Source organism: Stegostoma tigrinum, chromosome 42 (genome assembly GCF_030684315.1).
Source record: "Stegostoma tigrinum isolate sSteTig4 chromosome 42, sSteTig4.hap1, whole genome shotgun sequence".
Taxonomy (NCBI): domain Eukaryota; kingdom Metazoa; phylum Chordata; class Chondrichthyes; order Orectolobiformes; family Stegostomatidae; genus Stegostoma; species Stegostoma tigrinum.
Window position 1 is genome coordinate 15,886,135 of NC_081395.1, and position 71,787 is coordinate 15,957,921.

Here is a 71,787-nt window from a genome sequence, read left to right on the forward strand (position 1 = left end):
AGTGTGTGTGAGTGAGGGGGGAGAGAGAGTGTGTGTATGAGAGGGGAGAGGGAGTGTGTGAATGAGGGGGCACAGACAGTGTGTGTAATTGAGTGGGGTGGGGAGAGAGAGAGATTGTGTGTGTGTGTGTGAGGAGAGAGAGAGAGTGTGTGTGAGAGTGAGGGGAGAGAGAGAGTGTGTCTGTGTGTGAGTGAGGGGAGAGAGAGTGTGTGTGAGTGTGGGGAGAGAGAGTGTGTGTGTGAGTGAGGGGAGAGAGAGAATGTGTGTGAGGGGAGAGAGAGAGTGTGTGTTTGAGAGGGGAGAGCGAGTGTGTGAATGAGGGGGCGCAGACAGTGTGTGTAATTGAGTGGGGTGGGGAGAGACAGTGTGTGTGTGTGAGAGTGAGGGGAAAGAGAGTGTGTGTGTGAGAGTGAGTGTGTGTGTGTGTGAGGGGAGAGAGAGTGTGTGTGAGTGAGGGGAGAGAGAGTATGTGTGTGAGAGTGAGGGGTGAGAGTGTGTGTGTGTGAGCGGAGAGAGTGTGTGTGTGTGAGAGTGAGGGGAGTGTGTGTGAGTGAGTGAGCGGAGAGAAAGTGTGTGTGTGAGAGTGAGAGGAGAGAGTGTTTGTGTGTGTGTGAGTGAGGGGAGTGAGAGAGTGTGTGTGAGAGTGAGGGGATAGAGAGATAGAGTGTGTGTGTGTGAGGGAGAGAGAGTGTGTGAATGAGGGGGCGCAGAAATTGTGTCTAATTGAGCGGGGTGGGGAGAGAGAGAGTGTGTGTGAGTGAGAGTGAGGGGAGACAGAGAGTGTGTGTGAGTGAGAGTGAGGGGAGAGAGAGAGAGTATCTGTGAGTGAGGGGAGAGAGAGTGTGTGTGAGAGAGTGAGGGGAGAGAGAGTGTGTGAGAGAGTGAGGGGAGAGAGAGTGTGTGAATGAGGGGAGGGAGAGAGAGAGAGAGAGAGTGAGAGAGAGAGTGTGTGTGTATGTGTGTGTGTGTGTGTGAGGGGAGAGAGTGTGTGAGTGAGAGTGATGGGAGAGAGAGTGTGTGAGAGTGAGGGGAGAGGGAGAGTGTGTGTGTGTGAGGGGAGAGAGAAAGTGTGTGTGAGTGAGGGGAGAAAGAGTGTATGTGAGTGAGGGCAGAGAGAGAGTGTGTGTGTGAGGTGAGAGAGGGAGTGTGTGTGTGAGGGGAGAGAGAGAGAGTGTGTGAGGGGAGAGAGAGAGAGTGTGTGTGAGTGAGGGGAGAGAGAGTGTGTGTATGAGAGGGGAGAGAGAGTGTGTGAATGAGACGGCGCAGACAGTGTGTGTATTGAGTGGGGTGGGGAGAGAGAGAGTGTGTGTGTGTGAGAGTGAGGGGAGAGCGAGAGTGTGTGTGAGAGTGAGGGGAGAGAGAGTGTGTGTGTGTGAGTGAGGGGAGAGAGAGAATGTGTGTGAGGGGAGAGAGAGAGTGTGTGTTTGAGAGGGGAGAGCGAGTGTGTGAATGAGGGGGCGCAGTCAGTTGTGTAATTGAGTGAGGTGGGGAGAGACAGTGTGTGTGTGTGAGTGTGAGGGGATAGAGAGTGCGTGTGTGAGAGTGAGTGTGTGCGTGTGTGAGGGGAGAGAGAGTGTGTGTGAGTGAGGGGAGAGAGAGTATGTGTGTGAGAGTGAGGGGTGAGAGTGTGTGTGTGTGAGCGGAGAGAGTGTGTGTGTGAGTGAGGGGAGAGAGAGTGCGTGTGTGTGAGGGGAGAGAGAGTGTGTGTGAGTGAGGGGAGAGAGAGAGTGGGTGTTTGAGGGGAGAGAGAGAGTGTGTGTGTGTGAGGGGAGAGAGTGTGTGTGTGTGAGTGAGGGGAGCGAGAGTATGTGTGTGAGAGTGAGGGGAGAGAGAGAGTGTGTGTGTGAGTGAGGGAAGAGAGTGTGTGTGTGAGTGAGGGGAGAGAGAGTGTGTGTATGAGAGGGGAGAGAGTGTGTGAATGAGGGGCGCAGACAGTGTGTGTAATTGAGTGGGGTGGGGAGAGAGAGAGAGTGTGTGTGTGAGAGTGAGGGGAGAGAGAGTGAGTGTGTGTGTGTGAGGGGAGAGTGTGTGTGTGTGAGAGGGGAGAGAGAGTATGTGTGTGTGGGGAGAGAGAGATTGTGTGTGTGTGTGAGGGGAGAGAGAGAGAGTGTGCCTGTGTGTGTGTGTGAGTGAGGGGAGAAAGTGTGTGTTTGAGAGTGAGGGTAGAGAGTGTGTGTTTGTGTGTGTGAGGGGAGAGAGAGTGTGTGTGTGAGTGATGAGAGAGAGAGTGTGTGTGTGAGAGTGAGGGGAGAGAGAGTGTGTGTGTGAGAGTGAGAGTGTGTGTGTGTATGTGAGGGGAGAGAGAGTGTGTGTGTGTGTGAGCGGAGAGAGTGTGTGTGAGAGAGTGAGGGGAGAGAGTGTGTGTGTGTGAGTTAGGGGAGAGAGTGTGTGTGAGTGAGTGAGGGGAGAGAGAGTGTGTGTGTGAGTGACGGGAGAGAGAGAATGTGTGTGAGGGGAGAGAGAGAGTGTGTGTGAGTGAGAGTGAGGGGAGAGAGAGAGTGTGTGTGTGAGAGTGAGGGGAGAGACAGTGTGTGTGTGTGTGTGAGTGAGGGGAGAGAGAGAATGTGTGTGAGGGGAGAGAGAGAGTGTGTGTTTGAGAGGGGAGAGCGAGTGTGTGAATGAGGGGGCGCAGACAGTTGTGTAATTGAGTGGGGTAGGGAGAGACAGTGTGTGTGTGTGAGTGTGAGGGGAAAGAGAGTGTGTGTGTGAGAGTGAGTGTGTGTGTGTGTGAGGGGAGAGAGAGTGTGTGTGAGTGAGGGGAGAGAGAGTATGTGTGTGAGAGTGAGGGGTGAGAGTGTGTGTGTGTGAGCGGAGAGAGTGTGTATGTGAGAGTGAGGGGAGTGTGTGTGAGGGAGTGAGCGGAGAGAAAGTGTGTGTGTGAGAGTGAGAGGAGAGAGTGTGTGTGTGTGTGTGAGTGAGGGGAGTGAGAGAGTGTGTGTGAGAGTGAGGGGATAGAGAGATAGAGTGTGTGTGTGTGAGGGAGAGAGAGTGTGTGAATGAGGCGGCGCAGAAAGTGTGTCTAATTGAGTGGGGTGGGGAGAGAGAGAGTGTGTGTGAGTGAGAGTGAGGGGAGAGAGAGAGTATCTGTGAGTGAGGGGAGAGAGAGTGTGTGTGTGAGAGTGAGGGGAGAGAGAGTGTGTGAGAGAGTGAGGGGAGAGAGAGTGTGTGAATGAGGGGGCGCAGAAAGTGTGTCTAATTGAGCAGGGTGGGGAGAGAGAGAGTGTGCCTGTGTGTGTGAGGGGAGAGAGTGTGTGTGAGTGAGGGGAGGGGGAGAGAGAGAGAGAGAGAGAGAGAGAGAGAGAGAGAGAGAGAGAGAGAGAGTGTGTGTGTATGTGTGTGTGTGTGTGTGTGTGTGTGTGAGGGGAGAGAGTGTGTGAGTGAGAGTGATGGGAGAGAGAGTGTGTGTGTGTGAGGGGAGAGCGAGAGTGTGTGTGAGTGAGGGGATAGAGAGTGTATGCGAGTGAGGGCAGAGAGTGAGTGTGTGTGTGAGGTGAGAGAGGGAGTGTGTGTGTGAGGTGAGAGAGGGAGTGTGTGTGAGGGGAGAGAGAGAGTGTGTGTGTGAGTGAGGGGAGAGAGAGTGTGTGTATGAGAGGGGAGAGAGAGTGTGTGAATGAGACGGCGCAGACAGTGTGTGTATTGAGTGGGGTGGGGAGAGAGAGAGTGTGTGTGTGTGAGAGTGAGGGGGAGAGAGTGAGTGTGTGTGTGTGAGGGGAGAGTGTGTGTGTGAGGGGAGAGAGAGAGAGTGTGTGTGTGAGTGAGAGGAGAGAGAGAGAGTGTGTCTGTGAGTGAGGGGAGAGAGTGTGTGTGTGAGAGTGAGGGGAGAGAGACGGTGTGTGAGAGTGAGGGGAGAGAGAGTGCGTGTGTGAGTGAGGGGAGAGAGAGTGCGTGAGTGAGTGAGGGGAGAGAGAGTGCGTGTGTGTGAGGGGAGAGAGAGTGTGTGTGAGGGGAGAGAGAGACTGTGTGTGTGTGAGGGGAGAGAGTGTGTGTGTGTGAGTGAGGGGAGCGAGAGTATGTGTGTGAGAGTGAGGGGAGAGAGACAGTGTGTGTGTGAGTGAGGGGAGAGAGAGTGTGTGTATGAGAGGGGAGAGAGAGTGTGTGAATGAGGGGCGCAGACAGTGTGTGTAATTGAGTGGGGTGGGGAGAGAGAGAGAGTGTGTGTGTGAGAGTGAGGGGAGAGAGAGTGAGTGTGTGTGTGTGAGGGGAGAGTGTGTGTGTGTGAGAGGGGAGAGAGAGTGTGTGTGTGAGGGGAGAGAGAGATTGTGTGTGTGTGAGTGAGGGGAGAGAGAGAGAGTGTGTCTGTGTGTGTGTGTGAGTGAGGGGAGAGAGTGTGTGTTTGAGAGTGAGGGTAGAGAGTGTGTGTTTGTGTGTGTGAGGGGAGAGAGAGAGTGTGTGTGTGTGAGTGAGGAGAGAGAGAGAGTGTGTGTGTGTGAGTGAGGAGAGAGAGAAAGTGTGTGTGTGAGAGTGAGAGTGTGTGTGTGTGTGAGGGGAGAGAGAGTGTGTGTGTGTGTGAGCGGAGAGAGTGTGTGTGAGAGAGTGAGGGGAGAGAGTGTGTGTGTGTGAGTTTGGGGAGAGAGTGTGTGTGAGTGAGGGGAGAGAGAGTGTGTGTGTGAGTGAGGGGAGAGAGAGATTGTATGTGAGTGAGGGGAGAGAGAGAGTGTGTGTGTGAGGGGAGAGAGAGAATGTGTGTGAGGGGAGAGAGAGAGTGTGTGTGAGTGAGAGTGAGGGGAGAGAGAGTGTGTGTGAGTGAGAGTGAGGGGAGAGAGAGAGTGTGTGTGAGACTGAGGGGAGAGAGAGAGTGTGTGTGTGTGTGAGAGTGAGGGGAGAGAGAGAGTGTGTGTGTGAGGGGAGAGAGAGTGTGTGAATGAGGGGGCGCAGAAACTGTGTCTAATTGAGCGGGGTGGGGAGAGAGAGAGTGTACCTGTGTGTGTGAGGGGAGAGAGTGTGTGTGAGTGAGAGTCGGGGGGGGAGAGTGTTTGTGAGTGAGAGTGCGGGGAGAGAGAGAGTGTGTGTGTGTGTGTGAGCGGAGAGAGTGTGTGTGAGAGAGTGAGGGGAGAGAGTGTGTGTGTGTGAGTTTGGGGAGAGAGTGTGTGTGAGTGAGGGGAGAGAGAGTGTGTGTGTGAGTGAGGGGAGAGAGAGATTGTATGTGAGTGAGGGGAGAGAGAGAGTGTGTGTGTGAGGGGAGAGAGAGAATGTGTGTGAGGGGAGAGAGAGAGTGTGTGTGAGTGAGAGTGAGGGGAGAGAGAGTGTGTGTGAGTGAGAGTGAGGGGAGAGAGAGAGTGTGTGTGAGACTGAGGGGAGAGAGAGAGTGTGTGTGTGTGTGAGAGTGAGGGGAGAGAGAGAGTGTGTGTGTGAGGGGAGAGAGAGTGTGTGAATGAGGGGGCGCAGAAACTGTGTCTAATTGAGCGGGGTGGGGAGAGAGAGAGTGTACCTGTGTGTGTGAGGGGAGAGAGTGTGTGTGAGTGAGAGTCGGGGGGGGAGAGTGTTTGTGAGTGAGAGTGCGGGGAGAGAGAGAGTGTGTGTGTGTGTGTGAGCGGAGAGAGTGTGTGTGAGAGAGTGAGGGGAGAGAGTGTGTGTGTGTGAGTTTGGGGAGAGAGTGTGTGTGAGTGAGGGGAGAGAGAGTGTGTGTGTGAGTGAGGGGAGAGAGAGATTGTATGTGAGTGAGGGGAGAGAGAGAGTGTGTGTGTGAGGGGAGAGAGAGAATGTGTGTGAGGGGAGAGAGAGAGTGTGTGTGAGTGAGAGTGAGGGGAGAGAGAGAGTGTGTGTGAGACTGAGGGGAGAGAGAGTGTGTGTGTGTGTGTGAGAGTGAGGGGAGAGAGAGAGTGTGTGTGTGAGGGGAGAGAGAGTGTGTGAATGAGGGGGCGCAGAAACTGTGTCTAATTGAGCGGGGTGGGGAGAGAGAGAGTGTACCTGTGTGTGTGAGGGGAGAGAGTGTGTGTGAGTGAGAGTCGGGGGGGGAGAGTGTTTGTGAGTGAGAGTGCGGGGAGAGAGAGAGTGTGTGTGTGTGTGTGTGAGGGGAGAGAGAGTGTGTGTGTGTGAGTGAGGGGAGAGAGAGAGAGTGTGTGTGTGTGTGAGGGGAGAGAGTGCGTGTGTGAGGGGAGAGAGAGAGTGTGTGTGAGGGGAGATAGAGAGTGTGTGTGTGTGTGTGTGAGGGGAGAGAGAGTGTGTGTGTGTGTGAGTGAGGGGAGAGACAGTGTGTGCGTGTGAGGGGAGAGAGAGAATGTGTGTGAGGGGAGAGAGAGAATGTGTGTGAGGGGAGAGAGAGAGTGTGTGAGTGAGGGGGCGCAGAAACTGTGTCTAATTGAGCGGGGTGGGGAGAGAGAGAGTGTACCTGTGTGTGTGAGGGGAGAGAGTGTGTGTGAGTGAGAGTCGGGGGGGGAGAGTGTTTGTGAGTGAGAGTGCGGGGAGAGAGAGAGTGTGTGTGTGTGTGTGTGAGGGGAGAGAGAGTGTGTGTGTGTGAGTGAGGGGAGAGAGAGAGAGAGTGTGTGTGTGTGAGGGGAGAGAGTGCGTGTGTGAGGGGAGAGAGAGAGTGTGTGTGAGGGGAGATAGAGAGTGTGTGTGTGTGTGTGTGAGGGGAGAGAGAGTGTGTGTGTGTGTGAGTGAGGGGAGAGACAGTGTGTGCGTGTGAGGGGAGAGAGAGAATGTGTGTGAGGGGAGAGAGAGAATGTGTGTGAGGGGAGAGAGAGAGTGTGTGAGTGAGAGTGAGGGGAGAGAGAGTGTGTGTGAGTGAGAGTGAGGGGAGAGAGATTGTGTGTGTGAGTGAGAGTGAGGGGAGAGAGAGAGTGTGTGTGAGAGTGAGGGGAGAGAGAGAGTGTGTGTGTGTGAGTGAGGGGGAGAGAGAGAGTGTGTGTGTGTGAGTGTGTGTGAGGCGAGAGAGAGAGTGTGTGTGTGAGTGAGGGGAGAGAGAGAGAGTGTGTGAGAGTGTGTGTTTGTGAGAGAGTGAGGGGCGAGAGAGAATGTGTGTGAGAGTGAGGGGAGAGAGAGAGAGTGTGTGAGTGAGGGGGGAGAGAGAGTGTGTGTATGAGAGGGGAGAGGGAGTGTGTGAATGAGGGGGCGCAGACAGTGTGTGTAATTGAGTGGGGTGGGGAGAGAGAGAGATTGTGTGTGTGTGTGTGTGAGGAGAGTGTGTGTGTGTGTGAGGGGAGAGAGAGAGTGTGTGTGAGAGTGAGGGGAGAGAGAGAGTGTGTCTGTGTGTGAGTGAGGGGAGAGAGAGTGTGTGAGTGTGGGGACAGAGAGTGTGTGTGTGAGTGAGGGGAGAGAGAGAATGTGTGTGAGGGGAGAGAGAGAGTGTGTGTTTGAGAGGGGAGAGCGAGTGTGTGAATGAGGGGGCGCAGACAGTGTGTGTGAGTGAGAGTCGGGGGGGGGAGAGTGTTTGTGAGTGAGAGTGAGTGGAGAGAGAGAGTGTGTGTGTGAGAGTGAGGGGAAAGAGAGTGTGTGTGTGAGAGTGAGGGGAGAGTGTGTGTGTGTGTGAGTGAGTGAGCGGAGAGAAAGTGTGTGTGTGAGAGTGAGAGGAGAGAGTTTGTGTGTGTGTGTGAGTGAGGGGTGAGAGTGTGTGTGTGTGAGCGGAGAGAGTGTGTGTGCGTGTGAGTGACGGGAGAGAGTGTGTGTGAGTGAGTGAGGGGAGAGAGAGTGTGTATGAGTGTGTGAGGGGAGAGAGACAGTGTATGTGAGTGAGGGGAGAGAGAGAGTGTGTGTGAGGGGAGAGAGAGAATGTGTGTGAGGGGAGAGAGAGAGTGTGAGGGGAGAGAGAGACTGTATGTGAGTGAGGGGAGAGAGAGAGTGTGTGTGAGGGGAGAGAGAGAGTGTGTGTGCGAGGGGAGAGAGAGAGAGTGTGTGTGAGGGGAGAGAGAGAGAGTGTGTGCGTGAGTGAGGGGAGAGAGAGAGAGTGTGTCTGTGTGTGAGGGGCGAGAGTGTGTGTGAGAGTGAAGGGAGAGAGTTTGTGTGAAGGGAGAGAGACAGAATGTGGAAGGGGTGGGAGTGTGTGTGTGTGTGAGGGGAGAGAGACAGTGTGTGTGTGTGTGTGTGTGTATGAGGGGAGAGAGAGTGTGTGTGAGTGAAGGGAGAGAGAGTGTGTGTGTGTGTGTGAGAGTGAGGGGAGAGAGAGTGCGTGTGTGAGGGGAGAGAGAGAGTGTGTGAATGAGGGGGCACAGAAAGTGTGTCTAATTGAGCGGGGTGGGGAGAGAGAGTGTGTGTGAGTGAGAGTGAGGTGAGAGAGAGTGTGTGTGAGAGAGAGTGAGGGGAGAGAGAGAGTGTGTGAGTGAGAGTGACGGGAGAGAGAGAATGTGTGTGAGGGGAGAGAGAGTGTGTGTGTGCGAGTGAGGGGAGAGAGAGTGTGTGAATGAGGGGGCACAGAAAGTGTGTCTAATTGAGCGGGGTGGGGAGAGAGAGTGTGTGTGAGTGAGAGTGAGGTGAGAGAGAGTGTGTGTGAGAGAGAGTGAGGGGAGAGAGAGAGTGTGTGAGTGAGAGTGACGGGAGAGAGAGAATGTGTGTGAGGGGAGAGAGAGTGTGTGTGTGCGAGTGAGGGGAGAGAGAGTGTGTGAATGAGGGGGCGCAGAAAGTGTGTCTAATTGAGCGGGGTGGGGAGAGAGAGAGTGTGTGTGAGTGAGAGTGAGGCGAGAGAGAGTGTGTGTGTGAGTGAGGGGAGAGAGAGAGTGTGTGTGTGTGACGAGAGAGAGAGTGTGTGTGAGAGTGAGAGTGTGTGTGAGTGAGGGGAGAGAGTATGTGTGTGAGAGTGAGGGGTGAGAGTGTGTGTGTGAGCGGAGAGAAAGTGTGTGTGAGAGTGAGAGGAGAGAGAGTGTGTCTGTGTGTGTGTGAGGGGAGAGAGAGTGTGTGTGTGAGTGAGGGGAGAGAGAGTGTGTGTGTGTGAGGGGAGAGAGAGTGTATGTGAGTGAGGGGAGAGAGAGTGTGTGTGAGGGGAGAGAGTGTGTGTGTGAGGGGAGAGAGAAAGTGTCTGTGAGGGGAGAGAGAGTGAGTGTGAGGGGAGAGAAAGAGTGTGTGTGAGGGGAGAGAGAGTGTGTGTGAGGTGAGAGAGAGTGTGTGTGAGGTGAGAGAGTGTGTGTGAGGTGAGAGAGAGTGTGTGTCTGAGGGGAGAGAGAGTGTGTGCGTGAGTGACGGGAGAGTGTGTGAGTGAGTGAGTGGAGACCGAGAGTGTGAATGAGGGGGCGCAGAAAGTGTGTAATTGAGCCGGGTGGGGAGAGAAAGTGTGTGCATGTGTGCTTGACAGAGTGAGTGTGATGGAGTATATGTGCGCGTCGATCCTTCAATCGAAAGCCCTTTCTTTTCGCGGTGATAATAAAATGTGAGGCTGGATGAACACAGCAGGCCAAGCAGCATCTCAGGAGCACAAAAGCTGATGTTTCGGGCCTAGACCCTTCATCAGAGAGGGGGATGGGGAGAGGGAGCTGGAATAAATAGGGAGAGAGGGGGAGGCGGACCGAAGATGGAGAGTAAAGAAGATAGGTGGAGAGAGTGTAGGTGGGTAGGTAGGGAGGGGATAGGTCAGTTCAGGGAAGACGGACAGGTCAAGGAGGTGGGATGAGGTTAGTAGGTAGCTGGGGGTGCGGCTTGGTGTGGGAGGAAGGGATGGGTGAGAGGAAGAACCGGTTAGGGAGGCAGAGACAGGTTGGACTGGTTTTGGGATGTAGTGGGTGGGGGGGAAGAGCTGGGCTGGTTGTGTGGTGCAGTGGGGGGAGGGGACGAACTAGGCTGGTTTAGGGATGCAGTAGGGGAAGGGGAGATTTTGAAACTGGTGAAGTCCACATTGATACCATATGGCTGCAGGGTTCCCAGGCGGAATATGAGTTGCTGTTCCTGCAACCTTCGGGTGGCATCATTGTGGCAGTGCAGGAGGCCCATGATGGACATGTCATCAAGAGAATGGGAGGGGGAGTGGAAATGGTTTGCGACTGGGAGGTGCAGTTGTTTGTTGCGAACTGAGCGGAGGTGTTCTGCAAAGCGGTCTCCAAGCCTCCGCTTGGTTTCCCCAATGTAGAGGAAGCCGCACCGGGTACAATGGATGCAGTATACCACATTGGCAGATGTGCAGGTGAACCTCTGCTTCATGTGGAATGTCATCTTGGGGCCTGGGATAGGGGTGAGGGAGGAGGTGTGGGGGCAAGTGTAGCATTTCCTGCGGTTGCAGGGGAAGGTGCCGGGTGTGGTGGGGTTGGAGGGCAGTGTGGAGCGAGCAAGGGAGTCACGGAGAGAGTGGTCTCTCCGGAAAGCAGACAGGGGAGGGGATGGAAAAATGTCTTGGGTGGTGGGGTCGGATTGTAAATGGCGGAAGTGTCGGAGGATGATGCGTTGTATCCGGAGGTTGGTAGGGTGGTGTGTGTGAACGAGGGGGATCCTCTTTTGGTGGTTGTGGCGGGGGCGGGGTGTGAGGGATGTGTTGCGGGAAATACGGGAGACGCGGTCAAGGGCGTTCTCGATCACTGTGGGGGGAAAGTTGCGGTCCTTAAAGAACTTGGACATCTGGGATGTGCGGGAGTGGAATGTCTTATCGTGGGAGCAGATGCGGCGGAGGCGGAGGAATTGGGAATAGGGGATGGAATTTTTGCAGGAGGGTGGGTGGGAGGAGGTGTATTCTAGGTAGCTGTGGGAGTCGGTGGGCTTGAAATGGACATCAGTTACAAGCTGGTTGCCTGAGATGGAGACTGAGAGGTCCAGGAAGGTGGGGGATGTGCTGGAGATGGCCCAGGTGAACTGAAGGTTGGGGTGGAAGGTGTTGGTGAAGTGGATGAACTGTTCGAGCTCCTCTGGGGAGCAAGAGGCGGCGCCGATACAGTCATCAATGTACCGGAGGCAGAGGTGGGGTTTGGGGCCTGTGTAGGTGCGGAAGAGGGACTGTTCCACGTAACCTACAAAGAGGCAGGCATAGCTGGGGCCCATGCGGGTGCCCATGGCCACCCCCTTAGTCTGTAGGAAGTGGGAGGAGTCAAAAGAGAAGTTGTTGAGTGTGAGGACGAGTTCAGCTAGGTGGATGAGAGTGTCGGTGGAGGGGGACTCGTCGTGCCTGCGGGACAGGAAGAAGCGGAGGGCCTTGAGGCCATCTCCATGCGGAATGCAGGTGTACAGGGACTGGACGTCCAGTCCGCTCCCTCCGCTTCTTCCTGTCCCGCAGGCCCGACCAGTCCCCCTCCACCGACACTCTCATCCGCCTAGCTGAACTCGTCCTCACACTCAACAACTTCTCTTTTGACTCCTCCCACTTCCTACAGACTAAGGGGGTGGCCATGGGCACCCGCATGGGCCCCAGCTATGCCTGCCTCTTTGTAGGTTACGTGGAACAGTCCCTCTTCCGCACCTACACAGGCCCCAAACCCCACCTCTTCCTCCAGTACATTGATGACTGTATCGGCGCCGCCTCTTGCTCCCCAGAGGAGCTCGAACAGTTCATCCACTTCACCAACACCTCCCACCCCAACCTCCAGTTCACCTGGGCCATCTCCAGCACATCCCTCACCTTCCTGGACCTCTCAGTCTCCATCTCAGGCAACCAGCTTGTAACTGATGTCCATTTCAAGCCCACCGACTCCCACAGCTACCTAGAATACACCTCCTCCCACCCACCATCCTGCAAAAATTCCATCCCCTATTCCCAATTCCTCCGCCTCCGCCGCATCTGCTCCCACGATAAGACATTCCACTCCCGCACATCCCAGATGTCCAAGTTCTTTAAGGACCGCAACTTTCCCCCCACAGTGATCGAGAACGCCCTTGACCGCGTCTCCCGTATTTCCCGCAACACATCCCTCACACCCCGCCCCCGCCACAACCACCAAAAGAGGATCCCCCTCGTTCACACACACCACCCTACCAACCTCCGGATACAACGCATCATCCTCCGACACTTCCGCCATTTACAATCCGACCCCACCACCCAAGACATTTTTCCATCCCCTCCCCTGTCTGCTTTCCGGAGAGACCACTCTCTCCGTGACTCCCTTGTTCGCTCCACACTGCCCTCCAACCCCACCACACCCGGCACCTTCCCCTGCAACCGCAGGAAATGCTACACTTGTCCCCACACCTCCTCCCTCACCCCTATCGCAGGCCCCAAGATGACATTCCACATGAAGCAGAGGAGGCTTGGAGACCGCTTTGCAGAACACCTCCGCTCAGTTCGCAACAAACAACTGCACCTCCCAGTCGCAAACCATTTCCACTCCCCCTCCCATTCTCTAGATGACATGTCCATCATGGGCCTCCTGCACTGCCACAATGATGCCACCCAAAGGTTACAGGAACAGCAACTCATATTCCGCCTGGGAACCCTGCAGCCATATGGTATCAATGTGGACTTCACCAGTTTCAAAATCTCCCCTTCCCCTACTGCATCCCTAAACCAGCCTAGTTCGTCCCCTCCCCCCACTGCACCACACAACCAGCCCAGCTCTTCCCCCCCACCCACTGCATCCCAAAACCAGTCCAACCTGTCTCTGCCTCCCTAACCGGTTCTTCCTCTCACCCATCCCTTCCTCCCACACCAAGCCGCACCCCCAGCTACCTACTAACCTCATCCCACCTCCCTGACCAGTCCGTCTTCCCTGGACTGACCTATCCCCTCCCTACCTCCCCACCTATACTCTCTCCACCTATCTTCTTTACTCTCCATCTTCGGTCCGCCTCCCCCTCTCTCCCTATTTATTCCAGCTCCCTCTCCCCATCCCCCTCTCTGATAAAGGGTCTAGGCCCGAAACGTCAGCTTTTGTGCTCCTGAGATGCTGCTTGGCCTGCTGTGTTCATCCAGCCTCACATTTTATTATCTTGGAATTCTCCAGCATCTGCAGTTCCCATTATCTCTGATACTTCTTTTCGCAGTGGCACGCTTTCAACCAACCGGGAACTCAAGCATGCGCACTGCGGGTATGAAGCGCTGAGCCATACGGCGCTTGCGCGGCCACCATCTTGCCAGAATCTGCTGAATTGGGAAATGTTTAGTTTCCGAAGTAATTTGTTATCAGTTGTACTAATTTGTTAAAAGGATAAGAATTATTCCCACAGTTTATTTGTATTTCAACCCGGGGAGGAGGGAAAGATTTCCAGATTTGAGAGAACTGCAATTGTCTGTTCAGAATTCCTGGGTTGACAGGAATGGCTTTTTGGAAACTCTCTCCATCGAGCATTGGGGATGGATTTACATGTGTGAATAAACATAAACTGTACACAACTTCCATATGTGGATCAGGCTTTGACTAAACATCCAACCTGGAGAGGCATGAGGACACGAGCACCCTGGAGAAACCGTGGAAATGTGACGATTGTGGGAAAGGATTTAACATTTCATCCCGGCTGGAAATCCTTCGACGCACTCACTCTGGGGAGAGGCCGTTCACCTGCACCGTGTGTGGGAAGGCATTTGCTCGATCATCCAATCTTTGTTCACACCAGCGAGTTCACATTGAGGATAAGCCATTCAGCTGCACAACCTGTGGACAGAGCTTCAGATCTTCAGACATGCTCACTGATCACGAGCGAATTCACACAGGGCAGAAACCTTTCAGTTGTTTCGTGTGGCAAGAGATTCTCTCAGTTGCTCACCCTCCAGTCACACCACCATTTTCACACAAAGGAGAATCCATTTCGCTGCACTTCCTGCGGAAAGACATTCATGCATTCAATTGAGCTCAAACAACACCAACACACCCACACTGGTGAGAAGCCGTTCATCTGCTCTGTGTGTGGGAGGAAATTCTCTTGGTCATCCCAACTGCTAACACATCAGCAAGTTCACACTGTGGCGAGGCCATTCCCCTGCTGTGTGTGTGGGATGGAATTCACTCAGTCATCCCATCTGCAGAGACACCAGCGAATTCATAAGTGACCACATTGTTTGGATTCTGTTGTTACTGCTGCTGTTAACCACATCCATGATGAATAAACGTGATATATGTGTTTGATATCCTGGACATGATGCTGATTTTGAGGGGTGCCCTTTTTAAAGTGTTTTCTGAATATTTTCCCTTAATTCAAGAACGCTCATCAAAAAATTATTTACAATAAAATCACATGGTTTTACTTCAATTCTAAATTCCTTTTTGGTGCAGAACATTTAATTTGTGCCTGATGTTTCCTCTAATTAACACATCTGATGAGAAAGTGCTGATTAATATGTGTTAACAACTTTTAGGGACTTGCACATTCCATCTAGCAGCATCTCCAAGGTGAAACTAAATTGTCGAGGAACATCAAACAATATAGTGAATTATTTTACAGACACATCAATAAAAGCTTCATCAATTCACACATATTAATAAAGTTTGGAAGTCGTTAATTTCAATCATTTGTAACAGTAGCAGCAACAGTTTTTGAACCACAGCAAAGACTGGTCTGAGACCTGCTTCACAGGGATAACATCCGTCATTGAAACTAAAAGCAAAGCCTACCTGATGCACAACGTAAATCCAAAAGCTAGAACACTGCATTCCCTTGAAAGTAGCCAATTCATTTGTACAAAGGACAGACAGATACTGTGCAAATAAGCACTGGGTCAACCATATCACGAAATCCAAACTGTTGTGGAAATGGTGGAAATCTATGTGCAGTATACGATGGAATCAAGAGGGCACTTGGTCCTACCCTCATCAAAGTTTCCTCTGTGAAATCGGTTGATGGTGACGTTCTCAGTGACAGACCAATGACCCCCTGGGCTGAACACTTATGAGCTACACCCCCATGAGACAGACAACCTCTCAACTCCTTGCGACAATCTCCAGTTTCCTGTATTGGCTGAGTTGGACATTCATTTCTTGAGCTGAAATAGGCTATCAATTGCTGAGAAGGATGAAATCACAACCAAACTGTCCAAGCCCAAAATGTCTCATCTACCGCTGCACCTTCGTGACAACCACCTTCTCTGTTGGAAGCTGAGCAATGAAGAGGACGTAAGGAGGCTACAAAGGGATGTGGATAGGTTGAATGAGTGGGTTAAGGTCTGGCAAATAGAGTATAATGTTGGAAAATGTGAAGTCTCTTTTGGCAGGAAAAATAGAAAAGCATAATTATCTATGTGTGGAGAGATTGCTGAATGCTGAAGTGAAGTGAGAGTTGAGTGTCTCATTGCTTGAAGAATAATTTTATTTAAGTTAGAATATAGAACAAGACAGCGCAGAACAGGCCTTTCGGCCCTTGATGTTGCACCAACTTGTGAACTAATCTAAGCCCATTCCCCTACACTATCCCATCATCATCCATAAATTAAATCTGTTTGGATGTGTTGTAACACACCTCACTGCCCATCACAGCCAGCATCAGGACATGAATCTGGACCTTCTGTTACAGTGGTAGGAACACAACCAGAGCATTACAGGACCCTTTTAAATTAGCTGCGATTGAACTGTTGGACCTGTTATATGACACCGCTGGGGCAGGTTCTACTTGAACCAAACCTTCTGATTAGAATACAGGGCGATAAAGTAATTAGGAAAGTTAATATAAGATTATCACTTCTTCTGAGGACAGTTGATTACAAAAGTAGGGAGGTTATCTTTCAGTTGTAGTGATTTTGTTTTAATTTGATTTATTATTGTCACATAGAGTCAGACACCACAGAAACAGAACTGTTGGTCTAACTATCCCATGTCGAACATGATCCCAAACTAAACTAGTCCCACTTACCTGTTCCTGGCAAATATCCCTCCAAGCCTTTCCTATTCATGTATCTGTCCAAACGGTTTCTAAATGTAGTAATTGTACCTGCATCACCAAGAAGTTCATTCCATTAGATACAATGAAAATTTTGTTTTGCATGCGGTACAGGCAGATCATCATACAAAGTGCACAAGGGTAATAGAACAGAATGAGGAATACATTGCAGAGAAGGTACACAAAAGAGCAGAGTCAACATAAAACGTGAAATTTGAGAGGTCCATTGGATGTTGAATAAGAGCATGGAAGAATCTGTTCTTGAATCTGTCGGGACATGTGTTTAAGCTTTTATATCTTTTGCGCAATGGAAGAGGTTCGAAGAGATTAAAACCAGAGTGCGGGGGTTCTTTGTTTATGTTGACTGCCTTTCCAAGTGTAAATGGAGTCAATGAATAGAACTTGCATGATGGACTGGGCTGTGTTCACAACTCTCTGTCGTTTCTTACAGTCCTGGGCACAGCAATTGCCATACTAACCCGTGATGCATTTAGATTGAATACGTTCTATGGTGCATCTATAAAAATTGGTAAGAGGGCATTGGTGAGACCACTTCTGGAGGACTGTGTATAGTACTGATCTCCTTATTTTAGGAAGGATGTAAATGCATTTGAAGAAATTCATAAAAGGCTTCCCAGACTAATACCTAGGCTGGATGGTTGACTTATGAGGAACTACTGTGTGACTGGCTTTTATCTGCTGGAGTTTAGAAGAGTAAAAAATGACTTGATCAACACATATAAGATCCTGGGGTTCTTGACATGGTGAATGTATAAAGGAGAGTTCCTGCTAATGACAAGAACATAGAATAAGGGGTCACTGCTTCAAAGTAAGGGATCTCCACTTAAGACCGATTAGAAGATCTCAATTTGCAGAAGAACGTGAATCTTTACAGCTCCCTTCATTAAAAGGCAGTGGAAGTAGAGTCATTGACTACATTTAAGGCAGAGGTAGATAGATTCTTCGTATGCAAGGTGGGGTGGGGTGCAGGCAAATGTTCAAGGCAAGGTGGAAATGTAGAGGTAATGTAACAATCATATCAGCCAGCATTGTATCAACTGGCAGACCACGCTTGAGAAAACAGGTGGTCTGATCATGCTTCTGACTCATATGTTTATAGATGCTATCAGCTCCACAGGTCTGGTGTGCTTCGAAGACCAACACAACAGAGTAAAAGAATGGGAACAGAGGAGGTCGCAACAACATTAAAAGGTGTTGGTCTGCTGAGCATCACGGGAAAGACATTTGCTGGCATCATGCTTAAAACTTTTCATCAACTTCCGGACCAAGCATATCAGTAAGAACAGTGCACTTTATGTGCTGGTAGGTGGACAGTGGACAGGATGGACTCCATACGCTAGCACATGAGAAGCTGACAATCATTATTTAATCTAAAATGCTATCTGCTTCTGTGCTGAGGAAAATGAAACTTTATAACAACTGAATGAAAATAGAAATTTCCGTGTGACTCATAATTTACTTGTACAATTCTAATGTATGATTCCCTGGAGAATTTTTCAGATTCAAAGTTACATTTTCTGAGTTCGCAAGCTATGGGACATTTCAATATCTTTAATTCTTTTTGCTCCAGGAAAGATTCAGTTTATCAGTGAAAGTGACTTCATTTAATTGCAGCCATTTGGAAAGGTTCCGGACAAAAGAAACAAACCCATAACATTTGGGGAAGCTAAGAAAAGCAGCAAATGAATTGGAAACACAAAATTTAAATGGGGCTTGGTGTGTCTTTGATCTGAAGAAATAGTTCATGGAATTCTGCACATTTGAGACTGTTTGCTTGGCCCCTTTTCAAATAAGCAGTGGAGTTCAACCTTTCCCTGACAGCACAGTGATGAGTTGAACACGATAATCCACCTTTTAAGATTTACCTTCATCCCATTTGATATCTTTCAAGACAAACTGCTTGAGAATGGGAGAGCTCTGACTGCCAGTACATCTGTCTCTAAACTACAGACACTATATTCCTAGAATATTGAAGTTGACTAAACCTCCTCCAACACTCCTGAACAAGATAGAATGAGAATTACTGGAATCCTTCACTTAGAATAAATATAGAGGAATTTGGAATTTCTTGTGGTGCAGTGGTGGTGTCTGTATGTCTGATCTGTAAGGCTTAGGCTCAAATCACACCTACTTCAGAGGCATCTGTACCTTCAGGTGAAAGTCAAGAAGGTAGATGAATCTCATAAATTAATATCCTTCTCTTGGAGATGTTTACTTCTTTCAGAACATTGTAAGGAACTAAATTTGATTGCCTGGTCACTATCTGAAGCCTTGGAACCATGCTGGGGAAATCAAGCAAAGATTTTCAAACTGACACCTCCTTGGTCTTCTGTTGAGGTTACCATAAAGTCACAAATAGTTTGTATCAGATGGTACTTGTAGCATGATATTGGAATAGTGGTGTGTGTGCAGATATGATTAATACCACCCGAAAACTTGTGGAAATGCTTGGTGAAGCTGCACTGAATAATATGTCCCAGACACAGACAGCAACATGGCAACATGAAATGATCTCTGTAACCAGTAGAATGAGACAACGTTGGAGTGTGTATCACTGCCTTAATGATTTACATAGAGGAGCTGACTTTAAGACAATGGAGATAGGATTTATATCTATTAGTATCTATCAGATAGTGACATTGATATAGAGAGATTGAGAATCTACACTGAGGAATACAAGGTGGGTGCAGACAAATACAAAGAGCTGGAGAATCTCTAAATTACTGCAGGAACTTTTGTTTGAACCATCGGGATCGATGATGTATTTCTAATTTAGAATTGAGAGTGTGAATCTTCAAATGGAGAGGGTGACTCTTAAGTTGACAGTGTTTCACATGTTAATGAAAACATTTTGACATTTACTCTTGGAGGCAGATAAGGGATTTGTATTGCCAATTCTGATCCTTTTAGTAGCTTCAGTATTTTATCTACTGTATGTAATCATGAAATTAAGAAAATAAGATTGGAAAATAAGAAATCAGTTGTCAGTATGGATGTTTCTTTTCGAAAGTTCGTAAATCATTGTTGAATCATATTTGTTATAATTCTGTTACGTGTTATACTGAAGGTTGAATGTGAGAGTTTTGATTTCAGTTAAAGGTGAAATAGAGATGGATTACTTTCTGTTTGGTTTATTCTACATGTGTGTTTATAAATAATGCTTGCATCTTTAACCTATTTTAGAAGCATTTAGATGCATGAAAGCCCAGATATTACTATGGAAATGGTTGCTGATGGTGGTGCTGTGGTGTATACAAAAAAAGTAGTATGTTTTACTTCTTAAAAAAAAAGTGAGAAGTCACTTGTTCTGAAAGTTGTAGGCATCAGTCTGCCATGTTTAGCCAAATAAATTGGTTCTGTAGGTTTCAAGAGAGGAGTTCTTGAGGATTGGATAAGATGAAATACCTTTCTAGAGACAGAGAGAGATCCAGCTACAAAATTGACACCAACAGAGGTACCTACATGTCTGTGATAATGGGAACTGCAGATGCTGGAGAATCCAAGATAATAAAGTGTGAAGCTTGATGAACACAGCAGGCCCAGCAGCATCTCAGGAGCACAAAAGCTGACGTTTCGGGCCTAGTCCCTTCATCAGAGAGTATACGTGTCTGTTGGGTTATGGAGTGTAACTGTCAGTGAACCTTATTTTTGGACTAGGCAGCCATATTGGTGGGAATGTACAGTACCAAAGACCTGAACTGTGACTTTTGCAGCCAGACCCAGAGAAACAAAGAGGTACAACCTTTATGAGTATAAACACGTTTAAAAGCCTATCACATTAAATGATGAAGTGGGGTTACGCATGTCGGGTTAAATTTAAGATGAAAACTTGTATTATGTAGAACAGTGCTTCCCAAACATTTTCTCACTGTAACCCCATTATGAGACTTGAAGACTGCCGCAGCCGATTGTGAGAACTGAGGGGTTGAGAAGGAGACCTGGGAGAACTGGAGACCTTTGAGAGTGAGGGCAAAGGGAGTGAAGTTCCACAGTGACTATTGCTGCCTGGGAGCTTGCGACCCTGCTTGGAAATTCCCTATCCCACTTTGGGAAACCTGATCTGGAGTCATTATCTTACCTGTGCATTGTGCCAGTTTAATCATTGTGTTTGGTTGCTATGTTCAAGTTTACGTAGTAAATATGTCTTTGATGTTTCAGTTTAAACATGAAATCCTGCCACTTATTTTCTTACCTTTTATATTTGCAGGCATTATATTCTTTAAATGGTTCTGGGCTGGCGGGCGAGATCCTAACAAAATTCTACTTGTTGCTACACTCATAACATCTCGTAAAATCTTGGGACATTTATTGGATACATTACGACTCACTTGGGAAAATGCAATGATCCCTGAGCTAATCTGAAGTTAGTCACAAAAGTTAAGGATTAAACCAAAGTATGCAAACTCCCCAATATATGTGTCCTGTGGAATCAGGTTAACAGAAAACATTGAGATAGCAAAAACTGCAAATGCTGGCATCAGAGATAACAAAGTATGGAGCTGGAGGAACACAGCAGGCCAGGCAGCATCAGAGAAGCAGGAAAGCTGACATTTTGGATCAGGACCCCTCTTCAGAAAATGTGCTGTGTTCCTCCAGCTCCACACCTTGTGAAGAGAAAACATTGGTCAGGTTTCTGAAATTTTCAAGAACAACTGTTTATTATAAATAAGTACATTCTATCTATAAGTAAACAGCTGTGAACTGTCAATGTGTACACCTCTCTAATACAGTCACATTTTTCCTTTAATGTGCACCCACAACAGTACACAATACTCCAGCAGAAGTCTAGCAAGTGTTTTTCAGAAGTTCAACATTACTTTGCTGGAAATCTGAAATAAAGACAGAGAATGCTGAAGAAACTCAGCAGATCTGGCAGCGTCTGTAAATAGAGAAACAGAGTTAAAATTTCTGCATCACCTACTCGCAGTTGTATTCTATACTCCTCTTAATAATCCGAGAACAGTGTATACTTTATCAACTGCTGTCTCCACCTGTCCTTCAAATGAGCTGTGCACATATATACCCATGTCCCTGTGCTCTGCATCGCCTTTAGAATTATAGCCCTATTTTAAATTGTTTTAAATTGTTTCCACCAAAGTTCATCATCTCAAATTTCTGCATTGAATCTCATCTACCACCTATCTGCCCACTCCAACCTGTCGATATAGTTTTGGCATTCCACGTTGCCGCCCTCAGTTTACAGTTCTTCCAAGTTTTGTATCATCTGATAACTTTGAAATTGTCCCCTACACACCAATGTACAGATCATTAAAATGCATCAGGTAAAGAATGAGTCCCAATGACTCTTGAAGAATTCCACTGTAAACCTTCTTGCAGCCTGAAAAGTATCTATTGACCATTTTTGTTTCCTATCACTCAGTTGAATTTCTATCCACTTTACAACTGTCCCAACTTGCCTCACAAATCTGTTGTGTGGTACCATATCAAACACTTTCTGGAAATCCATGTATACCACATCGACATCTTTGAACTTTTCTGTTACCTCTTTAAAAACTTCTAGTAAGTTAATTAAACATGACTTCTACTCTAGAAATCCATGCTGACTCTTTGAATGAATCCACCTTTTCCTACATTACCGCTGATTCTACAATGAATTATTTCTAGAAGGATCCCATCAACAAACTGAATCTGACTGATCTGTTGGGATCATCCTTCTAACTTTTGCAATTCTCCACTCTTGTGGCACTTTCACCAAATATAGAACTTAGAACTGTTTAGCACAGGAACAGGCCCTTCAGCCCACGTGTTATGCCAAACACAACACCAAATTAAACTAATTCCTTCTGCCTGCCCACGGTCCATATCCCTCTATCCTTGCATATTCGTGTGCTTACCTAAAAGTCCCTTAAACGCCCCCATTGTATCTGCCTCCACCAGGACCCTGGCAGCACGTTCCAGACTCCTACCACTCTCTGTGTTAAAAACTTACCCTTCACATCTCAGTGTAGAAGCAGGCCATTCAGTGTATCGAGTCTACGCTGACCCTCCAAGGAGCATCCCAACCAGACCCACCTCCTATCCTAGCCACTATGGGCAATTTAACATAACCAATCCACCTAAACTGCACATCTTTGTACTGTGGGAGGAAATCGGACCACCCAGAGGAAATCCACGCATACAGAGGAGAATGTGCAAACCCCACACAGCATTCGTACAAGGCTGTAATTGAACCCATGTTCCTGGCTGTGTTGCTGCAATGTTAGCCACTGAAGGCCACCGTGCAGCCCCGATAAACCCTCCAATATGTCATCAGTGCAGATGTGACATTCACCTTGATTAATAATGCAATTGCTCCACCTCTTTTACCTTCATCGTTACTTTGTCTAAAACAATGAAACCCTGAAACAGTCAGCAGCCAGTCCTGTACCCCTCGCAACTAAGTATCTGTAATGACAGAGAAGGTTCAAAGATCATTGTCAGCACCCACACAATTTCTACTCTCCCTTCTGGAAGTATTTCATCTGGTCCCAGTGTCTTCGCAGGTTAAAAGCACATCCCTCACCTCTCTGTCTCCATCTCAGGCAACCACCTAGAAACCGATGTCCATTTCAAGCCCACCGACTCCCACAGCTACCTAGAAAACACCTCCTCCCACCCACCTTCCTGCAAAAATGCCATCCCCTATTCCCAATTCCTTTGCCTCCACCGCATCTGCTCCCAGGATGAGGCATTCCACTCCTGTACATCCCACATGTTCTCATTCTTCAAGGACTGCAACCCCCCCCCGCCCCCGCCCCCGCCAGTGGTCGAGAACACCCTCGACCGTGTCTCCCGCAATTCATCCCTCACACCCCGCCCCCGCAATAACCACCAAAAGAGAATCCCCCAGTCCTCACATACCACCCCACCAACTTTTGGATACAACGCATCATCCTCCGACACTTCCACCATCTACAATCTGACCCCACTACCCAAGACATTTTTCCATCCCCACCCTTGTCTGCCTTCCGGAAAGGCGACTCTCTCCGGGACTCCGTTGTCCGCTCCACACTCCCCTCCAACCCCACCACACCTGGCATTTTCTCCTGCAACCGCAGCAAGTGCTACACTTGCCCCCACACCTCCTCCCTCACCCCCATCCCAGGCCCCAAGATGACTTTCCACATCAAGCAGATGTTCACCTTCACATCTGACAATGTGGTATACTGCATCCGCTGTACCCATTGTGGCCTGCTCTACATTGGAGAAACCAAGCCAAGGCTTGGGGACCACTTTGCAGAACACCTATGCTTGGTTTGCAATAAACAACTGCACCTCGCAGTCGCAAACCATTTTTAACTCCCCCTCCCATTCTTTCGGCGACATGTCCATCATGGGCCTCCTGCAGTGCCACAACAATGCCACCCGAAGGTTGCAGGAACAGCAACTCATATTCCGCTTGGGAACCCTGCAGCCCAATGGTATCAATGTGGATTTCACCAGCTTCAAAACCTCCCCCTCCCCCACTGCATCCCAAAACCAGCCCAGTTCGTCCCCTCCCCCCACGGCATCACACAACCAGCCCAGCTCGTCCCCACCTCCCTAACCTGTTCTTCCTCTCACCTCAAGCCGCACCTCCATTTCCTACCTACTAACCTCATCCCACCTCCTTGACCTGTCCATCCTCCCGGACTGACCTATCCCCTCCCTATCTGCCCACCTATTCTCTCCTCTCCACCTATCTTCTCCTCTATCCATCTTCGGTCCGCCTCCCTCTCTCCATCCCCCTCTCTGATGAAGGCTCTAGGCCCGAAATATCAAGTTTTGCGCTCCTAAAATGCTGCTTCGCCTGCTGTACTCATCCAGCTCCACACTTTGTTATCTCTAAAGGTCTATCCAAGATTTCTTCCTTATTAATCTTGAACACTAATATTTCTTCAACGCACGGGCACCAGCAGCATCCTCTCTACTAAGGACAAATGCAATTTGTATATTTACCCCTGAACGGAATGAGTCTTGAAATACTATTTTGGACCAGAAGCTCCCGCTCAAACCCTGCTCTCTTTTCCTATAGGCCTAGAATGGCGATCATTACCTGGGGGACCAGGGGAGGAAGAGCATGCGTACAGCGCCACGGCAGCAGAACACCAGGGCGCAGAAGCAAAGGCAGTCGCCGTCAGGAGCAGGCGCAGTGTGAACGTCGGTCTCGAGAAGTGGATCCTTTCTTTGCGTCTGTCGAAGAAAGGCTGCGGAAAAATCCCTGTCCAGCGGTAGGTGGCTGAGTAATCTATCCTAGGTAGGGCTGAAAACTAAAACGACGAGATTCTGGTCGCGTGTTTGGTGGAAACCTCCAGTGTATTGGCGGTCTCTTCACCGACAGGCCCTGGTTTAACCACCACCTTCTCGTCTGGGGTAGCGCGCTTGCGTGGCCGCCATCTTAACGTGCACATGGCACATGTACAGTATCCTGGAACTCCGAACAGAAAATGAGTGAATTAGTTGTACTGTCCCATGTACTCATAAGAGTACAGTGAAAAGTTTACAAGTTGCCTGTTGGTGCCATCTTGGGTACTTAGATAAGTAGGTTCAGATACTTGAGTGCAAATTCTTCGGGGAAAAAAAAATAAAACGTACAGCAATAAGATCTTAAAGTACAAAATCATAGCAATAAATTGTTGAGAATTGTAGCAGCAGGTGGTACAGATACTGAAGATGAAGGAGAAGGAGGAAACTGTAGCTGAAGATGGAAAAAAACGGGATGGAAAATAGTGAGTTAAGCGAGGGGGAAAAAAATCTGCTAATGGAAACCATAGTGGGTGAAAATGGGTTGGATCTGCTGAAAGCAGCCCATGTCCTGACAAGGCCTGGTGTGTGGTTGAGGGAAGTGTCATGAAAGAAGGAGCTCGGTCTCTTAAAAACTGTATTATGTCCTGAAGGCTGCAAGGCCCCCAAAAGGAAAATGGAATGCAGGTCCCTTTCACAGATGCATCTTTTTTCCTGCTTGGGGAACCTGCAGCCTTCAGGATTTAATATTGAGTTTAATAATTTTAGTAACTGAGCATCAACTTCCATGTGACTTAGCCTTCCCCATTCCCCAAGCCCTGTCATGATTTTGCTGCTTTCAGCATAGCCTATGCATTTTTACCCACCACTGGACCCCATTTGCAGCTTTTCCGTTGCCCCAGCTCATCATGATCAATCACTTTGTCTGCCCAACTGTTGTTCTGTCTCTCTAGGCTCTATACACACTATTGTGTACCATAAGGTAAAAGAGCTGAAATAGGCCATTCAGCCTGTCAGGTCTGCTCTGCCATTTCATCACGGCTGAAATGTTTTTCAACCCTATTTTCTCCATAAGCCTTGACCCCCACACCAATCAACATCCTATCTGTCTTAAGTACACTCAGTGGCTTGGCTTGCACAGCCTTCTGTGGAAACGATTTCCACAGATTAGCTGTACTCTAGCTGAAGAAATTCTTCCTAACCTTCATTCTAAAGAACTGTCTTGTCACTCAGAGGCTGTGCTCTCAGGTTTTAACCTTTCCTCCAGTGGAAATACTTTGTCCACATCCAATCTATTCAGACCCCTCAGTATTCAGTAAGTTTTTCAATCAGATTCCACCCTAATCCATCTGATCTCCATTGAATACAGACCCAGAGTTCTCAATGACTCCTCATACGAGAAGTCCTCATCCTTCGGATCATTCTTGTAACCCTCCTCTCGACCCCTTCCAACATCAGCACATTCTTCATTAGATATGGGGACTAAACTGCTCACAATATAACAAATGCAGTGTTACACAGTCTCATGTTATGGACCAGACTAAATCCTCTTGAAATATATCGAGGAGATAGTCTAGACCATAACGTTTTCTGATCTAAGATGTGTGAAACCCAAGAGTTCAGAAAAGATTTACAATGCTGATGTTGCCAGGGTTGGATGGTTTGAGCTGTAGGGAGAAGATGAATAGGCTGGGGTTATTTTCTCTGGAGCATCGGATGCTGAGGGATTACCTCATAGAAGCTCATAAAGTCATGAGAGGCATGGGTAGGATGAATAGTCAAGGTCTTTTCCACAGTGTAAGGGAGTCCAAAACTAGAGGACATAAGTTTAAAGGGAATGGGTAAAGATATAAGAGACCTAAGGGGCAATGTTTTCATGCAGATGCTGATACATTATGGAATGAGCTGCCAGAGGAAGTGGTAGGGGTGGGTACAAATACAATATTGAAAAAGCGCCTGCATGGATGAATGAATAGGAAGAGTTTAAAGGGAAATGGGCCTAAATGCTGACAAGTGGGACTAGTTTAATTTATGATATTTGGTTGGCAGGGATAAGTTGGGAATATCTCCAGGTTCACTGACAAGACCACGTTGGAGTGGGAGAAGGGAGAGAGGGCAAATGAGAGAGCAAAGAATCAGTGATGGAGAAGGAGGTGTAGAATAGGAGAGAAGGCCAGTTTCCATTCTCTACATCTCTGTGACACTAAGTGTAGTGTGCCATGTTCCTGATGTAATTCGTTTGGTCATATACAAACTTCATTCTTACTCTTATAGTTTAAAAATACAAATTGGTCTAACTTTAACTGTATTGGGAAAACTTAACGGAATAATAGATTATTTAACTACTAAACAGCAACTGTTCCAATACAAGATCACAAAGTGTGAAGCTGGATGAACACAGCAGGCCAAGCAGCATCTCAGGAGCACAAAAGCTGACGTTTCGGGCCTAGACACTTCATCAGAGAGGGGGATGGAGAGAGGATTCTGGAATAAATAGGGAGAGAGGGGGAGGTGGACTGAAGATGGAGAGAAAAGAAAATAGGTGGAGAGGAGAGTATAGGTGGGGAGGTGGGAAGGGCATAGGTCTGTCCAGGGAATACGGACAGGTCAAGGAGGCGGGATGAGGTTAGGTGGGAAACGGAGGTGCGGCTTGAGGTGGGAGGAAGGGTTGGGTGAGAGGAAGAACAGGTTAGGCAGGAGGAGACAGGCTGGGCTGGTTTTGGGATGCAGTGGGGGGGGAGGGGACGAGCTGGGCTGGTTTTGGGATGCAGTGGGGGAGGGGGAGATTTTGAAGCTTGTGAAGTCCACATTGATACCATCGGGCTACAGGGTTCCCAAGCGGAATATGAGTTGCTGTTCCTGCAACCTTCGGGTGGCATCATTGTAGCACTGCAGGAGGCCCATGACGGACATGTCATCTGAGGAATGGGAGGGGGAGGTGCAGTTGTTTATTGTGAACCGAGCGGAGGTGTTCTGCAAAGCGGTCCCCAAGCCTCGGCTTGGTTTCCCCACTGTAGAGGAAGCCACACCGGGTACAATGGATACATGGTACCACATTGGCAGACGTGCAGGTGAACATCTCCTTACTATGGAAAGTCATCTTGGGGCCTTGGATGGGGGTGAGGGAGGAGGTGTGGGGGCAAGTGTAGCACTTCCTGCGGTTGCAGGGGAAGGTGCCGGGCGTGGTGGGGTTGGAGGGGAGTGTGGAGCGAACAAGGGAGTCACGGAGAGAGTGGTCTCTCCGGAAGGCAGACAAGGGTGGGGATGGAAAAATGTCTTAGGTGGTGGGGTCGGTTTGTAGATGGCGGAAGTGTTGGAGGATGATACATTGTATTGGGAGGTTGTTGGGGTGGTGTGTGAGAACGAGGGGGATCCCAGTGAGTTGGCACAAACCCTCTGAAGAGATTCCCACCCAAGCCCAGCCCCACCAAGCCCTCACATTCTATCCCCATAACCTTATGTTAATCATAGCTAATCCCCCTAGACACTAAGGCAGTTTAGCATGGCCAATCCACCAACTCTGCAAATCTTTGGACTGCGGGAGGAAACCCACACAGACCCGGGGAGAACATGCAAACTCTGCACAGACAGTTGCTCATGTTGTATTTAACTCGGCTTCCTAGCACTGAGGCAGCATGCTGCCCAAAAGCAGAGTATGTCTGTCCTCTTGTATTATAGCTTGATTGAAATGGAATGCTGACCTTTGCCTTCCTAACTACTAGCTGAACCTGAGTGTTAACCTTAAGAGAACCCTGAACTAAGACTCTCAATTCCTTTTGTACTTCAGATATCTGATGCCATTCCCCATTAATCTCCCCTCTCCCCACTGCATCCCAAAACCAGCCCAGCTCGTCCCCGCCTCCCTAACCTGTTCTCCCTCTCACCTATCCCCTCCTCCCACCTCAAGCTACATGTTCATTTCCTAACTACTAACCTCATCCCACCCCCTTGACCTGTCTGTCCTCCCCAGACTGACCTGCCCCTTCCCTACCTCCCCGTCTACACTGACCTCTACAGGCTCCATCCTTGCCTCTTTAACTTGTCTGTCTCCTCTCCACCTATCTTCTCTTCTATCCATCTTCAATCTGCCTCCCCCTCTCTCCCTATTTATTTCAGAACCCTCTCCCCCGCTTCTGATAAAAGGTCTAGGCCTGAAACATCAGCTTTGTGCTCCTAAGATGCTGCTTGGCCTGCTGTGTTCATCCAGCTCCACACTTTGTTATTTAGGATTCTCCAGCATCTGCAGTTCGCATTATCACTTATAATAAGCTCCTTTCTTTCTACCAAAGTGCATAACCTCACACTTTCCCATATTATTATATTCAATCTGCTGTTTCCACCCACTCTCCTAGCCTGTTCAAGTCTTTCTGCACCTCCCACCTCCTCAAAACTACCTGCCCTCCTCATATCTTTGTTGTTAAATTTGCATATGACACAATACCCTCAGTTCCTTCATCTAGCTTGTTAATTTATCATATGAATAGTTGTAGTCTGAATACTGACCCCTGCGGGACTCCAGTAATCACAGACTGCCATCCTGAAAAAGACTCCCTTAACCCCACTCTCTGCCTCTTGCCAGTTGGCCAATTTTCTATCCATGCCTGTACTCTGCACTGAAAATCATGGACTCTTACCTTTTTTAGCAGCCTCCTATGCAGCACGGTCAAAGGCATTCCTTCAGAATTCTAGAATGCAGTCCATCTGGTCTGGGTGAGTTATCCAACTTTAGACATTTCAGCTTCCCCATCACCTTCTCCTTGGTGATGGCCACTACACTTGACTCCTTTCCCGTACGCTGTTGAAGTTCTGTTATGTATGTTGCTCATGTCTTCCATTGTGAAGACTGATGCAAAGCACCTATTCAGTTCATCAGCCATTTCTTTGTTCCCCAATAATATTCCTCATGCCTCTTTTTCTTGTGGTTCAATGCCCACTCTTGCCTCTCATCTTTTAAATGTCTTCTTGAAAAAACTTGCAATCTTTTATTATTAACTAGCTTAGTCTCATATTTCAGCTTCATTCATCTGATTGCTTTGGGTTATCCTCTGCCGATTTTTAAAGGCCTCCCGATATGATGGCTTCTCATTAATCTTCTCTGCATTGTATGTTTTTACTTTTTTGCGCTTTCCTTCTCAGCTCTGGTAGCCTCATTTTCCCTTTGGTGTGTTACTTCTCCTTTTGGGATGAATTTCTGCCGTGCCTCCCAAACTATGCACCCCCCCCCCCAGAAACCACTGTCATTGCTGCTGCAGTGTCTCCCCTGCTAACCATCTCTTCCAGTAAACTCTGGCCTGTTCCTCCCCTTTTCCTTGTAGTTACCTTTATTCAGTTGTATTCCCATTGCATCTAATTTAATCATCTTCCTGTCAAATCGCAGAGTGAATTCAATCATATTATGGCCTCTGCCCTATAAGGGATACTTCTGATCTCACAAGGAATCAAGGGCTAAGGGGAGAGTGCAGGGAAGTGGAATTGAAATGCTCACCAGCCATTATTTAAATGGCGGAGTGGACTTGATGGGCCGAATGGCCTTACTTTCACTCCTATGTCTTATGGTCTTAAGTTTCCTAATCAAGTCTGCCTCATTACACATCACCTAATCCACTATTACCCGTTCCTTAGTGGGGTCAGGCACAAGCTTGTCAAAATAAATCTCTTAAGACATTCCATCAGTTCCTTATCTTTGGATTGCTACCAACCTCACTATTCCAGGCCACTTGCGTACCGAAGGCCCCCATGATTATTGTAATAGTGCTTTTCAGTCTCCTGATTTATTTTCTTCCCTACATTCTGACTACTGCTAGGAGGCCTATGGACAGCTCCCATCTGGGTCTTTTTTATTTTGCAGTTCCTGAATTCTCTGCCTTCCAACATTATATCACTTCTTGTTATCAATTTAATTTCATTTCTTACAAGACAACCTTTACCCCTCTGCCCATCTGCCTTTTGGTATGATATGTATCCTTGGATGTTAAATTCCCAGCTCTTGACCCCCTTTTGGCCACATCTCTGTGAAACCTACAACATTGTCCCTGCCAATTTCAATCTGCACTACCAGCTCACTTGCCTCGTTTCATATACTGCATGCGTTTAAGTGCAACATCTTCAGAACTGCATTGATTGTACCCTTCTCATGGCTTTCCCCTCATCTGCTGTGCCTGAAGTTAGATCTTGTCTAACCCTTCCCATTTTCTGCCTCCTATTACTTGAATAGCCTCTGCTGAGCCCCCCACCACCCTTTAACTTGTTCCAAACTTCCATGCAACTGAGCCCACAACCCCATTATTTAGTTTAAAACCTTATCCACATTCCTCGCTATGTGATTTGCTAAGACTCTGGTCCCACTCTGATTCAAGTGGATCCCATTTCATTGGAACAGCTTCCTCTTTTCCCCCATACTGGTGTCAGTGTGCTGAGGATTCAAACCTGTTGCCCCCCACACTAATCTTCAAGCCATGTATTTACTTTGATTAATCTTTTTGACCCTGTGCCAGTTTGCTCATGGCTCAGTTAATCCAGACATGATCATTATCTATTTTTGATTTACTTATTTTAGTTTACTTAATTTACTTAATTTAGTTACGAGCTGCTCATGTTCTCTCAGCAGGACCTCTGTCTTCTTTCTACCAATATCGTTGGTACCTGTGTGGCCTGTGACAACTAGATGTTTCCCCCTCACTCCATATTTATGTGCAGCCCAGATGAGATATTGTTAACCATGCATGGTGCCTTGTCAAAGGCCTTGCTAAAGTCCATATAGACAATGTCTACTGCAGTGCATTCATTCACCACTTCCAAAAACTCAATAAAATTCATTAGACACAATTTCCCATGCACAAAGCCATGCTGACAATCACAAATGAGTCCTTGCCTCTCCAAATGCTTGTAGATCCTGTTTCTGAGAATCCCCTCCAACAGCTTAGCCACAACAAACTTTAGGTTACTAGCCTGTAGCTCCCAGGCACTTCCCTGCTGCCTTTCTTGAATAATGGCACAACATTAGTTACCGTTCTATCTTTGGGCACTTCACCCATGGCAGTCAATGATACGAGTATCTCTGCTAGGGACCCTGCAATTTCCTGGCTAGCCTCCCACAAAGTCTCAGGATGCACTTCACCAGGTCCAGGGGATTTATCTACCTTACTGCATTTTAAGACTTCCATACACTCCAAGAAGTTACTGTTTATTTCCCCAAGTTCCCTCGCGTGCATACCATCATTTTCGAGCCACAGTTCATTCTGAAGATCACTGGATGTGAAATGTTGCCTATGCTTGTCAGACCTGCTGTGTTTTTCTGGCAATTTCTGTATTTTTTAAAATTTCTATATTGACTGAGTTAAATGGGTTTATGAAGTTGTTTTCAGGAGCTTAGGAGGAGTGCATTTGCATATTGCAAACTCAAACCCAGAGAAACACTTTCAAAAAGGAATGAACTGTGGATTCTAGAAATCTGAAGCAAAAACAGAAGGTGGTGGGAGTGGAGTCACTGGATCTGAAACATCTACTTTGTTTTCTCTCCACAGATGCTGCCAGAGCTACTGTTTCTCCAGCAGAGAAACATTTGGCACTTCTGAATTTAGGGGCAGCATGGTGGTTCAGTGGTTAACACTGCTGCCTCACAGCACAAGGGACTCAATTCCAGCCTTGGTCGACTGTCTGTGTGGAGTTTACACATTCTTCCGTGTCTACATTGGTTTTCTCCAAGTGTTCTGGTTTCTTTCCACAATCTAAAGATGTGCAGGTTAGGTGGATTGGCCGTGCTAAATTGCCTATTGTGTCCAGGGACGTGTGGATTCGCCATACCCCTACCCTATCCCTCTACTTTGTATGTGTCTAGATGGGATGCTCTTCAGAACGTCAAAGTGGACGTGTTGCATTGAATGGCCTGCTTCCACACTATAGAGATTCTATGAATTCATGCCTCCTGAATTCATGTCTTGATCATTAATGTATGCAACACAGAGAAAGGGACCAAGCTCTGTTACACAGGCTTCCAGTCACAAGACACCCTTTGACCATCACCCCCTGCTTCCTGCCACTTTTGTATCCAGTTTTCAAAATTGTCACGGGTTCTTCAATTCTTAATCAGTCTGCCATTGAGATTCTCAAAAGCATTACTGAAATCTGTATGACTATGTCAACTGGCACGACCCTCACCTGCACAATTTGTCACGTCCTTGAAAAACTCAATCAGATTTTTCAGTACGATATTCCCCCTTACATAGCAGGGCTGACTATCTTTGATTAATCCTTATCTGTCTAAATGGAGATTAATTCTGTCTCCCCAGGTTTTTTTGATAGATTTTAGACTTTCTGGCCTGTCATTTCCTTGTTTGTGGATATCACCCTTCTTGAAAAATGGTATCAAATTAGTTGCCTTCTCACCTTCTTGGAAATTAATCTCAGAGTTCTTGAAATCTTCTCCCATGCCTGTCACAGCAGCAGCTTTGGATATCTGTTTTGGGCCTGGGGATTTATCCTCTTCCAAGCCTGCCAAAACTGTTATTACCTCCCTTCAATGCTAACTTTTTCAAGCACATCAGAGTCCCTATCCCTGACCTTTATACTTCTATCTTCCTTCTCTACAATGAAATCAGATGCAGTATCATATAGAAGAATCATGCAGAATACAGTATCATAAAGAACCTCAGCTGTGCTTTTGGATTCTCCTTAATTTTATCTGCTAGTGTATTTTCATGACCCCTCTTTGCTCTCTTATCTTCCTTTTTAAGCAACCCCCTGCACTTTCTGCTGCCCTCCAGGCATCTGCTGTTTTGAGTCTTCATTATTCACCATAACATTCCTCTTTTTTTTTCTGTATTTGATCCTGTCATTCCTTGACACCTGGGGTTTCCTGCACTTTTTGGTTCCCATTCTTCACCTTTCCAGGAACACATTGGCCATGCACTCTCACTAATACCTTTGGAATGTCTCCCATTGCTCTGAGGATTTTCTTGCAAGTAGCTCCTCCCAATCCACTCTGCCTGGTCCCATCTCAGCTTGCTAAAATCGATCTTCCCCCAGTTCAGAACTTTTCTTTCTTGTCCGTCTTTGTCCTTGTCCATGATATTTGTAGTTTTCAGTAAGATTTAAGGATTTTGAGTGGAGAGCATTTATACACAGCAAATTCAAAGCGAGAGAAGTGTTTGTCTCTTCTTGTGCATATGTTCAAAATTTTGGTTTGGATGCAGATGGAACATTTCCGCTTCTTGTTATATCTAATACAGAGGCTATGAATCCGCAAAGAAAGGTTGATGTAGTTCACAGGGAAATAGGCGACGAGTCATTCCTTATTCAGTTGTTAGAATATAGAACTCATGATCTCAAGAAGCTATTCAGTTAAGTGAGAATATGAAGGAAAATCTAATAGAAACATGTATCGAAAGGGCAAGATGACTTAAACACAGTGGATTGAGATAGTGAGAACTGCCAATGCTGGAGAATCTGAGCTAACAAGGTGTAGAGCTGGATGAATACAGCAGGCCAAGCAGCATCAGGGGAGCAGGAAAGCTGACGATTCGGGTCTGGACCCTTCTTCAGTCCTATTTCGGCAGTTCCCACTATATCTGAATCAATTTTAACCCCACTGCAAAGACTCTTCTAAGGATGCTTACATGGAAGTTACCCTCCTCCCTCTAGAAATACCTCAGTGGATCTCTCCCACTGAAACCCTCATGTAATCTCTTCGGCCCTGAAACTGCTTGACCATGTCCTGGGCATTTAGTGCAGACCTGAAACGTCAGCCTTCCTGCTCCTCTGATGCTGCTTGGCCTACTGTGTTCATCCAGCTCTACACCTTGTTATCTTAAACACAATGGACACTTGACTGGAGTGGAAACTCCAACATGGACTGGATAGACCAAATGGTCTGTCTATGTATTGTGTATTTTGTGTAATTTCTTTTTGTCAAATCCTTTTACAGGATATTGGAAGAGAAAATCTGCATCAGGAAAATCAAAACAAACCCCATTCCTAGACATTAGGTCTCACGATCCATTGGGACCTGAGGATTTGCAAATCTGAAGGGACTTGATTGACCATCTCAGCTGGAAACTAGAAGAGGCCATTCCTGCTGTTGGAAGGGATTGACCCAGCTGGGAAACATGCTGACACGCCAGCGGGCTCGCAAAAGTGAAAGACTGTTCATCTGCTCCGTGTGTGGGAAGAGCTTTAGCTGTTCATCCAACCTGCGGGCACACCAAATCGATCACATTGAAAGCCATCTTCAACATTCTGACTCTGGGGACAGCTTTGACTCCTCTGAGGAAATAATCCAAAATCACACTGATGAGAGGCCATTCAGTTGCTCCCACTGTGGAAAGAGGTTTAGTCTGTCCTCCCGCCTCGGGGAGCACCAGCTCCTTCACATTCACGAGAGACCGTTCAGTTGCTCTAATTGTGGGGAAGTTTTCAGTGGGCCAGAGCATCTCGCTGAGCACCAGCAAGTTCACACCAAGGAGAGGCCATTCAGCTGTTCCCACTGTGGAAAGAGATTCGCTCAAGCCTCCCACTGCATTAACCACCAACTGGTTCATTCAGCTAAGAGACCTTTTAAATGTTCTAAATGTGAGAAAACCTTTAAAAGAAAGATTCATCTTTTGAACCATCAGACCACGCACATCAAGGAGAGATTGTTTTTCTGCTCTGTGTGTGAGAAGAGATTCACTCATCCATTCCATCTTCTGACACACAAACGGATTCACACAGGGGAGAGGCCATTCAGCTGCTCTGTGTGTGGGAAGGGATTCACTCGGGCATCTGACCTTTCAACACACAAACGTGTTCACACTGGGGAGAGGCCATTTTCTTGCTCCATATGTGGCAAGGGATTCACTCGTTCGACCTACCTTCTGATGCACAAACATGGTCACACCAAAGAGAGGCCGTTTCTGTGCTCTGTTTGTGGGAAGAAATTCAGTCAATATTCTATCCTGCTAACACACCAGCGGGTTCACACTGGAGAGAGGCCATTCACCTGCTCTGTGTGTGGGAAGAGTTTCCCACGGATGTGTCACCTTTTAATACACAAGCGTGTTCACACCAGGGCAAAGCCATATGTTTGTGGTGTGTGCGGGAAGGGATTTACTTACTTCCACCTCCTGCGGAAACACCGTCTTGTTCACACCAAAAAGAGGGTGTTCACCTGCTCCACATGTGGGAGGACGTTCACTCTATTGGCCAGATTGAAGATACACCAACGCATTCATGCTGGGGAGAAGCCATTCACCTGCCCTGTGTGTGAAAGGAAATTTACTCAGTTATATGATCTGTTGACACACCAGCAGGTTCACAACAGGAAGAAGCTGCTCACCTGCCCTGTATGTGGGAAGAAATTCGCTCAGTTATCTAAGCTCGAATCACATCGGCAAGTTCACACTGGGGAGAAGCCATTCCTCTGCTCTGTGTGTGGGAAGCGTTTCCCTCGTTTGCCTTATCTTAAAATACATGAGCGAGTCCATTCTGGGCAGAGACCATTCACCTGTCCCGTGTGTGGTCAGGGGTTTGTTTATTCGTCCCATCTTGTGAGACACCAGCGTAGCCACACTGGAGAACGGCCATTCAAATGCTCTGTGTGTGGGAAGGGATTTACTGACTCATCCCACCTGCACAGACACCAAAGAGTTCATGCCAGGGAGAGTCAGCTCACTTGCTCCTTGTGCAATCAGAGATTTACCCGGCCATCCAGCCTGCTGAAACACAAGCAAATTCATGTGTTTGAGGCAGAGCTGGATTCTGTTCTTGCTGCTGTGAAACAGATTAAGGACTGAACCCTTTTCCTTTTGAATGGTAGGTTATTTCAGTTCTCATCCATTCAGTTACTCTAGCTCCCAGAATGACTCTCCTAATGTTGGTATTGTGGCGTCTCATTGGAAATTGTCCTGCTATTTCTGGAGTCATCACAGAAGGTCTAAGTTCATCAACAAGTACAATGTTCCCAATTATTGTCTGAAAGACCCAGACTAGCAGAAAGCATAGACCGGCCTTCTGTACTTAACAAGATCACCCATTTATTTCAAAATAGATTCTAACCATAAGTAAACAGCTATAATCTGTGAATATATAATCTACAAGTCAAAACTCTAAAATGTCTTTCTAAAAAGCTCCTACACTTAAAGGCAAAGGAGAAAAAGCACACAGGCAGTTGACCCATTATCTGTGAAGTCTCTTTGTTACTTGCATCAACTGATAAGGGAAAATTATACTTACTTTATTCAAGCTTTTAAGTGTTTTACTGGAAAGAAAGACATACCACTTCTGCCATAGGTCCAAAGTCTTCGGCCAGTATCATTCCCACCCACAAAATGTTCAGCTTCCCAGGTTCGCAACTCCACAAAGCAAGAATCTCTTGTCTCCCTGGAGCCAGCTCATCTGCCAACAATCTTTCTCACTGTTTAAATCTGGTTCCAATTTAATTCCACTCAATGTATTGAACAGAGACGTGCAGGTTGTTGATACTGTTAAGCTGCTAGTTTACTCCCATATTGCTCTATGTTTTGTCTGTAGTAGGCAATGTCTGAACTTTTGTCTCATGGAACCTTCACTGTTCTGAAATGTGAGTGGATGTTAATGAGGCTCGCATCCTATGTCTAGAGTTGTAGAAATGCAAAGTAGTGAAATTATCCCAAATTGTTTCAAATCTTATATCTGACTTGGACTGCTTGAAGTTCTGGTGGTTATATTGTGGAAAAGGTACAGAGAACCACTCAAGTATATAGAGAAGATTGAGAAGGATGACCCTGGAAATGTATGCATACACAGATCAGGAAAGGATTGATTGAAGAGTTGGGTCACTTTTCTCTTAAGAAACGAAAGCTGAAGGGGTGATCTAGAATTAGAATAAAGGTTTTGTCAAAGAGGGTGCAGGGAGAATCCCTCCTGTTTTGAAGGAGAGTATAATGAGAGACCATCGATATAAAATGATCACCAAGAAGTTCCATGGAGAATTAAGAAGAAACATTTTGCTGCAGAGAGTGGAGAATGTGAAGCTGACTACCACAGAGTAGTTAAATAGTTTAGATGTGTTTGAGGAGAAGCTGGATAAGCACAAGAGGAGAAAAGAGAATAGAAGTTACAAATGGTAGATTTAGATGAGGAAAGAAGAGTGGATCTTATGCACTATCGTGAACAGGTTGGACCAGATATATCCTATGTAACTGAGCTCTAAATGCAAACAGTGTTACTTCTATTTGTGTCTGGAAGCTGCATGACAGTAAATGGAAAATGAACACCAAACTCAATCAGGACTCTGTCCTTCCCACCCTACTGTCTGGAGCAGAGTCCTGCTAAAGGGCCACATCAAATCTCTGGAACACTTCCACCAAAGACAGCTGAGGACCATCATGAGAATTTGATGGCAAAATTATAAACAATGAGGTTCTCCATTGTGCTGGATTCACTGCATAGCCAATTACAGCTTTCCCAAGCAGTCATTCAAAAGGTAACAGACTTGGAGTAAAATACATCAGGGAGGTCAGTACAAACAATATAACTGTGCAGAGGTTTCCCTAGTACCACTTTCAACAACATGAACTGTCATCTCTGTGGATGTTCGGGCTGATTTCACAGAGAGCTCTTCAATCGTGAGGGCACCTACAAAAGATGACAAAATCATTTGGATGAATTCCAACAGTAAGGAATCTACTCTCCTGTTCTCCATGTTGGGTAACTATCCTCTATCTATTATTGCAGTGCTGTTAATAAAATCATTAAAGTGACAAAATTTGTTTGGAGTTTGATTATGTGATGTCTGAAAGCACAGATTCAGAATTCAAAGTCAATAAGGTGAACAAGGAAACATATCATGGCCCAGTCATCCAGGTCAGTGTTCACTGGAGAGAGTTATCTAACATTAGGTTTCTCAGACAAACAGGTTCCTAATATCAGTTTCTATTACACAGAAGTTAATGAAAGACAAGAATGCAATTAACCTAGAACTAGAATCAACACAGGCTAGACCATAGCCAAAGCACTTAGTATAGTTCCAGGCACTGCATTACAAAAAGGATGTAATCATAATGGAGACAGTACAGAAGAGATCCACAAGGATGTTGCATTGACTGGAGAATTCTAGTGATAAAAGTTTTGGATGGGATGCAGCTATGTTTCTTACAACAAAGAGTGAGGGGAGATTTAATTGAGGTAAATAAAATTATGAGAGGCCAAATAGATTCTTCCTAACCACTCTATTTCATTAACAGAGAAGTCAATAACCAAAAAATTAGTTTTAATGCAATTGATGGAAAGAGTATGGGGTAATTGGTAACATTTTCACTAGACTGTGTTCAGGATGTGGGGTTTGCTGTCTGAATAGGTGTTAATGGCAGAAATCTTCATTGCACGTGAAAATGATTCAAATGTGCAGTGGAGTTGTTATAATAACGTTCATGAATTCCCTTCAGGGAAGATAATCGGCTATCTCTACCTAGTCTGGCTATGTGTGCCTCCAAATCCACAGATGTTAACTGTCCTCTAGACCATGAGATTGTCAATAAATATTGGCTGAGCCACTGATGTTTTGATTCCATGAACAATATAGAGCCTGACTGTCTCAGGGGCATGGATGAAGGTTTTATGGCTGGGCAAGAGCTGGGGTGAGTTGGAAATAAGTGGCATATTGAACTATCTAACATTAATGATGGTGTGTGTAGCAGTCAGTTATGACACCAAGATGTGAGCAGTGAGGTTCAATCTCAGACAGTTCCCAAGGACAAAACTGGAAATCAAGATTTTATAGATCCTATTCTACTCAACCCACAAAAGATGCGCTGCTTGGGAAAACAGTTTTCAGTCACATAATTAAACCCATGGCAATTAAATCAATTGTCCATTCTACATCATTTGTTCTTCTTACACTAAGAATAATCTTGGTCTACTAATGGTTTAAAAAAAAATTTGCATTTATTGAAAAAAAAAGTATTTTAGCTTTTTAAATTGACCCATACTGTATAATACCAGGAGTAGTGCTTTGCATTTTTAGGCAGTTTATTAAGGTTTCCTCCAGGCCCAATGTTCATTAGTTTGAAAATATTTGAAGCCTAGATATATATTAGAATGTACATTATGGTTGTATATTTTAGATTTATATTTTAGCTGAAGAAGCAGGTTTTAGGAGGTGCCTTAAGAAGCACAGTGACCCAATTAACTCAGTTGGCTAGATAGATAGTATGTTGTTCAGAGTATCAAGGGCTGTTATTATAACTGTTTTGAAAACAGTTCACATTACAGAAGAGAAAGTGCTGGAAGTCTCAGAGAGTATAAATGTGGATAAATCTCCAGAACCTCATCCAGTGTATCCCAGGATTTTGTGGGAAGTTAGGTGAAGAAATTGTGGGGCCCCTTTCGGAAATAGTTATGTCATGCATAATAGGGGTAGGTGACAAATGACTGGAGAGTGCAAAACAAAAAATGTAAGGAGATGCTAAGAGTAGTACCGGACCAAGTTAGAGGCCCAAACTAACCACATGGACACTTGCCACCTATGGCAAAACCTACACGACAAAATGAAACAGAACAAAATTTTGGACAAAGTCACATCACTCCTTGATGCGCTCAATGCTTTTTATGCTCGGTTTGATCAGAATGCCAGTAGTGCGATGTCACCTGCCCCAACAGCCCCGGATGCACCTATTCCCTCAGTCACCACTGCAAATATCAAATTGGCCTTCTTGAGAGTAAACCCAAGGAAAAAGAAGACGATCATCATCCCAGTACCACTGAATACACGTGCAACATGCCTCAACAACTACCACCCCGTAGACCTCCATAACCATGAAGTTCTTTGAAAGGTTGGTCGTGGCAACTCTGCAACTACAACTGTAGCCTCCCAGCCTGCCTCAATCCCTTGCAATTTGCCTACAGGTGAAACAGGTCCACAGTGGACACTATTTCCCTAGACCTATACTCATCCCTGGAACATCATGACAATAAGGATACCTGTGTCAGGTTCCTACTTCCAGCTCCACCTTCAACACCATAATCCCAACCGAACCAATCACAAAACTCCAAGACCTAGGCTCTGCACTCTGCAATTGGAACCTCAGCTTCCTGACACACAGACAGCAATCAGTTAACATCGACAACAATGCATCCTCCATGATAATCCTCAACACCAGCACCCTGCAAGGATGCGTCTCAACCCCCTACTGTACTCCCTGCGCACTAATGACTGTGCAGCCAAATTTTGTATGAACACCACCTGCAAGTTCACTGCCGACATCACCATTGTAGGCCAGATATCAAACAATGTTGAGTCAGAATACAGGAAGGAGATAGAGTATTTGGTGTTATAATGAACAAAGAACAAAGAAAATTACAGCACAGGAACAGGCCCTTCGGCCCTCCAAGCCTGCACCAATCGAGATCCTCTGACTAACCTGTCTTCTACTTTCTAATGGTCTGTGTCCATTTGCTCCCCACCCATCCATGTACCTGTCCAGATATATCTTAAAAGACGCTAACGTGTCTGCATCTACCATCTCCACTGGCAACGCATTCCAGGCACCCACCACCCTCTGCGTAAAGAACTTTCCATGCATATCTCCCTTAAACTTTCCTCCTCTCACTTTGAACTCATGACTCCTAGTAATTGAGTCCCCCACTCTGGGAAAAAGCTTCTTGCTATCCACCCTGTCTATACCCCTCATGATTTTGTAGACCTCAGATCAGGTCCGCCCCTCAATCTCCATCCTTCTAATGAAAATAATCCTAATCTACTCAACCTCTCTTCATTACCTAGCACCCTCCATACCAGGCAACATCCTGTGAACCTCCTCTGCACCCTCTCCAAAGCATCCACATCCTTTTGGTAATGTGGGGACCAGAACTGTATACAGTACTCTAAATGTGGCCGAACCAAAGTCTTATACAACTGTAACATGACCTGCCAACTCTTGCACTCAATACCCCGTCCAATGAAGGAAAGTATGCCACATGCCTTCTTGACCACCCTATTGACCTGCGTTGCCACCTTCAGGGAACAATGGACCTGAACACCCAGATCTGTCTGTTCATCAATTTTCCCTAGGACTTTTCCATTTACTGTATAGTTCGCCCTTGTATTTGATCTTCCAAAATGCATCACCTCGCATTTGCCCGGATTGAACTCCATCTGCCATTTATCTGCCCAACTCTCCAGTCTATCTATATTCTGCTGTAATCTCTTGACAGTCACCTTCACTATCAGCTACTCCATCAATCTTAGTGTCATCTGCAAACTTGCTGATCAGACCACCTACAACTTCCACCAAATCTTTTATGGAAATCACAAATAACAGTGGTCCCAGCACAGATCCCTGTGGAACACCAATAGTCACAGGTCTCCAATTTGAGAAACTCCTTTATACCACTACTCTCTGTCTCCTGTTGCCTAGCCAGTTTTTTATCCATCTAGCTAGCACACCCTGGACCCCATGTGACTTCACTTTCTCCACAGCCTGCCGTGGGGAACCTTATCAAATGCCTTACTGAAGTCCATGTATATGACATCTACAGCCTTTCCCTCATCAATCAACTTTGTCACGTCCTCAAAGAATTCTATTAAGTTGATAAGACATGGCCTTCCCTGCACAAAACCATGCTGCCTATCACTGATAAGCCCATTTTCTTCCAAATGGGAATAGATCCTATCCCTCAGTGTCTTCTTCAGTAGCTTCCCAACCACTGACATCAGGCTTGCCGGTCGATAATTACCTGGATTATCCTTGCTACCCTTTTTAAACAAGGGGACAACATGAACAAGTCTCCAGTCCTCCGGGACCTCACCCGTGTCTGAGGATGCTGCAAAGATATCTATTAGTGCCCCAGCTATTTCCTCTCTCGCTTCCCTCCGTAACCTGGGATAGATCCCATCTGGACCAGGGGACTTGTCCACCTTAATGTCTTTTAGGATACCCAACACTTCCTCCTTCCTTATGTCAACTTGACCTAGAGTAAGCAAACATCTATCCCTACTCTCAACATCTGGCATGTCCCTCTCCTTGGTGAATATCGATGCAAAGTACTCGTTAAGAATGTCACCCATTTTCTCTGACTCAGCGCATAACTTTCCTTCTTTGTCCTTAAGTGGGCCAATCCTTTCTCTAGTTACCCTCTTGCTCTTTATATATGAATAAAAGTCTTTGGGATTTTCCTTAACCCTGTTTGCCAGCAATATCTCATGTCTTCTCTTAGCCCTCTTAATCCCTCATTTCAGATTTGCTCTACATTCCCCATATTCTTCCAAATCTTCGTCTGTCTTCGGTTGCCTAGACCTCATGTATGCTTCCTTTTTCCTCTTGGCTAGTCTCACAATTTCACCTGTCATCCATGGTTCCCTAATCTTGCCTTTCCTATTCCTCATTTTCACAGGAACATGTCTCTCCTGCACACTAATCAATCTCTCTTTAAAAACCTCCCACAAATCAAATGTGGGTTTACCTTCAAACAGTTTCTCCCAATCTACATTTCCCAGATCCTGCCGAATCTTGGTACAGTTGGCCTTCCCCCAGTTTAGAACTCTTCCTTTAGGACCACTCCCATCCTTGTCCATGAGTATTGTAAAACTTATGGAATTGTGGTCGTTATTTCCAAAGTAGTCCCCTACTGTAATTTCAACCACCTGGCCGTGTTCATTCCCCAGCACCAGGTCCAGTAAGGCCCCTTCCCGAGTTGGACTACATACATACTGCTCTAGAAAACCCTCCTGGACACACCTTACAAATTCTGCTCCATCTTGACCCCTAACATGCAATGATAACAATCTCTCTCACAATATCAGTAAAACAAAAGAACTGATCATTGACTTCAGGAAGAAAGGAGGAGGGGACACACCCCTATCTACATCAATGGAGTTGAGATAGAGACGGTCAAGAGTGCCCAGTTCCTAGGAGTGATGATAACCAACAATCTGTCCTGGACCTACCACATAGTGGCGACAGCCAAGAAGGCACAACAATATCTGTTCTTCCTCAGAAGGCTTAGGAAATTTGGCATGTCAATAAGGACCGTCACCAACTTTTACAGATGCACCATAATAAAAATTCTATCCAGGTGCATAATGGTGTGGTCTGGCAACTACTCTGCCCTGGACAAGAAGAAAATATAGAATGTTGTGTACACAGCCCAGACCTTCAAGGAAGCCAACCTCCCATCCACAGACTCCATCTACATTTCTCATTGCCACAGAAAGGCTGCTAATATTATCAGAGACCCTTCCTGCCCTGATAGTACTCTCCAACCTCTTCTACAAGGCACAAGGTTCAGAAGCAGTCTCTTCCCTGCTGTTATTAAACTGCTGAATGGGCTTCTCTAATTTCAAATCTAATGTGCACCTCGTTTGCAGCTGTAACCTGTATGCCTCACACTGTCTAAACACCCTATGATCTGTATGTCCTTGTCTGTTATGGTCTTCCTGTACTGCTCGCAAAACTTTTCACCGTACTCAGGAACATGACAACAATAAATCAAATCAAATCAAGTTAAATCAAATCGAGACACCTTGGAATTATAGACTTGAGGCAGCATGGTGCCTCAATGGTTAGCACTGCTATCTCACAGTGCCTGAGATCTGGGTTCAATTCTAGTCTCGGACATAGAAGTTGGGTCTAGGTGGGATGCCCTTTGAGTTATGGTGTGGACTTGATGGGCCCCAATGGCCTGCTTCCACACTGTAGGGAATCTATGAATCTGACTTCAGTGGTGGGTAAGTTGTTAGAAGTGATTCTGAAAGATAGGATTTACATGCATTTGGAGAGTCAAGGATTACTTAGGGAATGTCAGTATGATTGTGCAAGGGAAATCATGTCTCACAAACTTGATCTGAGTTTTTGGAAAATTGATGAGAGCTGAGCGGTAGACATGGTTTACTTGGACTTTAATAAAGTCTTTGACAAAGTTTGACATGGTAGAATAATCAGTAAAATTAGTTTAGATGGGATTCAAGGAGACCTTGCCAATTGGATACAAAATTGGCTTAACAGCAGGAGACAGAGAGTAATGGTGAAGGGCTGTTTTCAGGTTGGAAGCCTCTGACCAGCAGTGTTCCAAAGGGATCAGTGCTGGGTCCACTTTTGTTTTTCATTTATGTAAATCATTTAAATTAGAATATAGAAAGCATAGATAGTAATTTTGGGAATGACACCAAGATTGGTGGTATTGTAGACAGTGAAGAAGGTTGTCTGAGATTACAAAGAGAACTAGATCAATTGGGTCATTGAGCTGAACTGTGGCTCTTAGAGTTTAATTTGGATAGATGTGAGATATTGCAAATTGATAAGACAAAGACAAGACATACAATTTAAGATAGGGCCGAGGGTAGTGTTGTAGAACAGAAAGACCGAGAGATTCAGGTACACAATTCTTTAAAGTTTGCATCATATATAGATAGGGTGGTTAGGCATTTATCATTCTTGCCTTCATTGCTCACTCCTTTGAGTATAAGAGCTGAGATGTTATGCTGATGTAGTACAGAACATTAGTGAGGCCTCTTCTGGAGTACGGTGTCCAGTTCTGGTCTCCCTGTTATAAAAATGATATTATTAAGCTGGGGGGGGTTTTACTGTGCCGAATGACCCTATGTCAGGAATTGCCCCAGTATTTAGGGAACACTGTTTGTGATGGTAACCAAAGATAATGAATTTGATCTTTCCAACTTTTAATTAGTAGGAATTTCTGCTTGAGCAGTGGATGCTGGATAAGCAAAATAATATCTAGCAACAGTGGAGAAACAGATGTCAGTTGTCAGTGTGTGTGAAAACTAACACAGTGCTTTTTGATCAGAGATAATGCAGATGCTGGAGAATCCAAGATAACAAAGTGTGAAGCTGAATGAACACAGCAGGCCAAGCAGCATCTCAGGAGCACCAAAGCTGATGTTTCGGGCCTAGACACTTCATCAGAGACAGGTATGGGGAGAGGCTTCTGAAATAAATAGGGAGAGAGGGGGAGGCGGACTGAAGATGGATAGAGGAGAAGATAGGTGGAGAGGAGAGAATAGGTGGGGAGGGGATAGGTCAGTCCAGGGAGGACGGACAGGTCAAGGAGGCAGGATGAGGTTAGTAGGTGAGAAATGGAGGTGAGGCTTGGGGTGGGAGGAGGGGATAAGTGAGAGGTTAGGGAGGTGGGGACAAGCTGGGCTGGTTTTGGGATGCAATGGGGAAGGGGAGATTATGAAGCTTGTGAAGTCCACATTGATACCATTGGGCTGCAGGGTTCCCAAGTGGAATATGAGTTGCTGTTCCTGCAATGTTTTTGATAATGTCCAGCAGCTATGTACAGATAAGAAATAGGAAGGGCCAACAATGGATCTTTGGTGGGGAAGGTTGGGTTATTACCAAGTTACAACACTTTGGAGAAGTAAGGGCGGTTTGACCGTTAGCAGTAATGATGGTGGGCTCAAGCGTCTTTTAAGGGCATATGATTTACATAGGAACACGCATTGAAGGTAATAGCAGGAGGCCATTCGGCCCTTCGCGATTGCTCCACCATTCTTCACCATCATGGCTGGTCATTCAACTCAATCGCCTAATCCTGCATACTTCCCATAACCTTTGATTGCATTTGTCCCAAGTGCTATATCTAGTCGCTTCTTGAATACATTGAATGTTTTGGCATCAATTACTTCCTGTGGCAATGAATTCCACAGGCTCACATTTCTTTGGGTAAAGAAACGTCTCCTCATCTCTTTCCTAATTGTCCACCCCAAATCCTCATACTGTGACCCCTGGTTCTGGACACACCCACCATTAAGAACATCCTCCCTGCATCAACCCTGTCCAGTTCTGTTAGAATTTTATAAGTCTCTATGAGATATCCTCTTATTCACCCGAACTCCAGCAAAAACAATCCCAAACTAGTCAATCTCTCTTCATATGTCAGACTTACCATCCCTGGGATCAGCGTAGTAAACCATCAAAAGCAAGAGCAGCCATTGTCAGAAAAGGAGTCCAAAATGCACACAATATTCTAGTGTGGTCTCTCAAAGGCCCTGTACAACTGCAACAACACATCCTGCTTCTGTGCACGAAACCTCTCACAGTGAAGGGCCAACATATCATTTGCTGTCCTTACCGCCTCTGCACCTGCATTTCTACCTTTGGTGACTGGTGCACAAGGATCCCAGGTCCCAGTGCACACTCCCCTCTCTCAATTTCCAGCCAATCAGGTAGTAATCTGCCTTCATTTTTGCTTCTGAAGTGAATAACCTCACATTTATCCAAATTGTACTGCATTTGCTATTGATTTGCCCACTCACCCAACCTGTCCAGATCATGCTGAAGGATCTCTGTATCCTCATCACAGTTCACCCTCCCACCCATTTCAGTGAGTTTAAATGGGACAGTGACAATATTCAAGATGACAGAATCATCATCAACTAATATAGTGTGGTTAAAAGGTCATCTGGGTATACGGTCAAGGGGCCAGGAGATGCATGTCATATGTAAAATATTTATCTAATATTCAGTAATGGATGAGCAGAATTGTCTTTCATTTAAATTCTGGGAGGACTAAAGCTATTACCTTCAATCCCGGCTATCAATTCCACTCCGTTGCCACTGACTGCATCTCTCTCCTTGGTAAATAAGTCTGAACCAATCTGTTCTCAAGTACAATGTTACATTTCACCCCAAGATGAGCTCCCATTTGGGCCAGGAGATGCATGTCATATGTAAAATATTTATCTAATATTCAGTAATGGATGAGCAGAATTGTCTTTCATTTAAATTCTGGGAGGACTAAAGCTATTACCTTCAATCCCGGCTATCAATTCCACTCCGTTGCCACTGACTGCATCTCTCTCCTTGGTAAATAAGTCTGAACCAATCTGTTCTCAAGTACAATGTTACATTTCACCCCAAGATGAGCTCCCATTTAGCAAATCCTTCATAATAAACTTAGATTCATTTGCTTTCCTCCAATTCTGGTCTCCAAAGCTATCCTGAGTTTAATTGTTCCACCTGCAGTGGTTCTGCCTTCAGCTGTCAAGACCACTAATTCAGCTGTTGAGACTAATTCTCTCTTGTCTCGCTTTTCTCCTTTAAGATACTATTTAACAGCTATCTCTTGACTAGAATTTTTGGCCACCTAACCAAATATCCCCTCATGGTATCAATATTACTTCATAAAACTTGTGGAACTCTTTATTTAAACAGCATCATGGGAGCACCTGCACATTTTGAGGACACTTCATTCGTAATATTTTTTGAGGATTGTTGAGAGTGAAAAAAAACATGAAAAGAGCTAAAATACCTGGACCATTTTTTTAAAATGGAGTCACTAATACAGAACATTTTTTCCTCAATATGTCTTAGAAGTCACAAGTCTCAAATTAATTGTTTGGATTTGTTTACTGGAAATCACATGTCTGGGTTTATGGCTTTTGGGAGTTAACTTTTGTTTGAATTGTGTGGAGATCTATTGGGATACAGCCTGCTCAGAGAGAAGCTCTCAGTTCATCCTCAGTCTTTCTAAGAAAACCCTTTTTGAGACTCTGGCTAAAAGAGGTATTCTCAATGCTTCCTGATTGAACTGCATTTACAAATGTCCCAGTGACAACAGTCTGTGCTCAGTAATACCTATCTAAAAAGGCCAGAACACTGATACAAAGCAATCTTGAATATTTCATTGTCCAAATTTAACCTAACTGCAGAGAAAGCTTCTTTGTTTCAATTTATCTGGTAGATACTGGGTTATTTAGAAAGGTAGTTGTTTATATTTTCATATTTGAAACGGTGTGTGAACATTGTAACATTGTTGAATAAATATTGTTTTACAATAAAGCAACTTAGAAAACAAATCTGCTTGGTGATATTGGGTACTGGATAAATGTGATCAGTGGAGTGGTGGTACCAAAGACAGTGGACTCTGTACCTTGGGGCATAACACAGCACACATATTGCAGTGATTCAAGAAGGTCAAACATCAGCTTCTCTGCAGGCCACTAGGATTCACTATGTATACAGGATTTGTTAATAAAAGGAAGGAAATTTGGAAGTGAAACAAGTTGATTCACTCTTGCAGGCAGCCAAAATGGGCACAATGGGCTAAACAGTCTCCTTCTGTATTGAGTCATAGTATCACCAAGTGATCATAATGAAAAAGGGATAACAAAGGAGGCCAAGACTTCTGTAAACAATGCCCAGAATGATAAAAGCATATTAGTGCAAAAATGCAGCTCCTGGATACCTGAAATAAAAAGAGAATCTGATATAAATACTGAGCAAGTTAGGCAGTTTTAGTGTAGACAGAAAGGAAGTTAGCATTTTGGATAATGGGAACTGCAGATGCTGGAGAATTCCAAGATAATAAAATGTGAGGCTGGATGAACACAGCAGGCCAAGCAGCATCTCAGGAGCACAAAAGCTGACGTTTCGGGCCTAGGGTCTAGGCCCGAAACGTCAGCTTTTGTGCTCCTGAGATGCTGCTTGGCCTGCTGTGTTCATCCAGCCTCACATTTTATTATCTTAGCATTTTGGTGTGAGCGGGGAATAACCATGTTGAAGAATTTGCTGATTCATTCAAGCTCAGACGTAGAAGAAAAATAGACGATACTGCAGGACAAACAATTCCTGAGAAAAACGTATGTTTTGAAGATGAAGCTGGTAACCTCGCAGCACATCTTTGGAAAAGGGGGGGGGGGCATTGGAAACCTCAAGTAACAGTAAAATAGTAAATAGAGCTAAAACAAGCTTATTATCAGCAATAGAGGGCATTAGACAATGACAGAGAGGTGATCGGAGAGAGCAGAGATGCAACAAAGCAATGGCTAGACGTGATTCAGATCCGCAGTAAAGGAGTTACATCAACCTCAGAGACATGGAACATCTCAGATAACACGGCATAGCACTGAAAGCTTTAAGTTGAAAGCGAATAGTGAAAAATAGACGGCTGAGATTCCTGTTTGAAAATCTTCTTCTAATAATCTGCAAAATAAGGTTGTAAAATCCATAACTGCTGGGACCGGATATAACTTCATTTCGGTCGGTTTGAGTTTGCGATGTGAAAGTCCACTTCTTTTAACGCCTTGTAATTCATCTTTGTCAGCCCAGGATAGAAATCGGCAACATTCTGTCCTCCTGTATCCTAATCCAGAATTGTCGTACATCGACTGTTACGCATTGCCTCTTTTCAACATCGCTGTCCCTCGATTCGAGGATGATATCTACTCAAGAGACGTGGGTCTTCATATGATTGAACGGAGGCTCGGATCATTGGGACAGGACGTCTTTAAGGGTAATATGTTCAGAAAATTTAAGTGCAAGATTCCCTTGTCTTCTAGTCTTCTCTGCCACCGCTCTAATAAGTCATTGGGACTGAAAGACTAACGCAGCTTCAGGGTCAAGTTGTGGTCATCCTGAAACTACTGTTTGGAATTTCAGTCATTGAAAACAATTACCCCCTACAAAGATGGCAGCTGCGAATGCGGCCCACCGCACGTTGCCCCTAATAAAGATGGTAACAACGTTAACTTGGGCCTAATGCTGGGAATTGCGTCTTGCTCTGTGCAATCCTCTACACCGGAAATTCAAATTCGGGATTTCGGGCCTGACGCAAAATGTTTCCGAAACCTCTCCCCTCTAACAGACCCCACGACTTCTACGACATCACCTTACTCTCACCTTTTGCGGAACACTCAAACAGTTCTCTTTCGCCCTCGCTCTGCACATGCACTGCTCAGCACGGCACCTGCGCACTATGCTCCTATTGTGGAGGTAGGGGACCTTCTCCACCCCTGGAAATGCTTGTTAACATCCAAAGTGGTACAGGATTATACAGCACGGAAACAGATATTTCGGTTTGACTCATCCATACCGACTAGACTTCCTAAACTGATGTAGTCTTATTTACTGGTATTTGATTTGATTTGTTTTTTTGTCATATATACGTCGGTACGGCGAAAGGTTTTTTTTTTGTTTACAGCACAGGTAGGTCATACCATACAAAGTGCATAAGGGTAATAGAACAGAGTGAGGAATACAGTGTTACAGCTGCAGGGAAGGTGTGCAGAGAGAGGTCACATTAAATTTGAAATTCACCAGGTGCATTTAGAGTCAAATAACAACCTACATCCCTCTAAACCCTTCCTATTCGTGTCCCCATCTAATTGTGCCCACCTCTCTACGTCCGGCACCTTATTCCATACGCTCACCACCCACCATGTGAAAAACTAGCTGTTCAGGTCTCTTTTAAATCTTTCCCCTGTCATCTTAAACCTATGCCCTCTTGTTTTGTACTCCCAAACCCTGACAAAATTACTTTGGCTGTGCTCCTCAAGATTTTATAAACTGCTATGATGTTCTCCCTCAGCCTCTGATGCTCCAGGGAAAATAGCCCCAGCCTATTCAACCTCTCGCTATAGCTCAACCCTCTGAACCCAGGGGTTCTTTTCCAGGAAGAAGTGGATAGCCTGGAGACCATCCTGATGGGGAATGGACATGTATAGGGATTGCACATCTATGGCCTAGAGGAGGCAGCTGGAGCCCACAGACTGGAAATTCTGAACTTGACATTGAGTTTGGGGAGAAGGTAGAAGTGAGCTGTGGGGTTGGGGAATTATGAGCTTGGCGGCAACTGTGGGGAGATCACCAGATGAAATGAGATTAGTGACTGTTGTGGAGCATATTGGCCTTATTATGAATAACTAGAGGGGATGAGCAATAAACACTGGACTAGCCAGCATCATCCACATCATGAATGGAATGGCAATGTCAGTCGGAGTTCTTGGAAATAATTTGTAGGTGGTTATGAGGCTAATTTATAAAAAGGCAGTGGAGAAAGTCTAGGAGAAACTGGAGTAATTGATAAGAGGTATTGGGATAGTTGATAGGAGCAAATTCCTATCAATTACCATTTGTTCCTCCCTTATATTATACTTGCTCTTTTTATGGTTCGTCCACCCCCAAGGAATCACTGTCACTGCAAGTACCTCTTGTAGATCTGTTTCAAAAAATCCTATAAGTCACTCTACATGCACCAAAAGACCTCCGAACATTTCAACCATATCATTATAACATTTTAACACAGAAAGAGGAAACTCAACCCATTATGTCATCGTGCCAGTCATCATGCATCTCTCTACGCTAGCCCCAGCACTTGACTTGTGACATTGTATGCTTGTACATTTGTTTAAATACTTAAGTGTTGTGATGGTACCTGAACCTACCACCCCATCAAACAGTGAGTTCCAGATACCAACCACACTCCAGGTGAAAATATCTTCCTGAAATCCACCTTAAATCCCCTGCCCTTTTCCTTAAATCCTGGTTACTGACCCCCCCTGCAAATGACAGAAGTTTATTTCTATCTAGTCCATCAGTTTTGTACACCTCAGTACTCCTCCTGTCTTCTCTGCTTTAAGGAAAGCAACTCCATCCAATCTAGTCTCTCTTTAGAGTCATAGTCATACAGCACAGAAACAGATGCTTCAGTCCAACTACTCCACTCCAACCATATTCCCAAACTAAACTAGTCCCACCTACCTGCACTTGGCCCAAATTCCTCCAAACCTTTCCTATTCATGAAATTATCGAAATGTCTTATAAATGCTGTAATTGTATCTGTATTCACCACTTTCCCTGGCAGTTATTTCCACACATGAACCACTTTGTGTAAAAAAACTATTCCTCATGTCCTTTTCAAATCTTTCTCCTCTTGCCTTAAAAATGTGCCCCCTAGTTTTGAACTCCCTAGGGAAAAGACTCTTGTCATTCACCTGATGCCACTCATGATTTTATAAACCTTAATAAGGTCACCTCAATAACCTACCCCCAGTTAAAAAAAGTCCCAGCCTTTCCAGTCTATTTTGTATCTCAATTTCTCCATTTCCAGAAATATCGTGGTAATATTTTTCTGAGCCTTCTTCAGTTTAGAACATAGAACATAGAACAGTACAGCACAGAACAGGCCCTTCAGCCCACAATGTTGTGCCGACCATTGATCCTCATGTATGCACCCTCAAATTTCTGTGACCATATACATGTCCAGCAGTCTCTTAAATGACCCCAATGACCTTGCTTCCACAACTGCTGTTGGCAACGCATTCCATGCTCTCACAACTCTCTGCGTAAAGAACCTGCCTCTGACATCCCCTCTATACTTTCCACCGACCAGCTTAAAACTATGACCCCTCGTGCTAGCCATTTCTGCCCTGGGAAATAGTCTCTGGCTATCGACTCTATCTATGCCTCTCATTATCTTGTATACCTCAATTAGGTCCCCTCTCCTCCTCCTTTTCTCCAATGAAAAGAGACCGAGCTCAGTCAACCTCTCTTCATAAGATAAGCCCTCCAGTCCAGGCAGCATCCTGGTAAACCTCCTCTGAACCCTCTCCAAAGCATCCACATCTTTCCTATAATAGGGCGCCCAGAATTGGACGCAGTATTCCAAGTGCGGTCTAACCAAAGTTTTATAGAGCTGCAACAAGATCTCACGACTCTTAAACTCAATCCCCCTGTTAATGAAAGCCAAAACACCATATGCTTTCTTAACAACCCTGTCCACTTGGGTGGCCATTTTAATATTCTTTCCATAACAGGGTGACCAGAACTGCACACAGTACTTCAAAAGAGGCCTCACCAATGTCCTCTGCAGACTCAACATGACATCCCAACTTCTATACACAAAGGTCTGAGAAGTGAAGGCAAGTGTGTTAAACACTTTCTTAAACATTCCATCTACCTATGATGCAAATTTCAAAGTATTATTTACCTGATCCTTGTTTGTAATACCCAAATGCATAATGGTGCAGCCCAGGCAAAATCCTGACAAACATCCTCTGCACCCTGTCTAGGGTAATCACAGCCAATCTATTGTATGGTGACAAAAACTACATATAGTACTCCAGCTGTGGCCTAATTCGTGTCCTGTAAAGTTCCGTCATATTCTCCCTGCTCTTGTATTCAGTGCCTTGACTAATAAAGCCAAGTATCGCATATGTTTTCTTAACCACTTCATCCATCTGACCTGTTGCTTACAAGGCTCTATGGAATATGCATTGTTACAACACAGGGACAACAAGCCAAACAAATCAACCTCACAATCACTGGATTCACAGCACAGTGAAATGGAAATATTTAATGACTTTCAAAGGTGTCCATTTGTTCCTAACCAAACTTTTCAAATAACAGATCACAGAATCATACAGTACAGAAGAGGCCCTTCTGTCCATTGAGTTTATACCACTCCACCCCCAGTGTACCAATACCTGCATTAGTCCCACTTTCCCACACTAGACCCGTAGCTTTGAATGTTATGATACTTCAAGCGATTGTCCAAACACTTTTTAAAGGTGTAAAGTTTTCCCCTCCCAGGATGTGCATTCCAGACCCTCACTGTAATGATTATAACAAAGTCAGCCAGGTGCCCCTTATAGAATATGTGTTCCCTGACTGGGGTTGTGAGTCCTGTCCAATCAGGTGCCCTGGCTGACGGAGAAGAAGACCAGTGTCAGTCATCCTGTTCACTCCAAGAGTTGTTTCTGAGGAAGCTGGGTCAGTGTCGAGGACCTTCCACATGTCAATAGAGTGATTTGGGGATGGGATACCTGCCTCTGTTAAATTATTACAGTGGCAATGACAGGAAAACAGGTTCCTGAAGAAATTTGCTTGCAACAGTCATCTTTGAGTTGGAGTAAGCATTTTTGGGAAGCTTGATCTGTTCAATCCTGTCATCAAAAACTGGGCCCAGTATGTGGAAAGAATGCATTTTTTTTCAGGCAAATGACATCGGGGCAGAGAAGAAGCAAAGAGTAATTCTCCTGACAGCTTGCACACCCACAGCTTTTTCAGTTATTAGGATCCTAACCTTCCCTGATGCACCAGATACTAAAACTTTCCAAGAGTTGACAGATTAGTTAATGCTATGACCCCAAGCTTCCTGTAATTCTGAAACGCTGTTGGTTTTACTTGACAATTTGAGAACCAGGGGAATCTATTTTGAGATTTTTGATTAGGTTTAGACTACTGGCAGAGGCATGTGACTTTGATTTAACCCTTAATGAGATGCTGAGAGATTATTTGGTATGCGGGATTAATGATGTAGCCACAGAAAAGCACCTATTAGCTGAAGTCCCACTGGTCTTCAAACAAGCACTATAATGGCCCTATTGTTGGAAAATGCAGCAAATGGAGCATATGAGCTGCAGGGCATTCTGAAGGAAGTGGGCACCCTCGCCAGTCCGACTGAGTTTGGGGAACACCACTTGAGTGAAGGCAATTGCATTGCCTACTCAGGACATATCCCAAACTGAGGTACTCTAGGTCAGCCCACAGCAAAAACCCGAGCCAAGCCTTGGCCAAATGGTTATGATTTTTCTGCTCATTCTGAGACCTGGCTCTGAGGGAGCTGGATCAGTGTCAGGGACTCCAATTTGTTAAAAAAAAAGTAACATTGTGACGGAATACTGCACTCTGAAGTTATTTCACCCTCCACCCTCTGGGCGAAATCATTTTTCCTCAAATCCCATCTAAACTTCATGCCTTTCACTTTAAAATTGTGCCCTGTGTCGACCCTTTGACTAAGGAAACAGTTGCTTCCTGTCCAACTTCCTCACAATCTTATACACCTCTAAAAGAGTTACCCTCAAAGTTCCCTGCTCCAAAGAAATTAGCCTGAGCTGCCTCTCTCTATAGCTGCAATGCTCCCTCCCAGGCAACATCCTGGTGAATCTCCTTTGCAACCCAGCACAATTGTATCCTTACTATATTGTGGTGACCAGAACTGCACCCACAAACCAACGTTCTGTATAGTTCCAACATGACTTCCCTACTCTTATAATCAGTACCACAATTAATAAAGACAAACATCCCTTATGCCTCCTTAACCACCCTATTAATTTGTTCCTCTGAGCTTCCTAGTGTTCTGCCATTCATTGAGTACATCCTTGTTGTTTTCCTTCTTCCAAAACACATCGCCTCTCATTTATTAGGGTTAAATTCTATCTGCTCATCTGACCAATCTATTTATATCCTCCTGTAATCTAGCATTTTTCTCCTCACTGTCAGCCACCCAGCCAATCTTTGTGATAACGTGGTGTAGGGATGAACACAGCAGGCCAAGCAGCATCAGAGGAGCAGGAAAGCTGACATTTCGGGTCGAGACCCTTCTTCAGAAATGGGGGAGGGGAAGGGGATTCTGAAATAATTAGGGATAGAGGGGGAGGTGGATAGCAGATGGATAAAGGAGAAGATAGGTGGAGAGGAGACAGACAGGTTAAAGAGGCGGAGTGGGAGCCAGTAAAGGTGAATGTAGGTGGGAAGGTAGGGAGGGGATAGGTCAGTCCAGGGAAAACGGACAGGTCAAGGAGGTGGGATGAGGTCAGTAGTAGGAGATGGGGGTGGGGCTTGAGGTGGGAGGAATAGTTAGGGAAGCGGGGTTGAGCTGGGCTGGTTTCGGGATGTGGTCAGGGGAGGGGAGATTTTGAAGTTTGTGAAGTCCACGTTGATACCCTTGGGCAGGGTTCCCAGGCGAAATACGAGATGCTGTTCCTGCAGCCTTCAGGTGGCATCATTGTGGCAATGCAGGATGCCCAGGATGGACATGTCATCCAAGGAGTGGGAGGGAGAGTTGAAGTGGTTTGCGACTGGGAGGTACAGTTGTTTGTTGCAAACCAAGCGTAGGTGTTGCACAAAGTAGTCCTCAAGCCTCGGCTTGGTTTCCCCGATGTAGAGGAGGCCACAACAGGAACAGCGGATGCAGTATACCACATTAACAGATGTGCATGTAAACACCTTCTTAGGGCCTGGGATGGGGGTGAGGGGGTAGGTGTAGGGCAGATGTAGCATTTTCTGCGGTTGCAGGGAAAAGTGGCTGGGGTGGTCGGGCTGGAGGGGAGTATGGAGCGGACAAGGAAGTCATGGAGACAGTGGTCCCTCCGGAAAGCAGATAAGGGTGGGGAAGGTAAAATGTCTTTGGCAGTGGGGTCAGACTGCAGATGGTGGAAGTGTCGGAGGATGATGCATTGGATCCGGAGTTTGGTGGGGTGGTACATGAGGACGAGGGGGTTCTATTTTGGTTGTTATTGTGGGGAGGGGGTGTGAGAGATGAGTTGTGGGAAATGCGAGAGACATGGTGGAGGGCATTTTCGACCACTGTGGAAGGGATGTTGCGGTCCTTGAGAAACCAGGACATCTGGGATGTCCAGGAGTGGAATGCCATATCTTGGGAGCAGATGTGGCAGAGGCGAAGGAATTGGGAATAGGGGATGGTTTTTTTGCAAGAAGGTGGGTGAGAGGAACTGTATCTAGGTAGTTGTGGGGGTTGGTGGGCTTGAAATGGATATCATTTTCCAGGTGGATGCCAGAGATGGAGACAGAGAGGTCCAGGAAGGAGAGGGAGGCATCAGAGAACGTCCAGGTGAACTTAAGGTTGGGGTAGAAGGTATTAGTGAAGTGGACGAACTGTTTGAGCTTCTTGTGGGAGCACGAGGTGGCGCCAATACAGTCATCAATGTAATGGAGGAAAAGGTGGGGGATTCCACGTATCCTACAAAGAGGCAGGCATAGCCTGGGCCCATGTGTGTACTCATAGCAACCCCCTTTGTCTATAGAAAGTGGGAGGAATTCCTGACTCTTGCTTCTCAGCTTGTTAAGGTTAAAGCTTCACATCAAGTTGAAGCTCAGCCAGGAACCAATCTGGACATTGCCACAGATGTATTCCATTAGCATGCTGGGGTAGACAGTGAACAGAGATCATGCCGTCATACAGCCTTTTTTTGATTCTCAGTGGTGTAAAAAAGTTATTAGTCTCTAATCAGCTGCAAATGATCATTACTAGAACACCATCATGTAGGTGGAGCAGGATAGTAACAGATTTTGCTGGGCATCTAAGTCTCTGGTGAATTTTCCAAAGACCTATTTGGTTGGTGGAGTCAAAAGCTGTTCACAGCTCAGCAAAGCCCCATGTAGGCCTTGGAGCCTTTGTTGGCTATCCAACAGATGAAGAATGACCACATGTGGTCTGGACTACATTCCTGTAGAGATATATACTGCTGGTAGTCTTGAACTCTCACGCAAATTCTCACACGTTTTAACAAAAATTTGAGATGAATAGCTACTATTATCCTCACTTTCTAAAAATAGTGCAATACCATTCTGTGACAACTGTAGGACTTCTGTCCTTAGGGGGAAGATGTTCACAAATATTCGTAAGCTGCCCCCACACCAGGGAAGACCTCCTTCCTCAGACCCAGTGCAGTTCCAGGACATTCAGGGGAATTCACAAACATGATTGTTGTGCCTTGACCATCCAAGTGTTTAGAACAATACAAATAACTCTTCAGTCTACAAATTCTGCAATATGCGTGAAAATTAATGTGCCACATTTAAACAATTGCTTTTGCAATTTGTTTCACTAATTGTACTCAGATATCTTCCTACAACATTACCATAGGTTCTAGAGATTTGAGAGACGTCAGTCTTGGAGTGAAACTTTAGTTTGACAAGTATGGTCGCTATGCACTTCAAATTCATATCTGAACTTAAACTGCTGAAACGCTGTAAACACTGCTGTCAAACTGATCAAAACAAAATCCCTAACAGCTGTTACTCAACAACTAGTATGTCACTCTCACACAGACCTTTCAGGCAGGTCCAACTCTCATCACCTTAGGAAGGTAAGTGATTTGAAGTAGATTCCCTACAGTATGGAAACAGGCCCTTCGGCCCAACAAGTCCACACCGCCCCTTGAAGCATCCCACCCAGACCCATCCCCCTATAACCCGCACACGCCTACACACTATGGGCAATTTAGCGTGGCCAATCCACCTAGCCTGCACATCTTTGGACTGTGGGAGGAAACCAGAACACCCGGAGGAAACCCACGCAGACACAGGGAGAAAGTGCAAACTCCACACAGACAGTTACCCAAGACTGGAATTGAACCCAGGTCCCTGGCGCTGTGAGGCTGCAGTGCTAACCACTGAGCCACCGTGCAAAATACTACATGAGATTTTACACAAGATTAACGTCTAAAATTTAAAACTTGTACCTCTCCTCGTCAAATTCGCAATGATACTGCTCTGTAACAGAGTCAAAATCGGCCTTTCAAAATTGGAGGGCATTGCTTTAACGTGACATGGCAAGAATTAAAAAGGACCTTTAGGGGCAACTTTTACATAGTGGTGCCTGTATGGAATGAACTGCCAGAGAAGTGGTAGATTCAGGTACAGTTACAAAACTTAGAAGGCATTTGGACAAGTACATGAATAGGAAAGGTTTAGAGGGAAGTGGGACCAGCTTAGTTTGGGAAATCTGGTCAGCATTGATGCGATGGATAGAAGGGTCTGTTTCTATGCTGACGTAGGGCATCACGGGATCCCGTCATTTGCCCAATGCTCTTTGACATGGTCTGTAACATATGACTCCCTGAGTATGACTATGTCCCAGGCACCACCTCACCAGCCCTGGATATATCCCGTCCCACATTCAGGATACACCCAGATGTAGCTGCACAGTGTATATACAATCATAGAATCCCTATAGTGTGGAAATAGGCCCTTCAGCCTAACAAGTCCACACTGACCCTCAGAGCATCCCACCCAGACCCATTCTCCTTTAACCCCTCCTAATCTAGGCATCCCTTGAACACTACGGGCAATTTAGCATGGCCAATCCACCCAAACTGCACATTTTTGGACTGTGGGTGGAAACTGGAGCACACGGAGGAAACCCACACAGACACGGGGAGAACGTGCAAACTCTACAGAGACGGTCGCCTGAGGGTGGAATCAAACCCGGGTCCCTGGCGCTGTGAGGCAGCAGAGCTAAGCACTGAGCCACCGTGCCACCCTAAATGAGGGTGTTGCCCTGGGAGTCATTAAATTTAACTCATGACTGCATGAAGTCTCATGTTTGGAAACCTCCTGCTGATTACCATGTACTGCCTTCCCTCCATTGATGAATCAGCACTCCATGTGAACAACACTTTTCAGAAATTACATGACATCAGGTTATAGTCCAACAGGTTTATCTGAAATCATAAGCTTTCACAGCACTGCTCCTTTATTAGGTGAAGTCACATAATGAGCAACACTTGGAGGAAGCACTGAGAGTGGCAATTAGAATGTATTCCGGGTGGGGGACTTCAACGTCCATCACTAAGAGTGGCTTGGCAGCAGCACTACTGAATGAACTGGTAGGATTCTAAATGACAATGATGCTAAACTGGGCCTACAGCAGACAGTGAGGGAACAACGGAGGGAAAAACACACTTGGCCTCATTCTTGCCAATCTACCTCTCCAATGTGGATCCTGAGACAAGCCACACCTCGCCTGCACCTCCCATCGGCTGCATTGCACAATCATTTTACCTTCCTAGCGATATCTTTCTGAGCTGATCCAGCTTCTGGTGTTTCTTATCAGGATGTTCAGACATATTTTGACAGTCATGTGGTGCAGGTGGGATTTGGAGAGGTAGATTGGCAAGAATGAGGCCAAGTGTGTTTTTCCCTCCATTGTGAATGGGGAGTGGAGTTTGTAGCTGGGGAACTAAAAAGAGTGGCTTTGATCTTTCTGACATTTATTTAAATGGAGGGAATTCTGTTCATGAGTACTGGGTGACAGAATTGTGTCCACGCACACTATTTGCTATCTTTTCTTATTTGGTGTTGGAGGTTTACAGTTTGTGAAATGTTCTCAAAGATCTGCTCAAGTTGTAGATACATTAAATCCTCTCACTTCGCCTGCTACTTACTCCATGGAGGTCATAGTCTCATGTAGGTCCACACTGTGGGTGGCTCCCTTTCATTAAGGAGAGGGGATGATGTGTTTGTGAGTTTTTAAATGACAATTCAGCTTTTCATGGTCACTTTTTTCTCCCTCGGAGCAGGCCCATGAATTACCAGATTCATTCATTTCCCTTTCGCAACTTGCCTTTGTGCTTTTTGCGAGTTCTCTCTCAATTCTGTTTCCAATCAATTTCATAGGGAATCGGAAAGGAAGTCAAAACCAGCTGTCACTCCAGGGTCTGATGGGATCACTCTATTTGTCGTAACCAGAATGTCATTGACTTTCGATGTGGAAGGAGAAAACACCGCTCGTGGTGAGGAGAAACATTGTTGGTGTTCTACATGTGGAAGAGCCTTCAGCCAATCATCCAGCCTGTCCAGACACCAACGTCCCCCACGATGGAGAGAAGCAATGGAAATGTGGGGACTGTGGGAAGAGTTTTAGCTACCCATTTCTGCTGGAAACTCGTTGCAGTCATACTGGGGAGAGGCCAGTCACCTGCCCAGAGTGTGGGAAAGTATTCACTCAATTGTCCAGCTTGGATAGACACCGGAGCAGTCATAGCAGGGTGAGACCATTTATCTGCACTGACTGTGGAAAGGGATTCAGTCAGTTGGCCAGCCTATACACAGTCCGGACAGTTCACACCGAGAATGTACCCTTTGCCGGCGTTGTGTATGGGGAGGGATTCACTCAACCATCCGCCCTGCTGAGGAGAGGTTGTTCAGCTGTTTGGAGTGTGGGAAGGGATTCACTCAGTTATTTCATCTGCTGCAGCACCAGCAGGTTCACACTACAGAGAGACAATTCACCTGCCCTGTGTGTGGGATGGGATTCACTCTCTTATCCAGACTGGTGAGACCTTTTTCAGTGCCCATTCTGCGGGAAGTGCTATAAAAGCTCTGGGAATCTGATGTCCCATCAATGCATTCACACTGATGAGAAACCATTCAGGTGCTCCCACTGCAGGGCTGGCTTCAGATGTTCATCGGTGCACCAGTATGCTCAAACCGGGAAGAGGACTTTCAGCTGCTGTGTGTGGGAAGAGATTCATTCTGTCATCCGACCTGTTCACACACGGGAAAGGCCATTTACCTGTTCCCAGTGCGGTAAGGGTTTGTGCAGTTATCCAACCTGTTGAAACATCAGAGAGTTCAGTGTGGCAGAGAGCATTTCACATGCTGAAAGTGTGGGAAGGAATTCACTTAAGATATTCAGGCTATTTGTCACCAGTAAGTTGACTAAAGAAGCTCCTCAACTGGTGTGTGTGGAGGGGAAAGGGGAAACGTGAATTGAGTCAACCTGCTAAATCACCACTGAGTTCACACTGAGTAATTGTTCTACTTGCTCCAACGTTTGCAAGGGATTCAGTCCGTTCTCACAGAAACTGAGTCACCACTAAGTTCCCACTGATTAGTCTGCATCAGAAGGGATTCACTGCACTCTTGCATCAGTTGAGTCACCAGCGATTTCAAACCACCCATTCTACAAGAAGTGCTGTATCAGTTCCCTGAAACTGATGTACCATCAATGTGTTCACACTGGCAAAAGACTGTTCAAGTGCTCTCATCGCAGGACTGTGTTCAGGAAATCATCTGAACTCACTGTACAGCAGCAAGTTCACGTGAGGGAGAGGCTGTTCCGCTTCTGAGTGTGAGATGGGGTTTGCTACTGAGATGGTTCATAAATGATTGTATTGTTTGAATTTTTCTGTTCATCACATCCAGGCCTGAACCATGTTCCTTGGGATCTTTTTCTGTTCATGTTAACAAATAGCCCTGTTAATGTTGTGGCTAAAATAAAAAGTCAGCTTTGTGTTAAATACAGTGTGTAAGTTTTTTTAAGCAGCTCCAACATATGAGTTCCTATTTTGTGCCTGTCCCATTAAGAAAAGGTTGACAACGTAGGGATTGTTCATTATTTATGGGGAGGATGCAGGAAACTGGAGTTGTGGCCAAGAAAAGACCAGCAATGATCGTGTTGAATGGGGGACGCATTTGAGGGTCTGAGTTCCTACTCCTGCTCCTAGTTCTTTTATTCTTGTAACATAGTTTACAAGAGTCATCACTGTAAATATTAATATCAAAACATGCAATTCTAATTACTATTGAAGATTTATTTATTCTAAATCTGCCCCACACATCTCTCCACGCATCACATCCATTTGTTGCAGATTCAGTGACCAGTCTCCATATTTCATTCTACTTTCAAGATTGTGTGTGCACACACCTTTATGTGCATCTAAGGCTCTGGGTCCGTCTCACTCCTTCATTCTTTCAGCCCACACCATACAACCCAAAACAACAAACTGTCTTTATTCATCACATTGAATTGGTGGAAAGATTCCTCATTCATTTTTTTAAGAAAAAGCAGAAAATCCAGTGATTAGTTCAGCTCATCTTAAAACTAACTGGGGGAGGGGTGAATGAAGTTGTTTGTATGAGTTACGTTGAAACATACTTGCTCATAACTGGACAGATGTCATTGTAAGTCAATGTAAGTTGTATCAGTTTGAATTAATTTATTTTAAACTCTTCCACTTAGTAAATCATTGGCTGTTACTACACAGACTGTACTTTGCAGAACTAATTCATTGAATCCCTACAGTGCAGATAGAGGTCATTTGGCCACCTTCACCTGCACCAACCTTCAGAAGAGTATCCCTCCTCCCCATTCCCATGTTCCACATGGCTAATCTACCTAGCCTGCACATGTTTGGACTGTGGGAGGAAACTGAGCAGCCAGCAGAAACCCATGCAGACATGGGGAGAACGTCTGCCTCGATTTTGCACACAATCACCCATTGCTGGAATTAAACCTGGGTCCCTGGCACTGAGGCAGCAGCGGTACCCACTGTGCCATTTTTCTGGTTAAATTGATCCTGCTTTTCAAGACTGATATAGAAGATTAAGAATGTTGCTGTCTGCACCACTGGTTCACAGCCGTACAGACATCTGGTAACTTAAAACTTACAGCATCGTAGACTAATGTAGTAGAAAACGAAAGGAATATGGATTCTGTATAAATCAGGAACAAAAACAAAAATTCCTGGAAAAGCTCGGCAGGTCTGGCAGCATCTGTGAAGAGAAATCAGAGTTGACGTTTTCCATCTGGTGACCCTTGCTCAGACCTCCAATGTGATGTTGCTTTGTGAGATGTGTTGATAGAGGTTGCCTATAGTACAAAATCTCTTTTATTTGGTATGTGTTGCAGATAACAGGAGATGTTAATTTTGCAGTTCTTTTGTAAACATTACTTATTTGAATAGAATCTCAGCCTCACATCCCCAGATTTGGAGAAATGGTAGCTGAGAGTCAGTTTCTAATGGTGGTCTGTTTGTTAACAGTCTCCTGTACCTCAGAAACCTCTCTACAGCTATAAGTTGGTGACTGCTCAAGGTCTCCTGGATCTTTGGTTGGTATATATGCGTACGTTCCAGTTGGAAGAATTGGATAGTGTTTAAGGGCTTCAGCATCCTGCAGCAAACATGTAATGCTGCATATCAACAGGGTTGAGATAGCGCAGTGTAGGTGCATTTGAATCAGATGGAAGGTACTACCTCAGACTGTACTAGTCTGGACTGGAAAGACAAAGATCGCATGGTCATGAACACACAAAGACAGATTGGTCTTCACCTATCATAACTACTGGATCAGAGCCTGATATGTCAAGATGAATGAATTGGCTTTATTGACATGTACTGATGAGAAGAGTGAAAAGTTTAAGTCACCACATTACAAAGGTACAGTTACCCTGGAGCTAACCTGTAGCCGAAGAATCTGTACCTAGGTCTAGAAGTGTCTTCAGGCGTCGATGTCAAAGTTGCACTATTTATAATATATTAATACAAAATACTGGGTACCAAGTTAAAAAAAAAAGTACCTACATAAAATCCTTAGTTACAGAATAGAGAAATGAAAAAAAAGTTACACTCTGGCGATGAACTATGTAACCACAGGTCAGAAAACAAGCAAAGTTAAAAAGACAAACATTAAAGACTCTTTCCAAAGGTTCTCCTCAGCAGACGAGCACAGGGGGCCTTCATGTGGTCTGACTGCTGGCTGCCGCCATGCTCCACACCAGGCCATTGCCCGCACTTTGCACCAGACTGCTGGTCACTCTAGGCCATCAACCCAGCTTCAGAGGCTGGGGCTGAGTGTCCATGACCAAGAATCTGAGAAGATAGAAGAGAACCACAGAAGAGAAGGCAAAAGAAAAGGAATGGGCAGAGCCAACAGGCTCTGGCTGAAGGATCCTCCTACTCCATTGTGCCAATATATAACAGTATTTAGTACTAATATATTGTAAATAGTGCAACTTCAACATCCAAGCCTGAAGACAATTCTAGACTTTGCCTTCTGCAGCAGTCTGTGGCATCAAACCACACAAAAGAGAACTCCTACAGACTCTCGAGTGTTTCCATCATTCGCATTCTTAAAAAAAAACACAAAAGAGCTGTGGATGCTGCAAATCCAAAACAACAAAATCAGAAATTGCTCGCAAAGCTTTGCAGGTCTCGCAGCAGCTATGGGAGAGAAATCAGAGTTAACATTTTGGGCCGATCTTTCCACAGAACTTTTGTCTCTTTGGGCTCACTCTTCCACACCTACACTGGCCCTAAACCTCACCTCTTCCTCCGTTATATTGATGACTGTATCAGCACCACCTCATGCTCCCACAAGGAGCTCAAACAGTTCACCCACTTCACCAACACCTTCCACTCCAACCTCAGGTTCACCTGGACTATCTAACACCTCCCTCACCGTCTCCATCTCAGGCAACAACCTAGAAACCGATATCCATTTCAAGCCTACCAACTCCCACAGCTACCCAGAAATCACCTACTCCCACCCACCTTCCTGCAAAAAAATGCCATCCCCTATTCCCAATTCCTTCACCTCCATCACATCTGCTCCCAGGATGAGGCATTCCACTCCCATACTCCTCAGATGTCCTCGTTTTTCAAGGACCACAACTTGCCCCCTGCAGTGGTCGAGAACGCCCTCGACCGTGTCTCCTGCAACACATCCCTCACATCCCGTCCCCACAATAACCGCCCAAAGAGAATCCCCCTCGTCCTCACGTACCACCTCACCAGCCTCCGGATCCAACGCATCATGCTCCGACACTTCCGCCATCTGCAAACCAACCCCAAAGACATTTTCCTTCCCCACCCTTGTCTGCTTCCCAGAGGGACCACTCTCTCCGTGACTCCCTTGTCTACTCCACACTCCCCTCCAGCCCCAGCAAACCCGGCATTTTCCCTGCAACCGCAGGAACTGCTACACCTGCCCCACACCTCCTCCCTCACCCCCATCGCAGGGCCAACGACGACTTTCCACATCAAACAGATGTTCACCTGCACATTTGCCAATGTGGTATACTGCATCCACTGTATCTGTTGTGGTCTCCTATACATCAGGAAAATCAAGCAGAGGCTTGGGGACCGCTTTGCAAAACACCAATGCTCGGTTTGCAATAAACAACTGCACCTCCCAGTCGCAAACCATTTAAACTCCCCCTCCCATTCCTCAGACGACATGTCTATCCTGGGCCTCCTGCAATGCCACCCAAAGGTTGCAGGAACCGCAACTCGTATTCCGCTTGGGAACCCTGCAGCCCATTATCTCTGCTACAAATTTAACCTCACTGCAAAGCCTCTTCCATGGATGCCTAACCTGAAGAAGTTACCCTCCTCCCTCCGGACAAACCTCAGGGGATGTCTCTACCACTGCAAAAAAACTTTTATTCTGATGAAGGGTCTAGGCCCGAAACGTCAGCCTTTGTGCTCCTGGGATGTTGCTTGGCGTGCTGTGTTCGTCCAGCTTCGCACTTTGTTAGCCCAATGGTATCAATGTGGATTCCACAGGCTTCAAAATCTGCCCTCCTCCAACCGCATCCCAAAACCAGCCCAGCTCATCCCCACCTCCCTAACCTGTTCTTCCTCTCACCTATCCCCTCCTCCCAGCTCAAGCCGCACCTCCATTTCCTACCTACTAACCTCATCCCTCTCCCTTGACCTGTCCATCTTCCCTGGCCTGACCTACCTCCCCACCTATACTCACCTCTACCGGCTCCATCCCCGCCTCTTTAACTTGTGTCTCCTCTCCACCTGTCTTCTCCTCTATCCATTTTCGATCCGCCTCCCCCTCTCTCCCTATTTATTCCAGTTCCCTCTCCCCATCCCCATTTTCTGATGAAGGTTCTCGTCTCGAAACGCCAGCTTTTCTGCTCCTGAGATGCAGCTTGGCCTGCTGTGTTCATCCCGCCCCACACTTTGTTATCGTTTACACATTACCCCCCCCCCTATCTTTTGCACATAATCCGATATTTTCCTAGCTACCATCAGCGCTGAGGCAGGATCGCCAGACCTCAAATATTAAAAGTCTACATTCTCTCCACAAATGCTGCCAAATCCGCTCAGCCTTTCCAACAATTTCTATTTTTGTGACCGAACAACGGCGGTTGGTTCCCCAACCAATGGGTGTGAATGGAGGGCGGGGCTGGGTTAGCTGGTTATTCAGAATGAATGAGAGGCGGTGTAAGAAACAATCCAAAAATCACGAGAACATCGTGGTTGCCCGCGATCACGGCGTGATTTCATTGCTGCCCTCTACGGGCGGTGCAGCAGCTGGAGGAACAAGAAGCGGGTGAAGGGTAAAATTTAGGTGAAGAGTGTATAGTTATGTAGGTAGGAGACTTTTCAAAAGCCGATCAATTCAGTCGGCCAAATCTGAAATATAATATATTCGTTTTGAATTTTCGCCCAAGACGGACAGCAGGAACAGTCGTACGCCGTCTGACTGCCCCATTTTTATCGGGGCGATGTTCAGCGAGGCGCATGTGGACGGCCATCTTTGTCAGGGGCAATAAGGAGCAGAGCCTATCTGCGATCTCCTTTTTATAGGGGGGTTACGGGAAAAGCATTTATACACAGCAAACCCAAACCCAGTTAAATGTTTGTCTCTCCTGAATTTCTGTCCTGATCTGAGTGAAAGATGTTTTACAATTTCAACTTACAGGGTTTTAAATGGGACGGATTTGCAGTCAACAAGTTCCAACCAAGCGTAACTTCCCTTTAGTCTTATGGGTGTTACCTACGGTGTTGAAGCAGTTCCGGAAACCAGCTCATTCCCACATTTGACGGGGTAATTAAGGACGCACAGTAAATGCTAAATTAGCCAATGAGACCCACAACCTATGAACGGATTTTTTAAAATCTGATGGACACACTTGATTCGCTAGGACCTGAATCACCGGCCTTGGACAGTGGAGGAAACCAGTCTGTTTGTGGGAAAGGATTTTCAGGTATAATCTGATGACAGAAAGTCCAAATTATTCCAACCCTGTTTAAACCACATCTGGATAAACTTTTCTAATTCATTCATTCACTCACAAGATGTGGGCGTCGCTGGTTAGGCCAGCATTCATTACCTCTCCCTAATTGCCCAGGGGGTATTTGCGAGTCAACCACATTGCTGTGGGTTGGAGTGTAGGTCAGACCAGGTGAGGCTAGTAGATTTTTTTTTCTTGAAGGACATTAGTGAGCCAGATGGGTTTCTCTGACAATAGGAAATGGTTTCATGCTCATCGGTAATTTCTTAATTCCAGATTTTTATTTTACTGAATTCAAACCATCTGTTTATCCAATTCCACTAGATGCCATGGTGAGGTTTGAACCTGTATCCCCAGAATATTAGCTGAGTTTCTGGATTAATAGTTGAGCGATAAGGGTAGCCAGAATCTTGGTGGTATGAAGAGATAACAAGGTGTAGAGCTGGATGAACACGGCAGGCCAAGTAGCATCATAGGAGTAGGAAAGCTGACGTTTCGGGCCTAGACCCTTCTTAATGCTTCCGAAATGGTATTAAATTTGTTGAGGTCTGGGCAACACAACTCAGGAAGGATAGACAAAATTCTGCTTAAAACTTTAAATCTGTTTCCCCTAATCCTTGTACCATCATCTAATGGAAAATGATTCTTTATCTATTCCCAATTCCTTCACCACCACTGCATCTGCTCCCAGGATGAGGCATTCCACTCCCGTACATCTCAAATGTCCTCGTTTTCAAGGACCACACTCCCAACTCCCTGCCTCAGTGGTCGAGAATGCCCTCGACCGTATTTCCCGCAACTCATCCCTTACCCCTGCAATAACAACCAAAACAGAATCCCCCTTTCCTGATGTACCACCCCACCAACCTCCGGATCCAATGCATCATCCTCCGACACTTCCACCATCTGCAATCCAACCCCACAACCAAAGACATTTTTCCTTCCCCACCCTTATTGCTTTCTGGAGGGACCACTCTCTCTGTGACTCCCTTGTCTGCTCCCACACTCTCCTCCAGCCCCACCACACCTGGCATTTTTCTCTGCAACTGCAGGAAGTGCTACATCTGCCCCTACACCTCCCCCCTCACCCCCATCCCAGGCCCTAAGAAGACTTTCCACATCAAGCAGATGTTCACCCGTACATCTGCTAATGTGGTATACTGCATCCGCTGTACCCGTTGTGGCCTTCTCTACATCGGGGAAACAAAGCGGAGGTTTGGGCACCGCTTTGTAGAACACCTACGCTTGGTTTGCACAAAACAACTCCCCCTCCCATTCCTCAGACGACATGTCCATCATGGGCCTCCTGCAGTGCCACAATGATGCCACCCGAAGGTTGCAGGAACAGCAACTCGTATTCCACTTGGGAACCCTGCAGCCCAATGGTATCAATGTGGACTTCACGAGCTTCAAAATCTCCCCTCTGCTACCGCATCCCAAAACCAGCCCAGCTCGTCCCCGCCTCCCTAACCTGTTCTTCCTCCCACCTCAAGCCCCACCCCCATTTCCTACCTACTAACCTCATCCCATCCCTTTAACCTGTCCGTCCTCCCTGGACTGACCTATGCCCTCCCTACCTCCCCACCTACACTTCCTTTACTGGCTCCATCCCCGCCTGTTTGACCTGTCTGGCTCCTCTCCACCTGCTTTCTCCTCTGTTCATCTTTTATCCGCCTCCCACTCTCTCCCTATTTATTTCAGAACTCCCTTCCCCTCCCCCATTTCTGAAGAAGGGTCTGGGCCTGGGCCTGAAAACGTCAGCCTTCATGCTCCTCTGATGCTGCTTGGCCTGCTGTGTTCATTCAGCTCTACACCTTGTTATCTCTTTATCTACCTTACCTATTCTTGATATGTACATTATTATCAATTGTCCTTTCAATTTCTTTAGTCCAACCATCTCTGCACCCTGTCAACAACTCTCATGTCTTTCCAAAAATGTGAAGACCAGAACTGGATACCATGTTGTAGAAGTGGCACCATTCCAATCAGGAGCACAAGGCAGCATTTTGGCCTCTTGGGCCTGCCCTGCCTGTTGACAAGACCATTGCTGATCTGATTGTAGCCTCAACTCCACTCCTGATTATGTCCTTTGATAAAACCAGAAGCTGTGTTAAGATTATGTTTTTGTATTCAAGATTTCTATCTGAGGCCCAAAATTTCTTCAGCCAGAGAGTGGTGGGCTTGTGGAATTCATTGCCGCAGAGTGCAGTGGAGGCCGGGACGTGAGATGCCTTCAAGGCAGAGATCGACAAATTCTTGATCTCAGAAGAAATCGAGGGCTATGGGGAGAATGCAGGGAAGTGCTGTTGAAATGCCCATCAGCCATGATTTAAATGGCGGAGTGGACTTGATGGGCTGAATAGCCTTACTTCCACTCCTGTGTCTTATGGTCTTAAAATAAAAGAATCTACCTCTGCCTCAAAATTATCAAATGAACATGCCTAGCTGCTGTCTGCGGAAGAGAGTACCTTAGATACTGAACCCTTGAGAATAAAATCAATTCATCTCTGTCTTAAGTGCAAGAACCCTTTTTTTTAAATTTTGTGTGCTAGTTCTAGTCTCTCTTCTTACCCCGAGAAGGTTCCCCCCAGGAACTTTATATTTCAAGAAGATTGTCAGTCATTATTCTAAATGGACAGGAGCCTAAATTGTCTAACACTTTCTTTTCAGAAGACCTCTTCATCCAATCAATACATTTTTGTGCCTTTTTTTAAAATAGCAAGACCAAAACTGAATAAAATGTGCCAGATATAGTCTTGTAGGACCATATACACCTGTACCAAAACATCCCTACTAGTATATTCCATTCCCCTGTTGTAATAAGCCACAGTCCATTTGCCTTCCTAATCACTTGCTGTACCTGCGTACTAACCTTTTTTGTGATTCATATGCTTGGACCCCTCTGTGTCGAAGGGTGCTGCAATCTGTTTGCAGTTCAATAACATATCACTTTGCTAATCTTCCTGCTGAAGTGAACAATCTTCTAATTCTACCAAATACTTTTTCACCCACTTAAGGAGACTGCAATGTGGCTTAGACAGATTATGTCCTCTTCACAAGTTACAATTACAACTATTATGTATCTTAAGTTAATAAGAGATAGATTAGTGTTTCAGCAGCAGAGGAGCTGAAATGAAGGTGGAGTCAGGTGATGGTACTGAGATAGAAATGGGAGATCTTGGTGATGATGGCAATCTGTGGTTTGAAGCTTTGGGTTAAAATAGGACATTGTTGCAGAGAGACATAGATAAGCTGCAGAGCTGGGCTGACGGGTGGCAAATAGAGCTTAATGCAGACAAGTGTGAGGTGATGCACTTTGGTAGGAGTGACCCAAAGGCAAAGTACTGGGCAAATGGTAAGATTCTTAGTAGTGTAGATGAGCAGAGAGATCTCGGTGTCCATGTACACAGATCCTTGAAAGTTGCCACCCAGGTTGACAGGGCTGTTAAGAAGGCATACAGTGTTTTAGCTTTTATTGATAGAGGGATCGAGTTCCGGAACCAAGAGGTTATGCTGCAGATGTACAAAACTCTGGTGCGGCCGCACTTGGAGTATTGTGTACTGTTCTGGTCACCGCATTATAAGAAGGATGTGGAAGCTTTGGAAAGCGTGCAGAGGAGATTTACTAGAATGTTGCCTGGTATGGAGGGAAGGTCTTACGAGGAAAGGCTGAGGGACTTGAGGCAGTTTTTGTTTGAGAGAAGAAGGTTGAGAGGTGACTTAATTGAAACATATAAAATAATCAGAGGGTTAGATAGGGTGGATAGGGAGAGCCTTTTTCCTAGGACGGTGATGGCAAGCACGAGGGGGCATGGCTTTAAATTGAGGGGTGAAAGATAGAGGACAGATGTCAGAGGTAGTTTCTTTACTTAGAGAGTAGTAAGGGAATGGAACGCTTTGCCTGCAATCGTAGTAGATTTGCCAACTTTAGGTACATTTAAGTCGTCATCGGATGAGCATATGGACATACATGGAATAGTGTAGGTTAGATGGGCTTCAGATCGGTATGACAGGTCGGCACAACATTGAGGGCCAAAGGGCCTGTACTGTGCTGTAATGTTCTATGTTGTGCTTGTGAACAGTCTGATCCACCTTGGACGGTTACCAGGATGAGAGATGGGTGTCACTGCCCAAGGAGAGGCATGAGAGCAGTGGTCAGGGAATGGAATTGGTAGGAGGAGCTAAAAATCATAGATTCAGTCTTCTCACTATTTAATTGGAGGAAAGTTTTGCTCAGACAGTACTGAATATTGGACAAGTCAGGATGGCATATGACTTTGAGGAGAATTTGGAGCTGATGGTGTTCACATCCCCATGCTACCCTAATCCTTCTAGGTGGTGGAGGTTAATGATTTATGCCACTCCAACCATCTATCACTTGGTTTCTCCCACATAGACTCTCCTCCCATAGAGGCTAGAGTCTTCGAAGTCCCAGCAACTTGGTAAATAGCAAAATAAAATACCATTATTCAAGAGGAGTGACAGAAAACCGAAAATTGTGATGACTGTGTCCTGGGGATCACTTACCCTGAGCTCATTGATTAAACCTGCCTTGTTTCATGTTACCAGATTCAAAATAGCTTGATCCCTTTTTGGACCAACAAAATGTTGTCGTGGAAAACAGTCTTAGACATCCTACAGTGTGGAAACAGGCCATTTGGCCCCACAAGCCCACAGCCCCTCTGAAGAGCATCCCACCCAGACCCATCCCCGACCCATATCCCTGTGACCTTGCAGTTCCCATGGCTAAGCCCTTACACACCCCTGGGCACATGGCCAATCCACCTAACCTGCACATCTTTGGACTGGGGGAGGAAACCAGCACACCTAGTGGAAATCCCTGCAGACATGGGAAGATTGTGCAAACTC

At 46.0% G+C, this 71,787-nt stretch overlaps 2 protein-coding genes across 5 annotated transcripts in view; both read left to right on the plus strand.

The window, feature by feature from the left end:
* The first annotated feature begins 12,904 nt into the window (after window positions 1–12,904).
* On the plus strand, window positions 12,905–37,600 carry LOC125449363 (zinc finger protein OZF-like). Of its 2 annotated transcripts, none has more exons than XM_048525111.2 (3): window positions 12,905–14,930; window positions 23,678–23,873; window positions 33,809–37,600. In XM_048525111.2, the coding sequence occupies exon 3, from the start codon at window positions 33,990–33,992 to the stop codon at window positions 35,652–35,654; it is 1,665 nt and encodes a 554-aa protein (XP_048381068.1). In that variant the 5' UTR covers window positions 12,905–14,930; window positions 23,678–23,873; window positions 33,809–33,989; the 3' UTR covers window positions 35,655–37,600. The 2 variants fall into 2 exon arrangements, with proteins under 2 accessions (XP_048381068.1, XP_059497445.1); XM_059641462.1 differs by lacking the exon at window positions 12,905–14,930 and adding an exon at window positions 23,313–23,493.
* A 29,055-nt stretch (window positions 37,601–66,655) lies between these two features.
* The window catches only part of LOC125449400 (zinc finger protein 229-like), a 12,107-nt gene continuing 6,975 nt past the window's right edge, over window positions 66,656–71,787 (plus strand). Inside the window, exon 1 of one of the 3 annotated variants that reach the window (XM_048525170.1) lies at window positions 66,656–66,891. In XM_048525170.1, the coding sequence (XP_048381127.1) occupies window positions 66,807–66,891 (85 nt within the window). In that variant the 5' untranslated portion in view covers window positions 66,656–66,806. The remainder of the gene's footprint in view (window positions 66,892–71,787) is intronic. The other 2 variants (XM_048525171.1, XM_048525172.1) reach the window with 2 other exon arrangements.

Coding starts and splice junctions, on each gene's coding strand:
- LOC125449363 (XM_048525111.2), top strand. CDS start 33,990: ATGCTGACACGCCAGCGGGCTCGCAAAAGTGAAAGACTGTTCATCTGC.